Below are 72,089 nucleotides of genomic sequence, written 5' to 3' on the forward strand. Positions count from 1 at the left end.
ATTCAATTTTTTACTAGTGTTTGTTTTGTTCAGATTTCTATTTCTTCCTCATTCAGTCTTCAAAAATTCCATGGTTTCAGACTTCCTAGGTGGCACAGTGGTTAAGAATCTGCCTGCCAACACAGACACAGGTTCAAGCCCTGCTCCAGGAAGATCCCACATGCCATTAAGCAACTAAGCCCATGTGCCACAACTACTGAGTTGTGCTCTAGAGCCCACAATCCACAGCTATTGAGCCTGTGTGTCACAGCTATTTAAGCCCACATGCCTAGAGTCTGTGCTCTGCAATGAGAAGCCACCGCAATGAGGAGCCCATGCACTACAATGAAGAGTAGTCCCCACTCTCAGCAACTAGAGAAATCCCATGTGCAGCAATGAGGACCCAACACAGCCAATAAAATAAATAAATAAATTTAAAAAATTCCATGGTTTCTAGAAATTTATCCATTTTTTTTCTGGGGTTTTCCAGTTTGTTGACATATAAGTCTTTGTTGTATTCTCTTATCATTTTTTTGGATCTTTGGAATATCAATTATATTTTCTCCTCTTTCATTTGTTATTTGCTTACTTAGGTTCTCTCTCTCTCTTTCCTTAATGAGCCTGGTTAAAGGCTTAACAAGTTTGTTCATTATTTCAAAAAAACAGTTCTTGGTTTCATTGATCTTCTCTTCTTTTTTTTTTTTTTTTTTTTTTTTTTTGGTCTCATTTGTTATCTCTCTGATCTTTATTATTTCCTTCCTCCTGCTGAATTTGGACTTTCTTTGTTATTTTTATAATTCCTGGGGATATTAGGCTAGGTTGTTTATTTGAGATTTTTCTTATTTCTTGAAGTATGCCTGTATTTCTTATGAACTTCATTCTTGGAACTACTTTTTCTGTGTTGCGTACATTTTTGATAGTCATGTTTTAATTTTCATTTTCTTGAGGTGTTTTCTGATTTCCTTTTTGATTGACACATTAATTTTTAGGAGTATGTTGTTTAGTCCCTACATGTTTGTGTTTTTCCCAATTTTCTTCTTGTGATTGATTTATTTTTTATTATGTGTTCATAAAACACACTTGATATAATGTATATCCCCTTAAATTTGTTGAGGCTTGCTTTGTGGACTAGCTTGTGATCTGTCCTGGAGATGGGTATTGAAAAGAACATGTATTCTCGAAAAGAATGTGTATTCTGCTGTTTTGCATGGAGTGTCCTGTAGATATCTATTAAGTTTAAGTAGTCCAATGCATCTTTTGAGGCCAGTATTTTCTTATTGATATTCTGTCTAGATAATCTTTCTGTTGATATAAGTATGGTGTTAAAGTCCTATACTATTATTGTATTATTGTCAACTTCTTTCTTTATGTCTGTTAACAGTTGCCTTATGTATTTATTTGCTCTTATATAAAGTGCATAAATATTAATGATGGGTGCCATAACCTCTCCTTGTATTGATTCCTTTATCATTATTGTCTTTCTTTGTCTCTTGTTATAGACTCTGTTTTGAAGTCTATTTATTCTGATAGAACATCATTACTCCTCTTTTCTTTTCCTTTCTAAATGCATGAAATACCTTTACCATCCCTTCACTGTGTGTCTATGGCTCAGAAGTGAGTCTCTTGAATGCAGTATGTAAGTGGGTCTTGTTATTTTTATCCTATCAGCCACTATGTCTTTTCATTAGAGAATTTATGCCATTGACATTTAAAATGATTATTGATAGATGTATACTTATTGCCATTTTGTTACTTGTTTTCTGGATAATGTTGTGGTTCTTCTCTATTATTTTCTTCTTTAATTTCTTCTTTTGTGGTTCAATAACTGTCTTTAATGTTATGTTGATGCTATTTTCTATTTTTTCAGTTTTTTTTGATCTATTGTAGGTTTTTATGTTGTGGTAACCACATGGTTTATATATATTTGCCTATCTACTTGTTTTAAACTGATTCTTAAAGAACCTTTGAACACATTCCTAAAGATCTACATTTTTACTCTCCTTTCAAATGTTTTGTATTTTTATATCACATTTTACATTTTCATGCTTATACCTTAACTGTTTATTGTAGGTACAGTTTAATTTACATTTTTTTTTTATTTTACCCTTTGAACTAGCCTAAGTTGTTGATTTATAGTCTTTACTATATATTTGCCTTTACTAGTAGGATTTTCCATGTTCTATAAATTCTTACTTCCCATTGTAGCCTTTTCTTTTCCACATAGAGAAAAATCCTTAACACTTCTCTTAAGGTGGATTTTGCATTGATGATTTCTTTTAACCTTTAATTTTCTGTTCCTCACCTTTCCTTCAGTTCTAAATGATAAACTTGTAGAATATCCTAGATTGCAGTTTTTTTTTTCCCTTTCATCCCTTTAAATATGAGGGTGAGTCAAAAATTATGTGCACTCTGTTTGTAGAATTTATGTTAATTAAATATTAGAAAAGACAATACATTATTTTTGACATAATCTCCTTGCTTTTCAATACACATTGTTCATCTGTCAACAAGCTTTTGTATTTCTGCATTAAAAAAAGTTTTAGGCTGAGCTGTGAACCACAAATGCACTGCTGTCTTCACTTCATCAGAAGTGAATCTTTGTCCTTATAAGGCTGCTTTCAGGGGACCAAACAGGTGAAATTACGATGGAGCAAGATCAGGACTATAGGGAGGATGCTTTAACACCTCAAAATGAAGTAATCCACAACAGACTTAAGCTTCGAAAATTTATGCAAGATGGGTACTGAAACCACTCATGGAAGAGTACAAACAGAAGCATTTGGATATTTGCAAACAAAATTTTGACTGATACTCTAAGGAAGATGAAAGTGTCTTAAAGAGAATCATTACTGGTGATGAAACATGGATTCATCACTATAAGCTGAGAGTAAATGGCAGAATATGGAATGGAAACATCCTCAATCACCAACCAAGAAAAAGTTCAAAAGTCAACCATCAACTGGACAATTGATACAGTTTGCTGGGCTTCTCAAGGGCCAGTATTAGAACATTATCAGGAAATTTTTCAACAATCCACACTGTTCATTACAGTGAGATGCTTATTGAAGAGTTGAAGCCTAAATTTTTGATTAAATGCAGAGGACTGCTATACAAGGGCATTGTGATCTTGCATGACAATGCACATCTGCACACTTCTGCCTACACTTCTGACACTCTGCAAAACCTTCATTTTGAGGTGTTAAAGCGTCCTCCCCATAGTCCTCATCTTGCTCCATCGGAGTTTCACCTGTTTGGTCCTCTGAAAGCAGGGAGGACAAAGATTCACTTCTGTTGAAGTAGTGAAGACAGCCGTGCATTCCTGGTTTGCAGCTCAGCCTAAAATATTTTTTAATGAGGGGATATGAAAGCTTTTCTAAGATGGAAAAAGTGCATTGAAAAGCAAGGAGATTATGTTGAAAAAACGATGTATATTCTTTTCTAAAATTTAATTAAAATAAATTCTACAGCCATAGTGCGGATAATTTTTGACTCACCCTTGTAAATGACTTTACTTCATTTTATATACCTCCATAGCTAACACCCAATTTCTATACTCCAGTTCATTAATAAAATGGGCTGAACATATGTTCTTCTTTTACTGGAAGCACTTTATGTCTCTCATCCCTCTTCTGCTGGTCTTCCATTCCTATCATGTAATTGGCATTGCTGAACATTGTCTTTTCAAAATATTTTTTCTTTTTTGAAAAAGTTAATTAAAATAAATTCTACAGGCAGAGTGCAGATAATATTTTACTCACACTCGTTGCTTACAAGGTTCATGCTAAAAAATCAGCTGATGGCCTTACGGTGGTTTCCTGGTATGTGGTTCTTTGTTTTTGTGGGGTTTCTTTTCTTGCTGCCTTTAGAATTCTCTCTTTATCTTTAATGTTCACTATTTTCATTATGATATGTCTTGGTGTGGTCTTTTTATGTCTCTCTTGTTTAGTACTCTCTGTCCTGCCCATATCTAGATATTGATTTTCTTCCTCAGGTTTAGGAAGTTTTCAGTCATAATTTCATCAACATTTTCTACTCTTTCCTCTCTCTTTTCCTTCTGGGCCCCCTAAAATGTGGATGTTAATATGCTTGATGGTGTTCTAAAGGTTTCTTATATTGTCTGCATTTTTTTAAAATTTGTTTTTCCTTTTAATTTTCTGATTGGCTGATTTCCATTTTTATATCTTCCAGGTCCCTTAAGCATTCTTTTATATCCTCTAGTCTGGTGTCCATTCCTTCTAGTGAGTTTATTTCAGTTGTTTTATTCTTCAGCTCTGATATTTTCTTTTTAATATTTTCTAGTTAATTATTAAAATCTCCACTTTGTTCATACATTCTTTTCTCATGTTCAGTAACATTCTTATTACTAACATTTTGAACTCTTTATCTTTTAAATTATTTGTCTCTTTCCTTAGTTTTTTAAAGGTTTGTTCTTGTTTTATTTTTATTTTTTGAAAAAATTTCTCTGTCTTCTCATGTCTGTTTAACTGTCTCTATGAAATTAGACAAACGGCCTGTCATGGTCTTAAAGTAGCATCTTTCTTAGGAGTGTCCCTATTCAGTCTGTGTGCCCAAAGGCTTTGATGGGGAATTGAATCTGAAGTGTTCATGGATTATGCCTTCCACTAGGTTGTGCTGGCAGCTATCACCTTGATGGTATATGAGCTGGTGATGAAATAGCTAGAGCCATAGCCAGATGTGAAATGAGCTTCTCTTATGCTCAGTGGCTGTCACCACTCTTTTGGGGGTGGGGTTTGTTTGTAAAGCACTGGAGCAGAAACTTTGAGGTTTGGGTCTGGGCTGTTAATATTCTTTCTAAATGTGCACTTTCCCCTCCCAACAATGGCACCTTCACCCCAAGAGGAGCAGCATAGGAGCAAGAGAAGCCAGAGAGAATTCCTCATCCTGGAGGGTTTCAGCATGACAGTCAGAGCTCCAGACAACTTTCAATCTGCTGCCTCCATGAGCACCTGGTCAGATGAGTTGCCAAGTCTGAGTGTTTCTATCCCCACTGCATGTGCAGTCTCCTCTACAATGATAGCCTTTGTCCTAATGCAGAGCTGCACTGGAGCAAGAGGGTCTGGATTTGGTACTCTATGTGGGCTGGGATTTGCACTGAGGTGGCCTCAGTAAATCATCCAGAACCCTGGGAAGTTTCAGTTTGCTTTCTCTGCCTTGTTCCTGGCGGTAAGTAAGCACATATCTGCCTTCTTCATGAGCACAATGTTGATTTCTTACAGCACTGCTGTAAGTCCTACTGATTTTCAAATTGGCTAAGGAGATTTGCCTTCCTGGCATCTAACTCCAGGCCTGGGGGGCCCAATAGTGCTTTAAAACCCTCTCTAACCAGGGAATATTCCTCAAGCCCTTGATATCCCCTCCTGTTCTGGTTCTGAACTGATTGCTTCTCCTCCCTTCCTACCAGATTGTGTGTGAATGTTTCTTTACATCCTTGATTCTATGAGTCTTTTTGCCAGTCTCCATTTTGTTTTCAGTGAGAATTGCTACACATGTAAATATATTTTTGATTTGTTTATGGGGGTGGTGGTGGTGATCTCCACTTCCTCCTACTTTACCATCTTGATATGTTTATCAAATTCTTTTTAACAAGGTTCAACAAAAAGACCTTGCTTTTTTGTTTGTTTGTTTTATGTTTATTTATGTATGAAATGTATTTTTTAACTTTGTATTGTTTATTTTTTACAATAAACTGCATATATTTAGAGTGTACAATTTGGTATCACAGTCTCCCAATTCGTTCCCCCCCCAAACCTCCCCGCTTTCCCCTTTGGTGTCCATATGTTTGTTCTCTACATCTGTGTCTCTATTTCTGCCTTGCAAACCGGGTGATTTGTACCATTTTTCTATAGTCCACATACATGTGTTAATATACAATATTTGTCTTTCACTTTTTGACTCACTTCACTCTGTATGACAGTCTCTAGGTCCATCCATGTATCTAGAAATGTCCCAGTTTCATTGTTTTTTTTACAGCTGAGTAATATTCCATTGTACGTATGTAACACATCTTCTTTATCCATTCATCTGTTGATGGACATTTAGGTTGCTTCCATGTCCTAGCTATTGTAAATAGTGCTGCCATGAACAATGGAGTGCATGTCTCTTTTTAAATTATGGTGTTCTCTGGGTATATGCCCAGTAGTGGGATTGTTGGGTCATATGGTAGTTCTATATTTAGTTTTGCAAGGAACCTCCATACTGTTTTCCATAGTGGCTGTATCAATTTATATTCCCACCAGCAATGCAAAAGCGTACCTTTTTCTCCACACCCTCTCCAGCATTTACTGTTTGTAGATTTTCTGATGATGCCCATTCTAACTGGTGTGAGGTGATCCCTCATTGTCGTTTTGGTGTGCATTTCTCTAATAATTAGTGATGTTGTGCAGCTTTTCATGTGCCTCTTGGGTATCCGTATGTCTTCTTTGGAGAAATGCCTATTTAGGTCATCTGCCCATTCTTTGATTGGGTTGTTTATTTTTCTGATATTGAGCTGGATGTACTGTTTGTATATTTTGGAAATTAATCCTTTGTCTGCTGATTCATTTGCAATTTTTTTTTTCCCATTCTGAAGGTTGTCTTTTCGTTTTGCTTATAGTTTCCTTTGCTGTGCAGAAGCTTTGAAGTTTCATTAGGTCCCACTTATTTATTTTTGTTTTTATTTCCATGATTTTAGGGGGTGGATTAAAAAAGATCTTGCTGTTATTTACGTCAAAGAGTGTTCTTCCTATGTTTTCCTCTAGGAGTTTTATAGTGTCTGGCCTTACATTTAGCTCTTTTATGCATTTTGAGTTTATTTTTGTGTATGGTGTTAGGACATGTTCTAATTTCATTCTTTTACGTGTAGCTGTCCAGTTTTCCCAGCACCACTTATTGAAGAGGGTGCCTTTTCTCCATTGTATATCCTTGCCTCCTTTGCCATAGATTAGGTGACCATAGTTTATCTCTGGGCTTTCTATCCTGTTCCATTGATCTATATTTCTGTTTTTGTGCCAGTACCATACTGTCTTGATCACTGTAGCCTTATAGTATAGCCTGAAGTCAGGAAGCCTAATTCCCCCAACTCCGTCTTTCCTTCTCAATATTGCTTTGGCTATTCAGGGTCTTTTGTGTCTCCATACAAATCGTAAAATTTCTTGTTCTAGTTCTGTGAAAATTGCCATTGGTAATTTGATGGGGATTGCATTGAATCTGTAAATTGCTTTGGGTAGCATAGTCATTTTCACAATGTTGATTCTTCCAATCCAAGAACATGGTATGTCCCTCTATCTGTTTGTGTCTTCTTTGATTTCTTTCATTAGTGTCTTATAGTTTTCTGAGTACAGGTCTTTTACCTCCTTGGTTGCATTTATTCCTAGGTATTTTATTCTTTTTTTGCTATGGTGAATGGGATTGTTTCCTTCATTTCTCTTTCTGATTTTTTATTGTTGGTGTATAGAAATGCAAGAGATTTCTGTGTGTTAATTTTGTATCCTGCAACTTTACCAAATTCATTCATTAGCTCGAGTAGTTTTCTGGTGGTATCTTTAGGATTTTCCATGTATAATATGTCATCTGTGAACAGTGACAGTTTTACCTCTTCTTTTCCAATTTGGATTCCTTTTTTTCTTTTTTTTTTTCCTTCTCTGATCGCTGTGGCAAAGACTTCCAAAACTATGTTGAATAGTATTGGCGAGAGTGGACATCCTAGTCTTGTCCCTGATCTTAGAGGGAATGCTTGCAGTTTTTCACCATTGAGAATGATGTTTGCTGTGGGTTTGTCATATATGACCTTTATTATGTTGAGGTAGGTTCCCTCTATGCCCACCTTCTGGAGAGTTTGTATCATAAATGGGTGTTGAATTTTGTCAAAAGCTTTTTCTGCATCTCTTGAGATGATCATGTAGTTTTGATCCTTCCATTTGTTAATATGGTGTATCACATTGATTGATTTGCATATATTGAAGAATCCTTGCATTCTAGGGATAAACCCCACTTGATCATGGTGGATGATCCTTTTAATGTGTTGTTGGATTCTTTTGGCTAGTATTTGGTTGAGGATTTTTGCATCTAAATTCATCAGTGACATTGGTCTGTCATTTTCTTTTTTGTAGTATCTTTGTCTGGTTTTGGTATCAGGGTGATGGTGGCTTCATAAAATGAGTTTGGGATTGTTCCTTCCTCTGTAATGTTTTGGAAGAATTTGAGAAGGATGGGTGTTAGCTCTTCTCTAAATGTTTGATAGAATTCACCTGTGAATCCATCTGGTCCTAAACTTTTTTTTTGGGGGGGTAGATTTTTAATCACAGTTTCAATTTCATTACTCAGGATTTGTCTGTTCATATTTTCTATGTCTTCCTCATTCAGTCTTGGAAGGTTATACTTTTCTAAGAATCTGTCCATTTCACCCAGATTGTCCATTTTATTGGCATATTGTTGCTTGTAGTAATCTCTTATGGTGCTTTTTATTTCTGTGGTGTCCCTTGTAACCTCTCGTGTTTCATTTCTAATTTTATTGATTTGCGTCCTCACCCTCTTTTTCTTGATGAGTCTTGCTAGAGGTTTATCAATTTTATTTATCTTCTCAAATTACCAGCTTTTAGTTTTATTGATTTTTCTATTGTTTTCTTTTTCTCTCATTTATTTCTGCTCTGATCTTTATGGTTTCTCTGCGTCTAGTACGTTTGGGTTTTGTTTGCTCTTCTTTCTCTACTTTCTTTAGGTGTAAGCTTAGATTGTTTATTTGGGATGTTTCTTGTTTCTTGAGGTAGGATTGCATTGCTTTAAACTTCCCTCTTGGAACTGCCATTGTTGCATCCCATAGGTTTTGGATCATTGTGTTTTCATTGTCATTTGTCTCTAGGTATTTTTGGATTTGCTCTTTAATTTCTTCAGTGATCTGTTGGTTATTTAGTAGTGTATTGTTTAGCCTCCATGTGTTTGTGTTTTTTACAGTTTTTTCCTCTTAATTGGTTTCTAATCTCATAGCATTGTGGTCAGAAAGTATGCTTGATATAATTTCAATTTTCTTGAATTTAGCTAGGTTTAATTTATGACCCCAAATATGATATATCCTGATGAATGTCCCATGTGCACTTGAGAAGAATGTTTAATCTGAAGTTTTTGGATGTAATGTCCTATAGATATCTATTAAATCCGGCTGATTTATTGTCTCATTTAAAGCTTGTATTTCCTTATTAATTTTCTGTGTGGATGATCTGTCCATTGGTGCAAGTGGGGTGTTAAACTCCCCCACTATTATTGTGTTACTATTGATTTCCTCTTTCATAGTTGTTAGCATTTGCCTTATGTATTGAGGTGCTTCTATATTGGGTGCTTATGTATTTATAATTGTTATCTCTTCCTCTTGGATTGATCCCTCAATCTTTATGTAGTGTCCTTTCTTGTCTCTTGAAACATTTTTTTTTTATTTTAAAGTCTATCTTATCTGATATAAGTACTGCTACTCCAGCTTTCTTTTGATTTCCATTTGCATGGAATATCTTTTTCCCTTCCCTCACTTTCACTCTGTATGTGTCCCTAGGTCTGAAGTGGGTCGCTTGGAGACAGCATATATATTGGTCTTGTTTTTGTATCTATTTAACCAGTCTGTGTCTTTTGGTTGGGGCATTTAGTCCATTTACATTCAAGGTGATTATCAATATGTATGTTCCTATTACCATTTTCTTAATTGTTTTCTTTTTGTTTCTGTAGGTCCTTTTCTTCTCTTCTGTTTCCCGCTTAGAGAAGTTCCTTTATCCTTTGTTGTAAGGCTGGTTTGGTGGTGCTGAATTCTCTTAGCTTTTGCTTGTCTGTAAAGCTTTTCATTTCTCCCTCGAATCTGAATGAGATCCTCACTGGGTAGAGTATTCTTGGTTGTAGGTTCTTCCCTGTCATCACTTGAAATATATCATGCCACTCCCTTCTGACTTGCAGAGTTTCTGCTGAGAAATCAGCTGTTAACCTTATGGCAGTTCCCTTGTATGTTATTTGTCATTTTTCCCTTGTTGCTTTTAATAACTTTTCTCTGTCTTTAATTTTTGTCAATTTGACTACTATATGCCTTGGCATGTTTCTCCTTCAGTTTATCCTGCCTGGGACTCTCTGCACTTCCTGGACTTGTGTAGCTATTTCCTTTCCCATGTTAGGGAAGTTTTTAACTATAATCTCTTCCAGTATTTCCTCAGGTCCTTTCTCTCTCTCTTCTCCTTCTGGGACCCTTATAATGCGAGTGTTGGTGCATTTAACATTGTCCCAGAGGTATCTTAGACTGTCTTCAGTTCTTTTCATTCTTTTTTCTTTATTCTTTTGTGCATCAGTGATTATCACCATTCTGTCTTCCAGGTCACTTTTTCGCCCTTCTGCCTCAGTTAATCTGCTATTGGTTCCTTCTAGTGTATTTTTCATTTCAGTTATTGTGTTGCACATCTCTGTTTGTTTGCTCTTTAATTCTTCTAAGTCTTTGGTAAACTTTTCTTGCAACTTTTCAATCTTTGCATCCAATCTTTTCTCAAAGTCCTGGATCAACTTTACCATCATTATTCTGAATTATTTTCCCGGAAGAGTGCCTATCTCCTCTTCATTTCATTGTTTTTCTGGTGTTTTATCTTGTCCCTTCATCTGGTACAAAGTCTTTTGCCTTTTCATTTCCTATGTCTTTCTGTGCCTGTGATTTTCAGTTCCACAAGATGAAATAGTGCTGATACTGTTTGATTCTGCTGTCTGCCCTCTTGTGGAGGAAGCTGACTAGGAGGCTGTGGGTGTTTCCTGATGGGAGGGACTGATGGTGGGTTGGGCTGGGTGGGTGGAGCTCAGTAAAACTTTAATCTGATTTTGTGGGTGGAGCTCAGTGACAGTTTAATCTGCCTGTCTTCCAATGGGTGGGGCTGTTTTCCCACCCTGGTGGTCGTTGGGCCTGAGGCAACCCAGCCCTGGAGCTTACAGGCTTTTTGATGGAGCTAATGGTGGACTCTGGATGGTCTCACACCAATGAGCACTTCTCAGAAACCCTGCTTCCAGTTCCCCTGTCTCCTCAGTGAGCCACAGCTGCCCCCCATCTCTGCAGGCAACCCTCCAACACCAGCAGATAGGTCTGGTTCAGTTTCCTATGGGGTCCCTGCTCCTTCCTTCTGGGTCCTGGTGAGCACACTTTTTAGTGTGCTCTCCAAGAGTGGTTTCTCCATTTTCCCCAGACCTGTGGAGGTCCTGCAATCAAATCCCACAGGCTTTCAAAGTCTGATTCTCTTTGGATTCCTCCTCCCATTGCTGAACCACCAGGTTAGGAAGCCTGATGTGGGGTTCAGAACCCTCAGGACTTCTGCAGTATAACTGTTCTCCAGCTTGTGAGTCACCCACCTAGCATTTTTGGGATTTGATTTTAACTCAGTTACGCCCCTCCTGCCATCTCATTATAGCTTCTTCTTTGTCTCTGGATGTGGGGTGTTTTTTTTGTTTTTGTTTTTGTTTTTTTTGTTTTTTTTTTGGTGAGTTCCAGTGTCTTTCTGTTGATGGTTGTTCAGCAGTTAGTTGTAATTCCGGTGCTCTTGCAAGAGGGAGTGAGTACGCATCCTCCTACTCTGCCATCTTGTTTCTTCCCTCAAGAAAACGTTGCTTTTTGACTCACCACTTCTCAGTATATAGTAACAACCACATAACAAAGAACTTGGTAGTTTTAAGGTTTCTGTGTTAAAACTGGTCTCCCTGTCACTGATGTTGAACTTGTATTTTCAGATGATACAGATTTATATTTATTACACATTTACATTTCTAAGTCAAATATTGATGTGTTAAAGTGTTTGCTTGTTTAAATCCATAGTCATCTGTACATGGTTAGCAGTTCTATTCTAGGTTAGCCCCTAATTCTAATGTGTTAGTTTTTCAGCAAATTTCTGTAAAGCCTTGCATGACTAGTTAGAGCACACACAAATCAAGATTAGAAAAACCAAGTACATTGTATCAAATTAATAGTAATCCCATTTCTAGTTCATGCATATTCTTAGAAATAAAACACATTGGGAGAAAATGGTAGATTCTATCACTAAATGAATAATTAATATTGAAAAATAATAGCAGAGATGATAGGCTTAAATCAATTTAGAGACTGATCAACATAAACAAAAAAATTATGATTCTGAATTATAGCAAGAAAGGCTTAACAGAGATAACCAGTTATTAGATATATTAAAGGACATAACCAGATGTTAGTTTTATTATTTGTTCTCCAAGCTTTCCTTAGCTAATATAGTATAGGCAGAAATCATACATATTTATCTACATGAGATTCTTTAAATCTTTGATTATTGAAAGAATAGCCATTCCAAAAATTATTTATCTCATGACAAATTTAATAATTGATTTCATTATTGTCCTTGGAAAGTCATGCTATCACCCCGTATTTGAATATATATTATCCCTTAAAGACCTTAATCTTTCCTGTCTTTTGATTAAAAACTGAGAAAACTTCTAATTAATTGCCATGATTCCTGAATTCTGATTGCTGTCTTTATGATTTATCCAATTTCTGATATTCTCACAACAGAACCACCACATTAGCTATACACATTCATTTTTCTTTCAGAAAAATGAGATTAATTAAACATCACTTACTCCAAATATACTGCTAGGTCTTATAGGATGCACTGGTGAACAGTTCCAGGTTTCAGTCATTCCCTGATAGAACTGAGTTTTAGATGAGCTCAAGAGTTAAATAAGCTTTTATGATATTGAACTTCATGAGCTGTTTGTATATTTTGGAGATTAATCCTCTGTCAGTTGCTTCATTTGCAAATCTTTTCTCCCATTCTGAGGGTTGTCTTTTCATCTTCTTTATGGTTTCCTTTGCTGTGCAAAAACTTTTAAGTTTCTTTAGGTCCCATTTGTTTATTTTCATTTTTATTTCCATTACTCTAGGAGGTGAGTCAGAAAGGATCTTGCTGTCATTTGTATTATAGAGTGTTTTGTCTATATTTTTCTCTAAGAGTTTTTAGTGTGTGACCTTACATTTAGGTCTTTAATTCATTTTGAGTTTATTTATGTGTATGGTGTTAGTAAGTGTTCTAATTTCATTCATTTACATGTAGTTGTCCACTTTTTGCAGCACCACTTATTGAAGAGGCTGTCTTTTCTCTGTTGTATATTCTTTCTTCTTTTGTCAAATATAAGGTAACCATATGAACATGGGTTTACTTCTGGGCTTTCCATTTTGTTCTATTGATCTATATTTCTGTTTTTGTGTCAGTACCATACTATCTTGATTACTGTAGCTTTGTAGGACAGTCTGAAGTCAGGGCGCCTGATTCCTCCAGCTCTGTTTTTCTTTCTCAATATTCCTTTGGCTTTTCGGGGTCTTTTGTGTTTCCATACAAATCATAAAATTGTTTGTTCTGGTTCTATGAAAAATGCCATTGGTAATTTGATAGAGATTGTATTTAATCTGTATATTGCTCTGTAGTATAGTCGTTTTCACAATATTGATTCTTCCAATCCAAGAACATGGTATATCTTTTTATCTGTTTGTAAAACAACCCCATCCAAAAGTAAGTGGAAGACCTAAATAGACATTTCTCCAAGAAGACACACAGATGACCAACCAACACATGAAAAGATACTTAACATCACAAATCATTAGAGAAATGCAAATCAAAACCACAATGAGATATCACCTCACACCAGTCAGGATGGGCATCATAAAAAATCTAGGAAAAATAAATGCTGGAGGGGCTTTGGAGAAAAAGGAACACTTGTGCACTGTTGGTGGGACTGTAGCTTGACACAGCCACCAGGGAAAACACAGGTGGACTCTGGGCAAAGGAAATTAGATAAATAAGGACATATTGGTGTTTTTTTTTTTAATTATTCTAAAATTATTAAATATAAAAATTTGTTTTTTATTCTGAAATTTATCTTTCTACTTTTTTGGTGTTGCTATCTTTAATAAAATAGTGATTATACATGGTAGGGTTAACTTTCTTATTTGAAAGATAAGGCTATGTCAGCTCCTCCAATTACAAAAAAGTAAATGCCTATGAAATCCAAAATTTGAGAACTGTTCCCTTGGATACTTTACAATGCAGCAGTCTTTTCCCCCAGGGAATCACACTGGTGGACACCCCTTATTACTTACATTTTAACCAACCATTTGATAAAGAATTCTAATTTTACAACTTGCCAAGTGAGTTAACTGGAGAATAATTATCTGTTTCTGTTTTTATTCATACAATGGAAATTATATACAGGATCTCTCTAGAGTTTCTGTCATCTTTGAGTTAATCCACATAAAGTGTTTGGAACTGTTCTTGTACCAGTTAAGTGACTAATGAATGTGAATTAATATTTTAATCAGTGCTATATTTTCATATTCAATAGCTTAGTGTTTATTTTGCCTCTTTAAGTATAAATTGACCATTCTCTTTACAAATAGAAGATATGTAACACATTTCTCTACCTAGTTGATTCCACTATATTCTAAGAACCACAAATCTATTTTTCTCAATCAGTGGCATAATTTGACTTAACTGAATCATCTCTAGGTCTTTCCTCAACCCTTTTTGAGGTATGTGTAAAGATCATGAACCAGTTGCTGAAAAGTGATGATAGGGTAAGCCCTATAAATATTTGGATGCACTTATAGTAGGTGGCCTCCTTAGTCAACACAGATATTCACTAACTGTCTAATAAGTGCCATGTTAGAAAGTGACTTTAAGACCCAATGCCTGAAAGTCAAAAGATGAGACACCAGTGGAAGTCAGGCAGCAAGCAGTTCAATATCAAAGTAGTTTTAAATTACAACTTATTAATTTTTCATGCCATAACATTTGTAACATATATTCAACAAATGTCATTGGAGAGCCTGTTTTGAGTCAGATGTTGCTAGGTACTTGTTGTGCAGATGTGAGCAAAATATAATTTCCCTGCTAGGAAGCCTTGTGGTATAGTAGGAGCTGGTTCTATATATAAACAAATAAATGTAACAGATATTTAATTCCAAGTACTATGCAACATTTTTGTACACAATGATTTATATAAAAGATGTATTCATCACCAGTCAACTTAGGACTTCCCTCAGGACATTGGGAAAGGAACAAGCATAACTAACTTTTGTCAGTAGTTCTAGCAGTGGGAAAAGCAGATTTAAAACTCAAGTCTAAGAATATGGGCTTGGGAATAAGGAGATGGCCCAATTATCACCATTTGAGAAGGTCAGATTCTAACTGAGGCAGGAATAGAAGTAGAGAGCATGTACATAGAGTTATAACTATTCATACTTAGTATTTACTGTCTGAGATTAAGATTGGCTTGGGGTCTGGAAGGCAGGATAAGCCATAAAATGGGATTAAGATTTTTTTTCTGTAGAAAATAGAATGCAGAGAAATGGCACCTGTATGAATTTGATCCTAGTGTCTTAAATTGGGTCCCTTTTTCCCTGAAAATGTTCAAGACAATCAAGAAGCAGTGAAGTTCTAATTTCACTCCTGTGATGTCATTCTTCACAGTATAGTTTTTCACAGTTTGTTACATTTCTGTCAAACTGAGAAATTGTTCTCCAGCTATATACTTGTTATATAGTTTTACTGTTTTTTATTGACTTATTGACTTGGTCAAGATTTATTTCAAGGCTTGAAAACAGTCAGACTAATTGAAAATGTCCTTACTGTAATTTCTTATAATATATTAACACTTTATATAAAACTTTAAAAAATGTAGACACTATTAACTAACTCTTAAACCACACACTATACATTTTTCAAAAGCAATAGTTATTTAACAAAATGTAAGGTGACAATACAATATCAAAAAATTTTCCTGTTAATGAAGACATAAGCAGCTGCAAGCTGTTCAAACAAACACAAATCTGTTTTTACACTTTCCATATTTGTTTTTAACTTTCTTTCATAAAGCCACTAATAATTGAAACTTCTTTAAATATAGGACTTCTAGCATTAAATTACATTTTCTAAGTATTTCTACAAAGAAAAATGAAAGACACATACTAAATACATTGTTTGCCATAAATTCATACATCAAAAAGTAAAAACAATCCAACTGAATTTATCCACCCTTGCCCCTTCCCCAACATTAGCATTAAGTGTTTTTTTTAATATTGTATAAACAGTTTTGTTAAAATCAGTACTCTAATTCACTAATCGGATTAGGGAAAATGGTTTTATAATTATCTTGTGTGACAGGTGAAACATCGGCAGAGAGCACCAAGAATTTGTGTGCCAAGTTTGAGACTGACAAACTTTTATTTTTGAGGTTATCAGTTGTATCTACAGTTTCCAAAAAGGGCTTAAAACTGCATTTTGCATACATGTACTAACTAAGAAATAAATTTAGATGCTGGCACCAGTGAGAAATAGTGGTAGTTCCATTCAGTCAATGTTGAAGGAGATCAAGGTGCATTTCTATGTGAAACATATTAGAAAGGATACTCACAAATTTGGAGAAAATATTATTAATAGGTGAAATTCTTCAATTTTTTGAATTTGGCCATTTCTAGATCACAGGGTATTATGGGCTGAATTGTATGCCCCAAAATTTGTATTTTGAAGTTCTAATCCCCAGTACTTCATAAAATGCCTGTATTTGGAGATACGGTCTTTAAAGAGATAATTAAGTTAAAATGAGGTCATTAAGGTGAGTCCCAATCCAATATGACTGGCATTCTTATGAGAAGAGGTGATTAGGACACAGACATATACAGAGAGACGGCCATGTGAATACACAAGAAGATGATCATCTACAAGCCAAGGAGAAATGCTTCAGAATCGAAACCAACCCTGATGACAACTTGATTTGAACTTATAGCCACCAGAAATAAATTTATATTGTTTAAGCCATATATATATATATATATATATATATATATATATATATATATTCTTTTTCAGATTCTTTTCCATTATGGATTATTACAAGATATTGAATATAGTTCCCTGTGCTATACAGTGAATCATTTTTATCTATTTTATACATAGTGGTGTGTATCTATTAGTCCCATACAACTAATTTATCTCCCTGACTTTCCCCTTTGATAACCATGTTTGTTTACTATGTCTGTATGTCTCTCTTTTGTAAATAAGTTCATATGTATTATTTTTTAGATTCTACACACAAGTGATATCATATATTCTTTTTTCTTTCTTTGCCTGATTGACTTCACTTAGTATTATAAACTCTAGGTCCTCCATGTTGCTACAAATGACAATATTTCATTCTTTTTTATGGCTTAGTAATATTCCATTATATATACGGAATATATGTTTTATATATATCCATCTTCATTATCCATTCATCTATTGATTGACACTTCGGTTGCTTCCATATTTTGGTGATTATAAATAATGCTGCTATGAACATTGGGATGCATGTATGTTTTGAAGTTAGTGGTTTCAGGTTTTTGGAATATATACCCAAGAGTGGAATTACTGGGTCACATGGTTGCTCAATTTTCAGTTTTTTGAGAAACTTCCATATTGTTCCCCATAGTGTGGGCACAAATTTACATTCCCAACAATATAAGAGGGTTCCTTTTTTTTTTTTTTAATGAGAACCCCATTTTTAATTCCCATCATGCCCTGACCCAATACAAACCCTCCCCTCGTTTTTCTGTAAAGCTAGGTAAATCAAGTTCTGATTACTGAAATTGACACATTTTCTTGAATTGTCACAACTTGAGCTGTGTGGGTGTGTATAAATAAAGTGCTTGGGTCTTCAGGTTGTCTTTGCTGACATATTGAGAGTGAGGAAGTGGCTTGTAACAATATTGTGGAAACTACTGGATAGCACATGTATTAGCAATATGGCACAATAATATTCTGGGAGAAGATGAGAAGTTTACTGCAACAAATGGATGCTGTGATCAAATAAACTTGGGACACTCAGCTGCTTTATTATTGAATTTTTGTCTCCTTTCATTCTTGAATTTACATCTTCAATCTACTTGCTTTTCATAGTGAAATATGATGATTATGTTTGCTGTACCCTTTCCATATTTCTATGTTTTCATATTCTATTATTTAATCCTATTTCTAGTCTCCTGGCAAAAGCAACACTTTTGCTAGTGAACTATGTCCCATTTCTATTCCCTACTCTAGTAATTCTTCTTTCTACTGTATTACCATTTCTCTCCATACAGTATTATTTATATCAACATCAGAACAAATTACATCTCCTTTCAGAAAGCAAAAAAGAGTCTCTCATCTGACTCTTCAACTACAAACCATTTTCTCTCCTTTTATTTTATACCTAAAATTCCTCTATGCTCTGCCCATTTCTGTGCTCCATTCTCTCTTGAATCTGCTCTAATCAGACTTTTGATTCTACCACTCCAACAAAGATTGATCCTACCTCTCTTACTAAGTTTTCACATTGCCAATCCAAAGGTCAGTTTTCAATTTTTACCATAGTTGACACACTTTTTCTTTCTTTAAGCAATTTTTTTCTGTTGATTTCAGAAAACCAATTTCTTTTGTTCCCCCTCTGCTTCTCTGAATCGTCATTTTTGTTCACCTTTGCTTGTTCAGGCTCATCACCACTATAATATTTTCTAAATAGTGGAGGACCCAGATCTAAGTCTTTATTTTTTAAATTATTTATTTCTTTTTATAGTAGAAACATTTTATTTTAAATATAGCATTTTGTACATTTCAATCCCAAACTCCCAATCTACCCCCACCCTTCTCTCCTGGTAACCATAAGTTTGTTTACTAAGTCCGTGAGTCTATTTCTGTTTTATAAATAAGTTCATTTGTATCATTTAAAAAAATTCTTCATATAAGTGAGATCATATTTGTCTTTCTCTGTCTGACTTACTTCACTTAGTATGATCATCTCCAGTTCCATCCATCCATGTTGTTGAAAATGGCATTACTTCATTCTTTTTAATAACTGAGTAATATTCCATTGTATACATGTACCACATCTTCTTTATTCATTCATCTGTCAATGGACATTTAGGTTGTTTCCATGTCTTGGCTATTGTAAACAGTGCTGCAATGAACATTGGGGTGCATGTATCTTTTCAAGCCATGTTTTTCTCTGGATATATGCCCAAGAGTGAAACTGCTGGATCACAATGGAACCTAACTAAACTCAAAAGTTTTTGCATAGCAAAGGAAACCAGAAAAAAAAGAAAAAAAGAAAAGCCAACCCACAGAATGGGAGAAAATATTTGCAAATGATGCAACTGACAAGGGATTAGTCTCTAAAACGTACAAACAGCTCATGCAAAAAACAAGCAAACAAACAAACAAACAATCCAATCAAAAAATGAGTAGAAAAGATAAGGATACATTTCTCCAAAGAAGACATACAGATGGCTAAGAGGCAAATGAAAAGATGCTCAACTTCACTAATTATTGGAGAAAAGCAAATCAAAAGTACAATGAGATATTACCTCACACCAGTTGGAATGGCCATCATTATAAAAAAAAAAATCTGCAAACAATAAATGCTGGAGAGGGTGTGGAGAAAAGAGAACATTCCTACACTGTTGATGGGAATGTAAATTGGTACAAACACTATATAGAGAACAGTATGGAGGTTTCTTAAGAAACTAAAAATATGGCTACCATATGATTCAGTCTTTAGGTCTCTTTTCTATCAGTTTTCATCCTCTTTGTGATTTAATTTAACTTTTGACTATAAAATATAATCAATATGCTAAAGAATCCCAGCTTTACATCTTGCCCTGTACTCCACATTTTTATGTCAACCGGTCCACTCCAACCTCCCACTAGATGTCTATTACATATCTCGAATTTACATGAAAAACAAATATCTATTATCACTCATGTAAAGCAACTCCTCCTACAGTCCACTGTTTTAAGTGGCAACTTTCTCCTTCCAATTAGTGAAAACCAGTATAATAGAGTTATCCTCAACCAGCCTTTTTTAATAAATTTATTTATTTATTTGTTTATTTATTTATTTATTTTATTGGCTGTGTTGGGTCTTTTTTGCTATACATGGGCCTTCTTTTAGATGTGGTGAGTGGGGGCTACTCTTCATTGTGGTGTGCAGGCTCCTCATTGCCATGGCTCCTCTTGTTGTGGAGCACAGGCTCTAGGTGCATGGGCTTCAGTAGTTGCAGCACATGGGCTCAATAGTTGTGGCTCATGGACTCTGAAGCACAGTCTAAATAGTTGTGGTGCACGGGCTTAGTTTCTCCGGGGCATGTGGGATCTTCCTGGAGCAGAGATCGAACCCATGTCCCTTACAATGGCAGGCAGATTCTTAACCACTGTGCCACCTAGGAAGCCCTCAACTAGCCTTTTTACTCACACATCTTTTTGAATATATGACCAAATTCTTTTGGTTTCACTTAAAAAATATAACCATTTTCACCACTTGCACTGCTGCTATGTAGTTCAAGCCATCATTGTCTTTTGCCTGGATTATTGCAACTAATTCCCCACTTCTCTTTCTGCTTCTGCCCTTTGGCCCTCTTCAATGTATTCTAAAGTTGGAGTGATTCTGTGAAAATGAAAGTCAAATTGTGTCACTACTTTGCTCAAAACTGGTTAAGGGCTTTTTGTATTCATTCAGATTATAGTCCAATTCGTTCAATAACCTAGTAGGCTTTACAGGGCCTGACTCTCCAATACTTCTCTGACATCTCCTACATTCTCCTCATTAACTATTCTATTTCAGGGACATTCCCCTCCTTTCTGTGCCTGGAAAATATGAAGCATGCTTTCACCTCAGGGCCTTTGCATTGGCTCTTCTGGCCAAATGCTCTTCACCTAGATTCACTTATGTTGCATTCCCTTGCCTCGGGGCATCACACACATGTCACCTTTTCTGTGAGAACTTCCTTGGTCACTCTCCCTGAAATTTCTGCTTTTTTTTTTTTCACTTCTTAGCTTCCTTTCCTGATCCATTTTTACTTTATTGAGATACAACTGTATATAACATTATATTACTTTCATGTGTATGATGCGATGATTCTATATTTGCATATATTGTGAAATGATCACCACAATAAGTCTAATTAACTCCTATCACCACAGATAGTTACAAGTACTTTTTTTTCTTGTGATGAGACATTTTAAGATCCGCTTTTAAAACTTTCAAATACACAATGCAATATTGTTAACAACTATAGTCACCATGGTGTAAGTTATGTTCCATGACCTATTTACTTTAAAACTAAAATTTATACATTTCTGTTTTCACCACCCATTTTTCCTCCCTGCCTTCCACCCAGCTCTGGCAACCAACTATCTATGCTCTATACCTATGCCTATGATCTCAGTTTCTCTTTGCTTGCTTTGCTTTTTAATTTCCATATCTAAGTGATATGATATAGTATTTGTCTTTCTCTGTCTGACATTTCATTTAGCATGATACTCTCAGAATTCATCTGTGTTGTCAAAAATGGCAAAATTTCATTCTTTGCCATCCCTGAATATATTCCATTATATATACATGCCACATTTTCATTATCCATTCATCCATCCATAGACACTTAGGTTTTTTTCTATATCTGGACTATTGTAAATAATGCTGCAATGAATATAGGGGTGCAGATATCTTTTCAAGTTAATGTTTCTGTTCCCTTCAGATACCCAGGAGTGAAATTGCTGGATAATATGTTAGTTCTAATAGTAACTTTTTGAGGAACCTCCATACTGTTTTCCATAGTTGCAACAATTTTCATTCTTACCAAAAGTTCACAAAGGGTCCCTTTCCTCCATATTCCTGCCAACACTTGTTATTTCTTGTTTTTTTGACAATAACAATTCTGACAGGTGTGAGATGATATCTCATTATGGTTTTGATTTGCATTTCCCTGATGATTAGTGATGTTGAGCACCTTTTCACATGTCTGTTAGCCATCTGTATGTCCTCTTTGGAAAAATATTCAGATCCTCTGACCATTTTTTAATCAGATTGCTATGGTTTTGGGATATTGAAGTATATGAATTTGTTATATATTTTGGATATTAACTCATTATCAGAGGTATGATTTACAAATATTTTCTCTCATTGCCTTTTCATTTTGTTGATTGTTTCCTCTGCATAGAATGTTTTGGTTTGATATAGTCCCACTTATTTATTTTTGCTTTTGTTACCTTTGCTTTTGGTGTCAAGTCCAAAACTTTACCAGCAAGACTGATGTCAAGAAGCTCTCTGTTTATGTTTACTTCAGGAGTTTTATGGTTTCAGGTCTTACATTCAAGTCTTTAGTCTATTTGGAGTCAATTTTTTGTTCAGTTTGACTGTTTTGCATGTAGCTGTCCAGTTTTCCCAAAAACATTTAATGAAGAGATTGTTCTTTCCCCATTATATGTTCTTGGATCCTTTGTCAACATTAATGATCTTACAGGCATTAGTTTATTTCTGGGCTCTCTATTCTGTTCTACTGACCTATATATCTGTTTTTATGTCAATACCTTACTGTTTTGTATAGCATTGGAATATAGCTTGAAATCAGGGAAAGTGTTGGCTCCAATTTTCTTCTTTCTTAATATATGTATTTTTTTGGATAATAAGGTGCTAATGTGATTCCATACAAATTTTAGAATGGTTTGTTCCATGTCTGTGAAAAATGCCATTGGAATTTTGCTAGCGATTGTATCAAATCTGTAGATTGCTTTGGGTAGTATGGGGATTTTTAACAATTCTGATTCTTTCAATCCATGAGCACAGAATATGTTTCCATTTAGCTACATCTTTTGAGATGAGCATATGGTTTATATCCTTCATTTTGTTAATGTGGTGTATCACACTGATTGATCTTTCTGGATGTTGAATTATCCTTGCATCTCTAGAATAAATCCCACTTGATCATGGTGTAGGATCCTTTTAATGTATTTTTAAAATTGGCTTGCTAATATTTTGTTGAGTATTTTGCATGTATTCTCATCGGGGATATTGGCCTGTAATTGTCTTTTCTGGTGGAATTCGTATCTGGTTTTGGTGTCAAGATAAAGGTGGCCTCATAAAATGAGCTTAGAAGTATTCCTTCCTCTTATATTTTTTGAAAGAGTTTGAGAATAATTGATATTAATTCTTCTTTAAATGTTAGAATTCACCAGTGAAGCCATCTAGTCCTGGGCCTTTGATAACTCATTTAATATCCTCACTAGTAACTATTCTGTTCAGATTTTCTATTTCTTCATGATTCAGTTTTGGTAGATTGTATGCATCTAAAAATTCATCAACTTCTAGGTTGTCAAATTTGTTATGTAGTTGTTCATAATAATATCACGAGACTTTCTATTTATCAATTGGAACTTCTCTTTCATTTTTTATTTTTAGTTCTCTCTCTCTTTTTCTTGGTGAGTCTAATTAATGGTTTGCTAATTTTTTTTTTTTTTACTATTTCAGAAAATCACTTCTTAGTTTCTTGATCTTTTCTATTTCTTTTTAGTCTGTATTTCACTTATTTGCCATCTGATCTTTGTCAATTCCTATAATAACTAGTGCATCATTTGTTCTTCTTCTTTTTCTTTTTCTTTTTTTTTTAATTTCCTTGAGACTGAGCACTTCATCTTCATGCCCTTTGCTATGCCCAGCAGGTGATAGCCAGCTAATAAAACTTTTTCCTTTTTTATATTTCTGTGGGACCCTAAGGCATATGGCCCACTGACTACCAAATCCAGGTTTCCTCTAGATGACAGTCACAAAATTTGTGGTAACAGAGAGTGTAGAAGTTCTTTTCTATGAGATACCAGTGACCTGCAGCCAGGCAGAGGGAGAATGCAAAGATGGTGCCCACTGCCCTGTCTTTGGAGAATATTTCAGTAGGCCCTTAGATGCGTATTAAATTAGATGCTTTAAGATAAAGAAATAAGTCTATTTACCAGAAATTCTGAGCCCTTTTTGTCAGCTGCCTCTGTGCCCAGCAATTCCCTCATGCACAGCCATTTAAGAATCATTTCTCAGTTCTCTGTGGACTTGTTTATCACCTGCATGTAAGCCCCATTGGCTTTCAAAGCTAGATATTTTGGGAGATCATCTCTCATGTTCGAGTCTTAAAAGTTGGGGGTACCAGCTGTAGGGGTCAAGCTTTTGGCTCCTCAAGGAGAAACTTGGGATTTTGAATTTTTTCCCAATTGTGGGTTGCTACATTAGGGGTGAGATTGATGAAGAGGTTGTGTTTCAGTCTCTCCTGTCCACTTCAATATGGATTTCCTTGTTTGCCTGATGTGTAGGAGTCACTCAGCTGGTTTGGTTTGGTTTGTTTTTGTTTTCAGAGGAAATTGTTCCATATGTTACTGTAGAGTCAGTGTGCCTGTAGGATGAGGGGAGACAGGATCCTCCTGTATTGCCCTCTTGAACCAGAACCTCCATTTTTTTTTCCTTTTAGCTCTTACCACTTTCTAATATAGTATATGTAATTTACTTTATTTATTTTTGTTTTCCCAATTTAAGATCTATTACATCAGAGGTTTTTTGTCTGTTTTGTTCCTTCCTTTATCTCTAGCACATATAATAATGCTTAAGTTATAATATGTGCTCAATTAATTTTTGTTGGAAAAAATTGCATGAATGAATTAATTTTAAAAAGCATAGAAATATCTTCTGCACTGAAGTGATCTGTAGATGGCAAATATTAGGAAATTAGTGTATAGGAAATACTTTGTGTTCTTTTTCATTGAATCCACTTAATATTTACTTTATCAATTATTTTATAATTTTTAGTCAGAAATCTAAATTGCAAAGGGTAAGATCCACTAGTGAGAGCACAACCATGAGCTGTGACTCCACAGGTTGTCAGAACCCAAAATCCTGACCTTACCACTTACTTGCTTTGTAAATTTTGTGTAGTTACTAAGTTTTTAAAGTGTCAGTTTTTAAGCTACAAATAGAAACTAAACTCACAGCTACTGTAATAAATTAAAGATTTCAAAGATTAAATAAGATGACCTCTATAAAATAATAGAAATGTAACCAATAACTGGGAGCTACTGCTACTGTTATTAATACCACTGTTATCTGACAATGAAACCTGGATTCAACTTTTTCTAATAATGGGTTTCTAAAGAATAGAGAAATATAAACTTCCTTCTTTGGTAAATTAAGAAAATTTTTACAAATTAATTTGCATGACTACTACTAAATATGTAATAGAAAAGTAACTATATTGTAGAAGGATCAAGATGGTGGAGGAGTAGGATGTGAAGCTCACCTTCCCCCCACAGATAAATCAAAAATACATCTACATGTAGAATGGCTCTCACAGAACATCTACTGAATGCTGGCAGAAGACCTCAGGCTTCCAAAAGGGCAAGAAAATCTCCTTGTAACTGGATAAGGCAAAGAAAAAAAAGAAAAAAAAAGAGAGAAAGAGAGACAGAAAGAAATCAGGATGATACCTGCCCTTCTGAGAGGGAGCCATGAAGGAGGAAAGGTTTCTGCACACTGGGAAGTCCACTCACTGTTGGAGGTGGGGGTTGACCTTTGGAGACTTGGAGGAGAGCACAGCAACAGGTGTGTGGAGGGCAAAGTGGAGAGAGGCCTACACCCATAGTTGGTGTCAACCAGCACTCCCCAGACTGAGATGCTTGCCTACTCACCCACCAGTGTAGGTGGGGACTGGGTGCTGAGGCTTGGGCTTTGGAAATCAGACCCCAGGGAGAGGACTGGGGTTTGCTGCATGAAGACAGTTTGAGGAGGCCAGAGTGTAGTGCACCACAGCTGAGGAAGTCTGGGAAGAAGCCTGGGCCCACCAGAAAGGCAAGGGATTATTGTTGTGATGTGCACAAGGAGAGGGGCAGGCCCACGAAACAAGCATTTTTGTGTGCTCACAGGTTGCAAGGCAGGGCCTACACAAGCTCCAGGGGTGGGGGTGAGCCAGGGCTGCTACCTTGGACCCTAGAGGCAAATGTAGACTGCTACCATAGCCTACACAACCACCAAGGGTCCTGTGAGTGAGCACAGGTCACTGTTCAAACCTTCCCTTTTCCCTGGGGCCTGCATAGCCCACCACTTCTGAGACTCACTCAATCCAGGGCCAACTTCCCTGGGAGAGTGGATGGCTCACCCATATTTTGCAACTTCCTGCTGGTCTCTGCAGCTGAAGTCACATCACACACATCCTAGTTGTGGCTGCCTTATCCCTCTATGGCCTGAATGAGGAAGTGTGCCTCAAACAGCTTCTGCTTTAGCCACATCTCACCTGGGCAGAGAACAGACACCTGAGGATGGCCCACACACAGAGCTGGGGACAAAACCAAAGCTGAGCCCCAGGGGCAGTTCAACTAAGGAAGAGGAATGAAATCTCTTCTTGCAGCTACTAAAGCTGCAGATTAAATCCCTATGGTTGGCCTGGTAAATCCTTCACTTGTGGAATATCTGAATAGTCTATACGTTTTCACACAATTGAGACCAGTCTAGCCTTAACAGCTGTAGAATTTGGGGGCAAGCACATGCGTGAATTAGGCCAGGTCACAGTCTGATCTGTTCCCATAGTGCCCACAGTGGATCCAGAGACCTACTAGAGGAATTGGAGGGCCTCCTGGGGAGATGAGGTTAGCTGTGGCTCACTATGAGAACAAGGACAGTGACAGCTGAGGCCATAGGAAAATATTATTAATATTATTTTGTTTTGTTTTGGTGTTATTTTATTATTATTTTTTATTTCTATTTCTTTTCTCTTTTCTTTTTTCTTTTTAATATATTTTCTATATTTTTATTTTTACTACATTTTTTCTTTGTTTTGGATTTTATTTTCTTGTTTTTCTTCTCTGTATTATTTTGTTTTTGCCTTTCTCCTTTTTTCTTTTTTTAATCATTTTTGTGTATGTGTTTTATGTTTTTTCTTTGCATTTTTAAATTTGCTTTCTACTTTTTTTTCTGTGTTTTGTTTTTGTTAGTTTTGTTTTTATTGTTTGTTTTTGTTTTGATGATCTTTTGTTGGTTAGGTAGTTCTCTTGCTTTTCATTTTCATTTTCTTTTTTCTTTTCTTCTTTTTTTTTTTTTCCATGTGTGTTTCTGTTTTGGTTTGGTTTTGCTTTTCCCATTTGTCTTGGGTTTTATTGGTCTGTTTTCATTTCCTTTTTTTATTGTTGTTGTTGCTGTTTGTCTGGGTCTTTGCTATTTGTCTTGGGTTTTGTTTGTCTGATGTCTTCTTCCCCCCATGCCCCTTTTTTTCTTTTTCTCTGCATAGGGTGGCTTGTAGGGTCTTGTTTCCCCAGCCAGAGGTTGGACCTGAGCCTCCAGGGTGAGAACCCCAAGTCTAGGATTCTGGATCACCAGAGAATCCCCAGCACAAGGGAATGTTAATTGGTGAGAACTCTCCCAGAGGTCTCAATCTCAACACCAAGACCAGTTCCACCCAACTGCTTGCAGGCTCCAGTGGTAGATGCCTCTCTCCAAACAACTAGCAAGACAAACACAACCTCACCCATCAACAGATAGGCTGTCTAAAGTCATACTATTATCACAGACACCCCAAAACACACCACCTGATGTGGCCCTACCCATCAGAGGAAAAAGACTCAGCTTTTTCAGAGGGCAGGAACAAGTCCTTCCACCAGGAAGCTCACAGAAGCCCCAGGACTAACCTCACACACCAGGGTGTAGACACCAGAAGCAAGAGAGGCTACAAAACTGCAGCTTACAAAAAGGATACCCCAGATACAGTGGGTGAAACAAAATGTGAAGATGGAGAAATATGTTGCAGATAAAGGAGCAAGGTAAAAACCCACAAGAACAAACAAATGAAGAGGAAATAGGCAATCTAACTGAAAAAATAATTCAGATTAATGATAGTGAAGATGATCCAAGACCTCAGAAATAGAATGGAAGCACAATTGAGGATATAAAATAAATGCTTAACAAGGACCCAAAATAAATAAGAACAAACAGTGATGAACAAAAAAAAATAATGGAAATGAAAAAAAAAAAACACACACAAAAAGAAATCAATAGAGGAATAACTGAGGCATAAAAATGGATAAGTGAGTCAGAAGATAGAATGGTAAAAATAACTGCCATGGAGCAGAATAAAAAGAAAAGAGTAAAAAGAAATGAGGAAAGTCTCACAGACCTCTGGGACAACATTAAACACACCAATATTCAAATTATAGAAATCCCAGAAGAAGAAGAGAAAGGGTCTAAGAAAATATTTGAAGAGATTATAATTGAAAACTTCCCTAATATGGGAAATGAAACAGCCACCCAAGTCCAGGAAATGCAGACAGTCCCATAGAAAATAAACCCAAGGAGAAACATGCTGAGACACATATTAATCAAACTAACAAAAAGTAAAATCAAAGAAAAAATATTTTAAACACCAAGGGAAAATCAAGAAATAATAAAACAGGGAATCCCCATAACAAATTATTTTTTCAGCAGAATCTCTGCAGTCCAGAAGGGAGTGGCAGGATATATTTAAAGTGATAAAAATGAAAAACAATCTATAACCAACAGTACTCTACCCAGCAAAGATATTTAGATTTGATGGAGAAATCAAAAGCTTTACAGGCAAACAAAAGCTAAAAGAATTCAGCACCATCAAACCAGATTTACAATAAATGCTAAAGGAACTTTTCTGGGATGGAATCATAAGAGAAGGAAAAGACCTGCAAAAACAAACCCTAAACAATTAAGAAAATGGTAATAGGAATATACATAAAGATAATCACTTTAAATACAAACTGATTAAGTTCTCCAACCAAAAGACACAGACTGACTGAATGGAAGAGAAAAACAAGACCTGTATATATGTTGTCCACAAGAGGCCAACTTCAGACCTGTGGTAACATACAAACTGAAAGTGAGAGGATGGAAAAAGAGCTTCCATGCAAATGGAAATAAAAAGAAAGCTACATACATACATCAGATAAAATAGACTTTAAAAAATACCACCTCAGATAAAATAGATTAAAAAAAAAAAAGGATGGACATTACATAGTAATCAAGGGATCAATCCAAGAAGAAGATATAATAATTGTAAATATTTATGCACTCACATAGGAGTCAAATGCTAACAGTCATAAAAGGGGAAATCAACAGTAACACAATAATAGTGGGGAACTTTAACACTCCACTTACACTAGTGGAGAGATCATTCAGACAGAAAATAAATAAGAAACACAATACTTAAATAACACATTAGACCAGATGGACTTAATTGATACTTATAGACCATTCCATTGAAAAGGAGCAGAATACACTTTATTCTCAGGTGCACATGGAACATTCTCCAGGATACATCATATCTTGGGCCACTAATCAAGCCTTGGTAAATTTAAGAAAATTTAAATTTTATCAAGCATCTTTTCTGACCACAGTGCTTTCAGATTAGAAATCAGGAAAAAAAATACTGTAAAAAATGAAAACACATGGAGGCTAAATTATATGCTACTTAAAAATTATGAGATTACTGAAGAAATCAAAGAGGAAATCAAAAAACAAAGAAATAAATGGCAATGAAAACTGAACGACCCAAAACCTGTGGGATGCAGCAAAAGCAATTCTAAGAGGGAAGTTTATAGCAATACAATCCTACCTCAAGAAACGAACAAACAAAAATCTCAAATAAACAATCTAACCTAACAACTAAAGGGACCAGAGAAAGAGGAACAAAAAACCACAAAGTTGGTAGAAGAAAAGAAATCATAAAGATCAGAGCAGAAATAAATGAAATAGAAACAAAGAAAGCAATAGCAAAGATCAATAAAACTAAAAGTTGGTTCATTGAGAAGATAAAATTGATAAGTGTTTAGCCAGGCTCATCAAGAAAATAAGGAAAGGACTTCCTAGGTGTCACGGTGGTTAAGAATCTGCCTGCCAATGCCAGGGACATGGCTTTGAGCCCTGCTCTGGGAAGATTCCACATGCCATGGAGCAATTAAGCCCATGTGCCACAACTATTGACCCTGTGCTCTGGAGTCCATGAGTCACAATAATTGAGCCCATGTGCCACAACTATTGAAGCCCATGCTCCTACAGCCTGTACTTCACAATTAGAGAAGCCACTACAATGAGGAGCCTGTGCACCACAATGAAGAGTAACCCCTGCTCGCAGCAAATAGAGAAAGCCTTTGTGCAGCAACAAAGACCCAACACAGCCAATAAATAAATAAAATAAATAAATAAATTTATAAAAGAAAGAAAATAATGAAGTCTCAAATCAATAAAATTAGAAATGAAAGAGAAGTTACAATGGACACTGTAGAAATACAAAGGATCATAAGAGACTACTGCAAGTGACTATATGCCAATAAAAAGGAAAACCAGGAAGAAATTGCAAATTTGTAGAAAGGTGCAAACTTTCAAGACTGAACCAGGAAAAAATAGAAAATATGAATAGACAAATCAAAAGTAATGAAATTGAAATTGTTATTAAAAATCTCCCAACAAAACTGTACAGAACCAGAAGTCTTCACAGGCAAATTCTATCAAATATTTAGAGAAGAACTAACACCTATCTTTTTCAAATATTCCAAAAACTTGCAGAGGAAAAAATACTCCCAAATTCACTCTACGAGGCCACCATCACCCTGATACCAAAACTGAAGATATCTCACACACAAAAAGAAAATTACAAACCAATATCACTGATGTACCTAGATCCAAGAACCTCAACAAAATATTAGTCAACAGAATCCAAAAACACATTAAAAGGATCATACAACATGATCAAGTGGAATTTATTCCAGGGATACAAGCGTTCTTCAATATATGCAAATCAAACAATGTGATACATATATTAACAAATTAAAGGATAAAAAACATATGATCATCTCAATAGATGTAGAAAAAGCTTTTGATAAATTTAGCACCCTTTTGTGATAAAACTCTTCAGAAAGTAAACATAGAGGGAACCTACCTCAATATAACAAAAGCCATATGTGACAAACCCAAACCAAACACCATTCTCAATGGTGATAAACTGAAAACATTTCTTCTAAGATCAGGAACAAGACAAGGGTGTCCACTCTCACCACTATTATTCAACATAGTTTTGGAAGTCCTAGCCACAACAATCACAGTAGAAAAATAAATAAATAAATAAAGGGACTGCAAATTGTAAAAGACATAAAGCTGTCACTGTTTTCAAATGACATGATACTATACATAGGAAATCTCAAAGATGCCACCAGAATATTAGAAGTAATCAATGAATTTTATAAAGTTGCAGGATATGAAATTAATGCACAGAAATCTCATTTCTATACACTAACAATGAAAGTGCAGAAAGAGAAATTAAGGAAACAATCCTATTTACAATTGCAAGGAAAAGAATAAAATACCTAGGAATAAACCTATCTAAGGAGGCAAAAACCTCTACTCAGAAAACTACCTGCTTTGGATGAAAATAAAAAATGACAGAAACAGATGGAGAGTTATACCAGATTCTTGGATTGGAAGAATCAATAATGTTAAAATGACTATAGTACCCAAAGCAATATACAGATTCAATGCATTCTCTAACAAATTACCTATGGCATTTTTCACGGAATTAGAACAATAAATTGCACAATTTGTATGGAACCACAAATGATCTCAAATATCAAAAGCAATCTTGAGAAAGAAAAACAGAGCTGGGGTAATCAGGTTCCCTGCCTTCAAACTATACTACAAAGCTACAATAATCAATATGCTACTGGCACAAAAAAAGAAATATAATCAATGGAACAGTATAGACAGCCCAGAGATAAAGCCACAAACCTATGGTCACTTAGTCTACGACAAAGTAGGCAAGAATATTCAATGGAGAAAAGAGTCTCTTCCACAAGTGGTGCTGTGAAAACTGGGCAGTTACATGTAAAAAAATAAAAGTAGAACACTTCCTAACACCATACAAAAAAATAAATGCAAAATAGATTAAAAACCTAAATGTAAGACTAAACAATATGAAACTCTTAGAGGAAAACATAAGAAGAACACCCTTTAACATAAATCACAGCAAGAACTTTTTTGACCCACCTCCTAGAATAATGGAAATAAAAACAATAATAAACACATGGGACCTAATGAAACTTAGAAACTTTTGCACATCAAAGGAAACCATAAACAAAAGAAAAAGACTACCCTCAGGATGGAAGAAAATATTTGCCAATAAAGCAACCAACAATAGATTAATGTCCAAAATATACAAACAGCTCATGCAGTTCAATATCAAAAAACAACCCAATCAAAAAAATGGGCATTTCTCCATAGAAGATGTACAAATAGTTGAGGCAAGTGAAAAGATGCTCAACATCACTATTTATTACAGAAACACATATCAAAACTAGAATGAGGTAGCTCCTCACACCTATCAGAATGGCCATCATCAAAAAATCTACAAACAATAAATGCTGGAAAGTGTGTGAAGAAAAGGGAACCCTCTTTCACTGCTGCTGGGAATGTAAGTTGATATAGTCACTATAGAGAACCATTTGGCTGTTCCTTAAGAAATTAAAAATAGAATTATCATATGAACCACCAACACCACTTCTGGGTATATACCCTGAGAAAAACATAATTCAAAAAGATACATGCACCCCAATGTTCATTGCAGCACAATTTACAACAGCCAGGACACGGAAGCAACCTAATTGTCCATAGACAGGTTAATGGATAAAGAAGGTATGATACATTTATACAATGGAATATAACTGAGCCATGAAAAGTAACAAAATTGGGTCATTTGTAGAGATGTGGATGAACCTAGAGACTGTTATACAGAGTGAAATGAGTCAGGAGGAAAACCAATATTGTATATTAATGCATATATGTGGAATCTAGAAAAATGGTACAGATGGAACTATTTGTAAAGCAGAAATAGAGACACATATAGAGAACAAACAGATGGACACCAAGGGAGAAAAGGTGGGGGGGAGTGGTATGAATTGGGAGATTGAGATTGACCAATATATACTGCTGAGTATGAAATAGGTAACTAGTGAGGACTTGCTCTATAGCATGGGGAACTCTACTCTGTTCTCTGTGGTGACCTGGATGGGAAGGATAGCCAAAGGGGAAGGGATATGTTTATACATATGGCTGGTTCACTTCTCTGTGCAGCAGGAGCTTGCACAAAATTGTAAAGCAACTATTACCCCCAAAATATATATATATATAAAATAAAACAATAAGACCATATATTTGAAAACAAAACAAACAATAAAAAACAAAACCCACAAAGTGTACATATGTTACACCTTTTGAAACTCTCCCATGGTTCTTGAATGTTCTGTCTGTTTTGTTGTTTTTTCATTCCTTTTTCTCTTCATATCACAGTTTGGGAAGTTCATAGTGACATATCTTCAGGGTCATTGGTCCTTTCCTCACTTATTTCAGGTCTACTCATGAGCACATCAAAGGCATTCTTCATTTCTGTTAGTGTTTTTGATTCCTAGCATTTCCTTTTGTTTCTTTACTAAAGTTCCCAAACCTCTGCTTACATTATCCATCTGTTCCTGTATGTTGTCTACTATTTTCATTACAGATCTTAACCTGTTAATCATAGTGATCTTACATTCCTTATCTGATAATTCCAAGCTCTCTCTCATATCTGAATCCAGTTTTAATGAATGCTTTGTCTCTTCAGACTGCTTTTTTCCTGCCTTTTGGCATGCCTTGCAGTATGTTGCAGAAAGTGAGTCATGCGGTGTTGGGTAATAGATAAATATTATTTAGTGTTACAGTTTAAGTTCATCTGTTTAGGAGTTGGGCTGTGTTTAAAGTTTGCTGAATCTGTGTCAGAGATTTCAAATTCATCTATTGTCCTTCTTTTTTTTTGTCTCCCTCTTGACTTTGGGCTTCCCTTTGTACTCCTTAGAAGGAATCTGCAGTTTGAAGTTCTTTCAGCTATAATCCACTGTTCTACTGTAGCCCTCTTTGGTGGTGGTAAGGTGTGATATAAGGAAAGTATTGTATAATTTTAGGATTAAACTTTATTGGGCCTGTTCTTAGAGGTGTGGCAATCACAAGTGTCAATTGAGTAGCACAGTTTTTTTTTCCCTTTAGATGAGACAAGAAGATCAGTGGGGGCTGGAGTAGGAGGGATGTCCTTATCACAGGTGGGTTAAGGTTCTGGTAAAATCTTTACTCCTGGAGGCTAGGTACTTGTTATGAAAACTATTCTGGACTTACTCCACAATAATTATTCTTATCTTTTGCTTGCTTGAGAAACTCATCTGAAGAATCCAGGGGTTCCTGAGTTTAAAGCCCATGAATGTGTGTCCCTAACTAAAACTATCCCTAAGAAGTTCTCATTCTCATACTAGTCCACACTCAATCTCCAACAATTTGTCAAAATTAGCATTTAAGTGTTCCTACCAGATAATAGTTCCAGTAGCTTGTACTCCATGTAAGTAAATCTTGGCTATTACCCTCTTGGTTGTCTTGTCTTCTTCAGATTTAAGGGTGAAGCTTTTTCCTCAGTCTCAGTTTTCTAATGGGTACTAGAAAAGTTATTGGTTTTCAGGGTTTTTTTCAGATTTTTCTTATTGTAATGATGGCAATGATGACATCTAAGTTCTTTACAGGTCAGAGGTGAGACTGAAAATCACTAAATTCAAATTTGAATATATTAAATTTGAGGTTTTTCTGATATATCTAAATGAATATTTGCTGAAAGAAGAAAAGTTATTTTCTTTGTATTGAGATTAGACCACGTGATCTTGTATTTGTATATTGGAAGAGAAAATATTGTCAATATTTTAAAGGTTTAAGTCACTACTAATTCTATTTTAACTATACATGAGGTTAGTGTGGTTAGTCTTGATGAATAAGTTTGTGAATTTCTATGGAATAAATTACTGCAGTGAGCCCTTTTGCTTACTTACTTCAATTTCTAATGACTTGGAAAAGGACCCATCAACATGAGACTGTAAAATTTTGCTGTTGTCCTGATTAATAAATGTATAAGATGTTCTTAAGAAGTAGGGTTTGGTGTTTGGGTGTCTGCGCGGCACCACCCTGCCAGCAGCGACTCGCCAACCTTTCCAGTTGCGCTGGTGGCCAGGAGCTGCATGGACCACTGTGCTCGGCTGTGGAGTCACGGTGCATGACACACTGAGCCCCCGTCACCCCCTGTCCGGGCGACCCCTCCTGGGTCAGCCCTCGTCCTGAGCCGCCCTGGGCCCCCAACGGCCGACGCCCGCACCCTGGCTCCTGCACTCCCACGGTGGCCGCCCCCCACCCTGAACACGGACTCCGCCTCCTGCGCAGCTTTCCACCCGGAGGAATTGTGAAGGGCAGCATATTCGATACAAGACATGCAGCGATCATGACTGCCCTCCAGATGGGGAGGACTTCAGAGCCCAGCAGTGTTCAGCCTACAGTGATGTCCAAGGTGAGGGGCATTATCATGAGTGGTTCCGCAGTACAACGATCCTGCTGACCCCTGCAAGCCGAAGTGTCACGCACGGGGACAAAACTTGGTCATGGAGCTGGCGCCCGAGGTCCTGGATGGAACGCATTGCAATGCTGACTCCTTGGACATGTGTGTCAGCGGCATCTGTCAGTTGATGCCTGAAAAGTAGAATGTTCTCTCCACCTCTGAAGCTGAAAATTAATGAACTTCCACATCATGAATGCTTGGGTAATGCAAATGGATGCCAGAACAGCAATTCTAACAGCCAACATATTGAAGTTTCCAGTACTGAAATCCAGCTTCTGATTCTCCGCTCTTGCAAGGCCAAAGCCAACAGGAGGGTAACATTGTACTGAAGAGTAACAAAAATTATAGAAGCTTTTGCTGTTATCGACTCACCTCCGAAGAGTAACAAAAATTATAGAAGCTTTTGCTGTTATTGACTCGCTGCCACCACCTCCCCCTGGCTGCTCCTCACAGCCCCGCCGCTGCTGCTCAGTGGGGCTTCACTTCCTATCCCACAGCCAGTACGCAGCCACCAGGGCCGCCTGGAAAAAAAAAAAAAAAAAAAAAAAAAAATTGGTGGTTTTTAAATCATTACAACTAGAGATCTTGACTTCAGGAGAAGTCACAGAAGTTGAAAATACTTGAGGCAATTCTTAAAAAGTTGCTCATTTGTTGCTTATAATGAGAACCGAGAGCCAAAATTCAGTAGTCCCTCAATTTCAAGGGCAGTTCTGGCTTATACCCTATGAATCACAAGGCACCCAGACCTTCTTTTCAGATACTTTCAGATACTGTTTTTCTGCGATATTTTCACATGCTTTGTTTGGGTGTAAGATTTGGATGAACTGTAGCTTTAAAAATTATGAAGTAGGGGAGAGAGAAAAAGATGGCGGTGAAGTAGAGGGACGTGGAATGCATCCCTCTCCACAGATGCATTGGGAATGCACCAAAAGATGCAATAATTCCCACAGAGAACCAACTGAACACTAGCAGACGGCCTCGAACACCAGAAAGGACCGCAAGGAGCCTGACATAACCAGTACGAGCCCTTATGTGGACAAGACCAAAATAACGGGCACCTCTGGAAATTCAAGATGGAAACGAGGGCCCGGAACAACCTCATGCACTTTCTCCAGAGCAGGGCTGTGCCAATAGTATCTCCTGGCCATGGCCTCCTTCAGCCTGAGTCCTGGGGAAGATGGGAATGATTGCTCCACGAGGTGAGGACGGAGGAGCCTGGTGGACTCCGCAGGCCCAATGAGGCACACGTCAGGATTGACGAGGCTTCGTTTCCCACATTCTGTTCACACAAAGCACGATTACAGGGAAGGGCTTCCATGTGACCCGTGGAAAACCCCAGCCAAAAACAGCTTCAGCTGTCCAGATTCAGAGCAGAAACAGACATGAAGGGGCCGTAAGGAAAAGCAAGGATGAGCAGCAATGAGTTTTCACACAGGCAGGCATCTTTGCTAACTTTAGCCTCACCCCCAGCACAGGCATGTAGGGCCTGAGGACTTGCCAGTGGCTGGCGGGATGCTCCTAGGTCTCACCACCTAGCTCTCCTCACTGCATTCAAGGATCTGTCTGTGAGCTCCAGTTGCCCTTCCTTTGCAGAATTTCATCAAAAATATTCGAGATGAGGGGCCCTTCACCTGGATTGTCCTGAACTGGCATCAGGGGTCTGAGACCCCTTCAAAACAATCAGAATGGCAAATTTGGGCACATGCATTTTCCTGGAGAGAAAATGCATCATTAGAAATAGATTCTTGAAAGGATGTATAATCCCAAAGCTGAAAATTAACGCGCGCGTGAGAGAGAGGATATGGAGTACCTTACCAAAAGGGAGGACTGATGAAGTGCAAGCAGGTACCCCCATCCCACCCTCTCCCATCCCAGGGCCTCCTCTGCACACTTCTCCAAAAAAGGCTGGTTTCTTGACCCACTTTCACTCTGTTTCTACTCTGGTTCAATAAGGATTTTCTCAATTTCTAATCTCTCTCAGACCCTGACAAGATGACATCTTTTCTGATGAGATTTCCACACTTTTTTAGAGCCAACGCTAACTGTAGGCACCTCCCCAAGGCCTGAGCTGCTGATGGTTCCCCCCATCAGTCCTCTCATACCAAAGCCATCCTAGAGAACCCTTCACAGCACTGCCTGGCTCTTCACTGTCTTCCTTTAGATCTGATTCTTTCCTCTATCTTTGGTTTCTCCTACAATTCACTGTGTTTTGACACCTTCGAACAAGATTTTCCTGCACACCCATCAGTAGCTTTTTTAAAAACAGTGTCTGGGTGGACCAAGTGTTGATTTCAAAATCTATTTACGTTTAATGTTATGTTAGAGGTGTGATATGCTCTGGTACACATATGAGCAATATTTCTAATAAAACTTTTGCTAGCAAAAAAAAAAAAAAAAGAAGTAGGGTTGAAATTAATGGCTTCTTGGAACATCAGTTGTTCTCCAGCTTCAGATAAATAAGCTTGTGCTTCTACATATTCCCACTACTTTATGTCAAACTCCTTACCCTCAATGTAGTTTCTCAAGCAACTATCACCCTTCCTCTCCTCCACTGACTTATTACCCTCTGCCATAAAATCTATAAAGAATTACCTTCTCTTGAGGATAAAATAGTGGGTATGTGTACACACGTGCATGTGCATGCATGCACATACATACACACACACACCACTTTAGCTACCAATGTAAGTTCCATTTTTTCTTCTTTTTAAATCTTTATTGGAGTATAATTGCTTTACAGTATTGTGTCAGTTTCTGCTGTACAACAAAATGAAAGAGCCACATGTATACATACATCCCCATATACCCTCCCTCTTAAGTCTCCCTCACTATCTCCCTATCCCACCCATTTAGGTCCTCACAAAGAATCAAGCTGATCTCCCTGTGCTCTGTAGTAGCTTCCCACTAGCCATCTATTTTACATTTGGTGTGTATATGTCAATGATACTCTCTCACTACGTCCCAGCTTCCCCTCCCCCGCATGTCCTCAGGTCCATTCTCTATGTCTGCATCTCTATTCCTACATTGCCACTGGGTTCATCAGTACCATTTTTCTAGATTCAATATATATATGTATTAGCAAACGGTATTTGTTTTTCTTTTTCTGGCTTACTTCACTATGTATGACAGTTTCTAGATTGATACATCTCACTACAAATAGCTCAGTTTCATTCCTTTCTATGGATGACTAATATTCCATTGTGTATATGTGCCACATCTTCTTTATCTATTCATGTGTTGATGGACATTTAGGTTGTTCCCATGTCCTGGTTATTGTAAATAGTGCTGTAATGAACATTGTGGTACATGTATCTTCTTGAATTATGGTTTCCTCTGGGTATATGCCCAGTAGTGGGATTGCTGGGTCATATGGTAGTTCTATTTTTAGTTTTTTAAGAAAATTCCATACTGTTTTCCATAGTGGCTGTACCAATTTACATTCCCACTAATAGTGCAGGAGGGTTACTTTTTCCTCCACAACCCCTCCAGCATATATTGTTTCTAGATTTTTTGATGATGACCATTGTGACTGGTGTGTGGTGATACCTCATTGTGGTTTTGATTTGCATTTCTCTAATAATTAGTGATGTTTTTTCATGTGTCTGTTGACCATCTGTATGTCTTCCTTGGAGAAATGTCCATTTAGGTCTTCTGCACATGTTTGGATTTTTTTTTTTTATTGATCTACACTTAGTTCTTTTATCCATTTTGAGTTTATTTCTGTTTATGGTGTTAGGTAATGTTCTAGTTTCATACTTTTACATGTAGCTGTCCAGTTTTCTGAGCACCACTTATTGAAAAGGCTATCTTTTATTCATTGTAAGTTCTTTCCTCCTTTGTCATATTTTATATGACCATATGTGTGTTGGTTTTTCTCTGGGCTTTCTATCCTATACCTTTTATCTATATTTCTGGGATTTTTTGCCAGTACCATACTGTCTTGATAACTGTAGCTTTGTCGTATAGTCTGAAATTGGGGAGCATGATTCCTCCACCTCCATTTTTCATTCTCAAGATTGTTTTGGCTATTCGGGGTCTTTTGTGTTTCCACACTCATTGTAAATTTTTTTGTTCTAATTCTGTGAAGAATGCCATTGGTAATTTGATAGGGAGTGCATTGAATCTGTAGATTATTTTAGATAGTATAGTCATTTTCATGATATTGATTATTCCAATCCAAGAACATGGTATAGTTTTCCATCTGTTCATGTCATCTTTGATTTCTTTCATCAGTGTTTTACAGTTTTCTGACTACAAGTGTTTTGTGTACTTAGGTAGGTTTATGCCTAGGTATTTTATTATTTTGTTTGCAATGGTAAATGGGATTGCTTTTTTAATTTCTCTTTCTGATTTTTCATTGCTGGTGTAAAGGAATGCAGGAGATTTCTGTGCATTAATTTTGTATCCAGTAACATTTCCAAAATCATTGATTATTTCTAGCAGTTTTTGGTGGCATCTTTAGGATTTTCTATGTATAGTGTCATATTCTGCAAACAGTGACAGTTTTACTTACTTTCCAATTTGGATTCCTTTTATTTCTTTTTCTTCTCTTATTGCCATGGCTAGGACTTCCAAAACTATGTTAAATAATAGTGATGAGAGTGGACATCCTTATCTTGTTCCTAACCTTAGTGGAAATGCTTTCAGTTTTTCACCATTGAGAATAATGTTTACCACGGGTTTATCATATATGGTCTTTATTATGTTGAGGTAGGTTCCCTCTATGCCAATTTTCTGGAGAGATTTTTTTTTATCATAAATGGGTATTGAATTGTGTCCAAAGCTTTTTCTGCATCTATTATGATGATCATGTGGTTTTTATCCTTTCATTTGTTAATATGGTGCATCACATTGATTGATTTGCATATATTGAAGAATCCTTGCATTACAGGGATAAACCCCACTTGATCATGGTGGATGATCCTTTTACTGTGTTGTTGAATTCTGTGTGCTAGTATTTTGTTGAGGATTTTTGCATCTAAATTCATCAGTGATATTGGTCTGCAATTTTCTTTTTGTGTGATATCTTTGTCTGGTTTTTGTATCAGGGTGATGGTGGCATCATATAACCAATTTGGGAGTGTTCCTCCCTCTTCAAATTTTTGGAAGAGTTTGAAAAGAATAGATGTTGTCTCTTCTCTAAATGTTTGATAGAATTCACCTGTGAAGCCATCTGGCCCTGGGCTTTTGTTTGTTGGAAGATATTTTATTACAGTTTCAATTTCATTACTTGTGATAGGTCTTTTTATATTTTCTAATTCTTCCTAATTCAGTCTTGGAAAATTGTACCTTTCCAAGAATTTTCCATTTCTTGAAGATTGTCCATTTTATTGGCATATAGTTATTTATATTAGTCTCTTATAATCCTTTGTATTTCTGTGGTGTCAGTTGTGATTTCTCATTTTTTCATTTCTAATTTTATTGATTTGTTTCCTTTCCCTTTTTTTCTTGATGAATCTGTCTAAAGGTTTATCGATTTTGTTTCTCTTCTCAAAGAACCAACTTTTAGTTTTATTGATCTTTGCCATTGTTTTCTTCATTTCTATTTCATTTATTTCTGCCCTGATCTTTATGATTTCTTTCTTTCTACTGATTTTGGGTTTTCTTTGTTCTTCTTTCTGTAGTTGTTTCAGATGTATGTCTAGATTGTTTACTTGAGATTTTTTTTGTTTCTTGACATAAGATTGAATTGCTATAAACTTCCCTCTTAGAACTGCTTTTGCTGCATCTCATAGGTTTTGGGTCATTGTGTTTTCATTACCGTTTATTTCTATGTATTTTTTAAATTTCTTCTTTGATTTCCTTAGTCATCAGTTGGTTAATTAGTAGTGCATTGTTTAGCCTCCATGTATTTGTGTTTTTCACAGTTTTTTTTCCCTGTAGTTGATTTCTAATCTCATAGCATTGTGATCAGAAAAGATGCTTGATATGATTTCAATTTTCTTTAATTTTCTGAGGCTTGATTTGTGACCCAGGATGTGATCTATCCTGGAGAATGTTCCACGTGCACTTGAGAAGAAAGTGTATTCTGCCACTTTTAGGTGAAATATCATATAAATATCAATTAAATCTATCAGGTATTTTATGTCATTTAAAGCATTTGTTTCCTTGTTTATTTTCTGTTTGGATGATGTGTCCATTGGTGTAAGTGGGGTGTTAAAGTTCCCTACTATTTTTGTGTTACTGTCAATTTCTGCTTTTATGGCTGTTAGCATTTGCCTTATATATTGATGTGCTCCTATGTTGGGTGCATAAATATTTATAATTGTTATAGCTTCCTTTTGGATTGATCCTTTGATCACTATGTAGTGTTTTTCCTTATCTCTTGTAACAGTCTTTATTTTAAAGTCTATTTTATCTGATATGAGTATTGCTACTCCAGGTTTCTTTTGATTTCCACTTACATATAATATCTTTTTCCATCCCTTCACTTTCAGTCTGTATATGCCCCTAGGTCTGAAATGGGTCTCTTGTAGACAACATATGTGTGGGTCTTGTTTTTGTATCCATTCAGCCAATCTGTGTCTTTTGGTTGGAGCATTTAATCCATTTACATTCAATGTTATTGATATGTATGTTCCTATTGCCGATTTCTTAATTGTGTTGGGTTTGTTTTTGTGCATCTTTTTCTTCTTTTGTGTTTCTCTCCTAGAGAATTTCCTTTAGCATTTGTTGTACAGCTGGTTTGGTGGTGCTGAATTCTCTTAGCTGTTGCTTGTCTGTAAAGCTTTTGATTTCTCTGTCAAATCCGAATGAGACCCTTTCTGGGTAGACTAATCTTGGTTGTAGGTTTTTCTCTTTCATCACTTTAAGTATATCCTGAAACTCCCTTCTGGCCTGCAGAGTTTTTGCAGAGAAATCAGCTGATAACCTTATAGGGTTTCCTTTGTATGTTATTTTTTTGCTTTTCCCTTGTTGCTTTTAATATCTTTTCTTTGAATTAAATTTTCAATAATTTGACTAATATGTGTCCTGGTGTGTTTCTTCTAGGGTTAATCCTGTATGAGACTCTGTGCTTCCTGGACTTGGGAGACTATTTCTTTTCCCATTTAGGGAAGTTTTCCACTATAATCTTGAATATTTTCTCAGACCCTTTATTTTTCTCTTCTTCTACTGAGACCCTTATAATTTGAATATTAGTGAGTTTAGTGTTGTCCCAGAGGTCTCTAAGACTGTCATCATTTGCTTTCATTCTTTTTTCTGTGTTCTCTTCCTTGGCATTTATTTCCATCATTCTAACCTCCATCTCACTTTTTCATTATTTTGCTTCAGTTATTCTGTTGTTGACACTTTCCAATGTATTTATCATTTCAGTTATTGTGTTGTTTATCTCTGATTGTTTGTTCTTTAGTTTTTCTAGATCTTTGTTAAACATTTCTTGCATTATTTTCAATTCTATTTCCAAGATTCTGAATCAAGATCCCACAAGCTATGTGGAGCAGGAAAAAGGAAAAAAAAAGTAGCAAAACAGCAGAACAATAGCAAGACAAAAAATACAATAAGAATAGGAAACTAACAGATGTGTTAGAAAAAAATTTAAAAAAAATAGATGGAGCAACAGCTGGAAGTTAAAATGACTGCAATAGCTGAAGTGAGGTGTTAGGGGGAAAAAAAAAAAAAAAACAAGAAAGAAAAAAAAAAGAAAGCCAGAAAAGGCCTTGCTGTGGGAGCCAGACTTAGGCAGGGGCCGAGTTTAGGCAGTGGGTGGGGTCTATGCTTAGAAAAGGTCTTGGGGCGGTGGGGAATGGGGCTTAGGCCCAATGAGGCAGAGGGATCCAGGAATGTCTCTCGTCCTGGGGGCATAGGACCAGGTCCAGGTAACCAGAAGGCTCCCTGGGCCTGAGTTGGTGGGAAAAATTCTAGGCGCCTCCCCCATCCTCTTATTTCAGAGGGCCCCTCCCCCTTGGCTTCTCTTCTTCCCCACCCTCTCCCTCATATTACCCTAGGACCCTCTCAACTGGAGGGGGCACTGGAAGTCAGGAGACCAGACTGTGATGCCCAGCAGGCTTCCCAGGGCCAGCTGGGTTAGGGAAATGTCTGTAGCACTTTCCCAGATCTCCCAGTCTCAAAATGTTCCTGTCTGCCTCTCTTCTTCTTCCCCGCTCTCTCTCCCTCCCACTCACCTAGGTCCCAAGCAGCTAGAGGGGTCCCTGGAGTGTGATGGACCAGGTCTATGAGCCCAGCATGACTCTCAGGGCTAGTGGGCAGGGAAAATGTCTTCTCCTCCTCCCTCTATCCTCCAATCCCAGAGGGCCCCTCCCTCACTTGCCTTTCTTCTTCTTCCCTGCTTTCCTCCTACTCCCCTAGGACCAGTGTGGTCTAGAGGGGCCCTTGTAGGACTGAAGACCAGACCTGGGAACCCAATAGGCTTCCCAGTGCCAAGTGGGTAGGGAGATTTCCTGCAACATCTTCCCTGATCCTCTGGTCCTATAAGGTCTGCCCCCACCACTCTCTGCTTCTCTTCCTCTTCTCCCTCCTCCTTCTCTCCCATGCCTGTAGGACCCACACAGCCAGAGAGGGCCCCAGATAATGAGGGACAAGACTTGGGAATCCAGCAAGCCCCCCGGGCCCAAGTGGGCAGGGCAAAGGCCCTCCACACCTCCCCTGGTCCTCAGATCTGGGAATGTCCCACCACGGGTCTGCCTGTCCTCCTCTTCCGCTGACCTGCTCCTACAGCCCCAAGACCAACGCACCTCAGAGGGGGCCCTGGAGATTTGGAGACCAGGCCCAGGAGTCCATCAGTCTTCCCAGGCCAGTGGGTAGCAGAACTACCTTCCACTACTTCCCAATCCTCTGATCCCAGAGGGTCCCTCCCCCCTTCTGCCTCTCTTCTCCCCTCACCACTTCCCTCTGACACCCCTAGGACCAATGGCTTGGAGGAGCCCTTGGAAGGTGGAGGGCCCTTCCAGAAGAAATATCCACTGGCACCTCCGTTGTTCTTCCAGTCTTGAGAAGTCACTTCCCACTCCCACTGTTTGCCTCTCTTCTTCTTCCCCCTTCCCCCTACCTCCCATGCTCTTAGGACCCACATGCCAGAAGGGACCCTGGAGAGTGAAAGACCAGGCCCAGGAGCCCAGCTGGCTTCCTGGACCAAGTGGGCAGGGGTAATGCCCTCTCACCTCCCCAGTCTTAAAGTTGCCCCCCACCATTCTGCCTCTTCACCTTTTTGCCCCTCCTCCCTCCCTCCTATACCCTTAGGACCCAGGCAGCCCAGAAGGGGCCTCAGAAGGTGGAGAACCCCACTGGGGAGCCCAGCAGGCCTTCTGGCCAACTAGGCAGGAGAAACCCAGATGCAGTCCCCTGATACCCCTACACATGGAGGGTCTCTCTAGGTGGGAATCTCTCCCCTCACCTAACCATCCCCTAGGGACACCGGGTCCTGTTCAGCTTCCACTTCTCCAACCCGTTGACTTCCCCCGTGTCCTAACCAGTTGCTCAGGGTTTCCTCTGGTCTCTGGGCCTTAATTCCTCCATCAGCCTCCAGCAACTGATTTAGTTAGGGGGAGATGTGAACTCTGCATCTTCCCATGCCACCATCTTGATTCCACACCCCATTTTTTTCTTTTATAATAAACTTTTTCAAATAAGTTACCTTCTCTTGGTCATTTCATGTATTTATACCACTATCATCCCTTTGTCACTATGAGATATTGTCTTACTTTTGGCTGATATAACAAAAATATATGGGGGAGCTTAAACAACAAACGTTTCTGTTTCTGTTCTGGAAGCTGGAAGTCCAAGATCAGGATGTCACCATAATCAGGCTCTTGGTGAAGGCCTTTTTCCTGCTTTTTAGTTGTTTTCTCACATGGCAGAGAGAGGGAGCTCTAGTGTCTTTCTTCTTATAAGGATGCTAATCCCATCATAGGGGCTCCTCCATGACCCTGTCTAAACCCAATTACCTCCCAAAGGTCTCAGCTACTAATACCATCCCATTGGGTGTTAGGGTTGCAACCTATAAATTTTGGGGGTGATCAAAACATGCAGTCCATAATAGATACTCTTGCCCAGAACTACTGCATTAAAACATTGTTCTTAATAATATCCAGTGTGAATCAGCATGATAAGAAGCAGAGAAGGCTAAAAATAAACATCAGACCTGGATTCTTTTTTCAAAAAAAAAAATGAAATATGGTTTATAATGTTTTGCCAATCTTTGCTATACAGCAAAGTGACTCAGTTTTACATGTATATGCATTCCTTTTTAAATATTATTTTCCATTGTGGTTTATCCCAGGAGATTGGATATAGTTCCCTGTGCTGTACAGTGGGACCTTATTGTTTATCCATTCTAAATGTAATAGTTTGTATCTACTGAATTCTTCTGACTTGAGCATTAAGTTTGTATAACTTTAGGGAAGTTACTTTCCACAGAACTTGGTATTCTTTTGTAAAAAAAAATAAAAAAAGATTGGATTCTGAGTACAGTATAAAAAAGCCTATTAGAGATTAAATGAAGCTATAGGATATCATAGAGACAAAGTAAGTTTATAGTTAAATATCTGCAATAATGAAAACTAAATATATGGAAAGGGAGTGGAGATTATTTTGAAACACAATAAAACAAAAAATTTTTCATATTTTCATTAAAAAAATGAAGAGTAGCCATTTTTTAGAGAATTTTCTATAAAAAATAAGAATTATGCTTGCAATTGGAAAAAATAATTTCTAGGACATTCAAGGACAAGTCATCCGCTTTTCCTCAGAGATTTAGTTTTTCAAAATAATCATTCTTTGCTTGGCTGGAAGCTCTCTCTGAGGCTTTTAGCTCTGATCTTTCTCTGAAAAGTACTATAGCCATTTCCCTATGCTCTTCAGCTATCCACTGGAGGGTAGAGTTTGAAAGAAGTAAGAAATTTTTTGGTTCTAAAAACTTCAGCCTCATGGTTAAAACTGGAACTTCACTGAAAGTAATCATGGTCATTTATACCAATTCTAATATTTTTAAAAAATTAGCTTCCCTTTTCTGACTCTGATCTTAAGACTGAGAGATGTTTCAAACTCCTATCATTGCTCTTCCCCACTTCCAGGAAAGTAGAACAGGAAACAGCATCATGGTATCAGCCTTGTCCCTTCATATTCTACTTCCTTGAGCAGTTCAGTGGTTGTGGAGCTGGAGAGGAAGTTCAAAGCCCTGGATGGCACTTACCAGAAGCAGGCAGGAGAATTATCAAAAGGTCTTTGAGTCTGAAACTCAGGAGTGGGACTTATCTGGCATATTTGAGGTTACCTCATATGAACACAAGGCCAGGGTATGGGAATATAGGAGAGAAGAATCATTCATAAAAGGGAGTTTGTGGTCTAGAGAAGTAAATCTAGGTTCTGAAATGTGGTCTATGTGCACAGACAAGATATCACAAAGTAAATTTGTGAAACACAATATGTATACAAGAACATATCCCCAGGATGAAGCTGAAGTGTGGTGAGGCCAGAGAATAATGTGAGTACTGAGAAAATCAGACAAGGTTTTATTAGACAGACCCCTTTCATTATCACTGTCTCTCTTCAGTCCCTGATGCCCATGCCGTAGTGGATCTTAATGACATTATACTCAAGTTTTATTATGTTAGTCCTTGTTCACCCTTCCTTTAGCATCTTAGAACTAAGATTATATAGCATCCATATACAGCACTGATTTATGCCACTTTAAGGTGATTCTGTTAAACTTGAAACATTTATTGAGGGCCTATTGTTTTATTACATTAATTTAAAATTAGACACAATTCATCACCTTCTAGGAGTATAAGCTACAATGGGGAGTTATAAAGTAAAAACTCTGATTTAAAATAGACTGGGATAAATATTATAATTTTTGTGAAAATGAAACAATCTACCTAAAACAATCTACAGAATCAATGCAATCCCTATCTAATTACCAATGGCATTTTTCACAGAACTAGAGCAAAAATTTATACAATTTATATGGAAACACAGAAGACCCAGAATAACCAAAGCAGTCTTGAGAAGAAACAACAGAGTTGGAAGAATCAGGCTCCCTGACTTCAGACTATACTGCAAAGCTACAGTAATCAAGACAGTATGGTACTAGCACAAAAACAGATATATACATCAATACAACAGGATAGAAAGCCCAGAAATAAACCCATGCACATATGGTCACCTTATCTTCAACAAAGGAGGAAAGAATATACAATGGAGAAAAGACAGCCTCTTCAATAAGTGGTGCTGGGAAACCTGGACAGACACTTGTAAACGAATGTATTTACATTATTCTGTAACACCATACACAAAAAATAAACTCAAAGTGGATTAAAGGCCTAAATATAAGGCCTGACACTATAAAACTCTTAGAGGAAAACATAGGCAGAATACTCTATGACATAATTGACAGCAAGATTTTTTTTGACCAATCTCCTAGAGTAAAGGGAAAAAAAAAAAAAAAAAAAAAAAAAACTAAAGTAAGCAAATGGGATCTAATGAAACTTAAAAGATTTTGCACAGCAAAGGAAACCATAAATATGATGAAAAGACAACCCTCAGAGTAGGAGAAAATATTTGCCAGGGAAGCAACTGACAAATGATTAATCTCCAAAATATATAAGCAGCTCATGAAGCTCAATATCAAAAAAACAACCCTATCCAAAAATGGGTGGAAGACCTAAACAGACATTTCTCCAAAGAAGACATACAGATGGCCAACAAACACATGAAAAGATGTTCAACATCACTAATAATAAAAGAATTGCAAATCAAGACCGTAATGAAATATCACCTTACACCAGTTAGATTGGCCATCATTTAGTGGGAAGTTGTCACATAACATAGGGAGATCAACTCGATGATGTGTGATGACTTAGAGGGCTGAGATAGGGAGGGAGGGAAGGAGTCATGGGAGGGAGGGCATATGGGAATATATGTATAAATACAGCTGATTCACTTTGGTGTACAGAAAAAAATCTTGCACAACAGTGTAAATCAATTATATTGCAATAAACAGCTTTAAAAAAATCTAGGAACAATAAATGCTGGAGATGCTGTGGAGGAAAGGGAGCCCTCCTGCACTGCTGGCAGTACTGTAAAGTGATAGAGCCACTATGGAAAACAGTATGGAGGTTCCTCAAAAATCTAAAAATAGAACTACCATATGACCCAGCAATCCCACTACTGGGCATATACACAGAGAAAACCAAAAAGATACATGGATCACAATGATACATGGATCACAATATTCATTGCAGCACTATTTACAATAGCCAGGACACGGAAGCAACCTAAATGTCCATCGACAGATGAATGGATAAAGAAAATGTGACACATATATACAATGGAATATTACTCAGCCATAAAAATAAATGAAATTGAGTTGTTTGTAGTGAGGTGGATGGATCTAGAGACTGTCATACAGAGTGAAGTAAGTCAGAAAGAGAAAAACAAATACTGGATGCTAACATATATACACAGAATCTAAAAAATTGGTACCAATGAACTCAGCGGCAGAGGAAGAATAAAGACATGATGTAGAGAACAAACTTGAGGACACTGGGAGTGGGGGAAGGAGAAGCTAGGACAAAGTGAAAGAATAGTATTGACATTTATACACTACCAAATGTAAAACAGATAGCTAGTGGGAAGCAACTGCATAACATAGGGATATCAACTCAATGATTGGTGATGACCTAGAAGGGTGAGATAGGGAGGGCAGGAGGCAGGCTCAAGAGGATGGGGATATGGGAATATATGTATAAATATATATATCAGATAAATACATCTGATTTGCTTTATTTTACAACAGAAAATGGTACAGCAGTATAAAGCTATTATACTCCAATGAAAATGGAAAGAAAAATAATAAAAAAAGAAAAGAGCTATGGGACCATGGGAATACTAACATCACTTAAACCTCTATGGTGATTTATAACACATTAGTCACATTGTAAAATGGAGTTAGTAGGGCCTCATTCAGAAGGATTCAATGAGATAATACTCAAGCGCTTAACACTGTGCCTGGACCAATGTAAACTATCAACTTACATTGTTTTTAATCATTATTTTTGTTAATTTTTATTTTGAATGGGTTTTTGGAGGTGGTTCTTCTGTTTTTGGAAACATAAGCAGATTTAGGGGCTTTCTCCTTTGTGTTTCTGTAACTCTTTGGATATGATTTCATTATAACATTTACCACATTACTGTAATTGTTTATTTAATTGTCTGTTTCCATTGATGGACTATGTACTCCTGAAGGAGAGCCATCATGTTCTATTTGTTTTCAATCTCCAAAGCTTAGCACAGAGCTTGGTACACAGTAAAAGTCTAATAAATGTTAAATGAATATTATTTATCTTCTGTAATTGAGTGCTGTTTTCATACAGAGTGGGCCACTGTGGCATAGGTTGCAATATGTCTACAAAGCTTATTGGTGGTGTTGCTTTGTTGTCATCTGTGGCAGTGTTTCAAAGATTCAGCTGTATTCTCACATTTCATTTCACCCTGTAAACAATCTATTCTTTATTAGCTCACCACAAAGAAATAACTTTGGAATGCAGCTGTTCTCCATTAGTCTCCCATACCCCACTCACTGAAGCTGAATTTCCGTGAATGTTGTCCTCCCATCAAAGGCCGACAAATCTCTGCAGCGTCGTTAGAGCAGGGATAGAGGCCAGGCAGCAGTGCCAGAAAATGGGAAGCATGAAACAGGAGAATCCAGTTTTGATGCTGGGAACAATAATGTTTCATGATTATTGGCTTAAATGAGAAATCCAGGCAATTCTATCACACTCATGCCATACTGAATATTTACTCATTGGTAAAACTGGAGAAGGTGGCAATGCTCATTTCTATAGATTGTTTTAATAAAATACCACATGTAAAAATATTCTGTTAAATATGAAACAGTAGACAACACAATGTAATATTAGTTGTTTTTACTCTATTTACATATTGCATCCAGTTTGCCCCTGCAGAATGTGTTGTCACTTGCAAAATTTAAAACTTACTGTGATTATTTTTAATGTCCCCAGGGTTCTCCTTGCTTTTCTGCTGACACATTATTTTTAAGTTTCTGAAGGGAAGAATGATTGGCCTACTGGTGGTTGTTGCCTTGACACAGAGGTATGGCCTTTCTATGTGCTGCCCTAGGTGCTGTGGGTCACCTGCTGCAGAGTAGACTGTTTGGTATTGGTGGCTGAGCTCTCTGGATGCCAACCTGTGTGGGACTGGAGAAGTAACTTTCTCCCCTTTGAGTGGCACTCTTGTTAGAGAGATTTTTAGATGGAAGTTCATGCACAATGCATTGCACAGTTTCCTGAAACCCTCAGAGTAGAGATCAAAGTTCTGGAGAACAATTTAGGTGAAAGGAATCTTTCTGACTCTGAATCCTACCTCCTCTTTTTTTGTTCCAGACATAAACAAGCTGTTTACTCTGGATCATTTTCCACTTAATGATGAAGAGTTATGTTTCAAGAATCCTTTCCATCCCATGCCTAACCTTCTCTACCCTCTAAAAAATTGGAAAGAGACTTTGGTTGGACATTGTTGACATTAACACCTACCTTATATCTGACTACTATGCAACTTTTCTCTGGAGTCATTTCAGGAACTGTGCAGTCTTTTGTAAGACCCATCCTACCAGTTCAACTAACAAATCTTAAACTTCAGCACTGGGCTTTACAAAATTATGACTGATGGCTGTATACTGGAACATATAAAAATGTGTTAAGATTTCTAATATTTTAAAAAAGTGATGTTGTACATGATGATATTCATCCACACTAAAATATGGGAGGAAAAATCATTAGAGAAATGTTTATATATTAGGAGTATTGACCAACTCTATACCTTTGAGGATCTTCAGAGCTGCTTGCCTGCCTCTGTATATATACACAAGGAAGCTAAGCAGTAGTTGGGTATGGTTAATCATCTTTATTAATGGCAGCCAATCCTAAGCAAAATCTCAGGACTTGGTGAAGTTAATGATGAAGTTAATCTCTCTCCGTGGGCTCCTGTTGCCCCAAAAACTTACTAACATGGTAAGTTCTTTATATAATAGAATATTAAGAATATTTCATAACTCACTTCTGATACATACGTATTGATCTTTTCTACTTGCCTTGACTATAAAGTAGAAAGAAGAATTCCATTTCCCACCTCTGTGTCTCCCAGATACATAAAGCATTCTATATAGTGTTTTGCCTACTAGAATCTGACCTGGTTAATAAAGTGTCCCAGCAAAGTATAAAAAGCACCTATTGACATTTTCCTATTAATGGTGTCCTAAATACATTGAATGTTTCTTAAAAGACCTAAACCTAAGGCCACATTCTTATGGGGAGACAAAAAAAAATGTTTCCTTGAGATTATGTCATCCTACCCAGAATGGTTAGAGGCTATTAGTATTCCAAACTCACTTATGTTGCTATGTAGAACAGCTGCACCTGCAAATTTGCTGTTTTGGTGACATTGGCCATTTTGATGAGCCTGCAGAAAGGAAAAAAAAAAAAAACTCATGCCATATAGAGTACAAACTCTTATACAAAATGTACTTCAGAATTATCAGTTTGACTTTGCCACCTTTGTTTTCAGAGGAGAATGACAGCAACCCAAAACAATTGAAAAGGTAGATATATGTAAAAAATTGTTTTTTTTAAGTAATTGTGTCAATCCAACTGTAAAAGCTGTGTAACACAACATTAAATTGTGAATTTAGGATAAAGTTTATTTAAATCTGAAGGAAAACACATCTTTGTTAATTACTAACCAATGTGCAATCTACTGGGGACTGATCACCCCTTTGAATACTTTGTAGGTCATCCCTTTCTTTTGAGCTCCTAATTAGCTGCCCCTGAAGGGTAGTGACAGTGCCTCCCACAGTAAAAGTGTTTTAGCATTGAAAGATTATATCACATTTAGATAAGTGTCATTTGTTGGAAACATAAAAATCACTCAAGATGTATACAACTTGCACATTCTAGTCACAATCTTTTCCCAAACTGTAAAGCCAACCCCTGCACTGGAGTTATGATGACTTTTCTAAAACATCCTAGAGAAAAATATATACTCTTTCTTAAAAGCAGCCTTTGATATTAGAGAAACACTTTATGGGATAAAATACATCTTTCCACATTTGAAAAGTCCTTTTACATATTATTAAAAATATATATAGCTGGTCACTTAACAAATGTTTTCTACTTCAATTTATGAGTGTTGATATAGTAAAAGCAAATGGTTTAAGGATGCTTCAATATTTGTATATTCAACTTCAGAAGCTTTCTAGGAGGATAATATACCTTCATGCATTTAAATTATGCATTATATAATATGAACTGGGAAGTTCTGAAGAGATGGTAAGTGAAATGCCAGCTTAGCTCTTGGATAATGAGGTCATTGAATATAGAAGATAAATTGAACAAATTTTCCTGAGAGTTGAGGTGATACAAATTCTTTTCTTGTGTGTGTATGATTCACTTACATTTCAGTCTTTTTCAGGCAGAACAGAAAGTACCTATCAGAGATTTTTAAGAACTTGTGAAATAATTGTAGTGATATGATGTATCAGCCTAAAATCATAAATCTATTTATTATATATAGTGGACTCAGTTAATGTGGTTAACTAAGCAATAATAGTGTTAATTTCCCCTTTAGCAGAATAGCTGCTTTTAAACATATTTGTTTGTAAATATTTTAATGGTATTTTAGATGGCCAGCACTACGGCAATATTGAGCAATACAATTCAATAAGTTATTGATTAAGCATACTGCAAGAGGCTAAACGCTGTGCTTGGTAGGTAAGTAGGAAATTTAAGGTTATCAACACAAAGGAAACATACTCTTGTCCTGAAGAAATTTGTGATCTTAAACAGGAAATATCTAGTACACTGAAAAGGAGAATGTGCTATACAGTACATATGCAGCCCAGAGGAATGGGGATATTAACTGAATTATTCACAATATTTTATTTTCCATCTTAATTTGAGTTTTGCAAGGTTATCCTTTGGGAACAACTTTCATTTTCTTTGATATAATGCTGAGAACATTTGGGGCAGGAAAGAAAATTCCCCCAATAACTTTCACGTAAATCATCTAGCTAGCTGTACTGAAGACTTTATTAACTAAAATACCACATTAGCTTTCCATTTTATTTGTAATTGTAATTAGGTAAACCATGTATTTGCTAAAATCACTGCTTCATAAGTGTTTCATAAGAAAGCACTTAACCATTTATGTAGGTTTGTACCATTCCTAAATATACAGTTATCAAAATTAGTTTAACATATTACTGATCCCTTTCTTCACTGAATCACCAAATTTTCTTCATATTCCTTCCATCTATAGCCTCTTGACATTAAGTGAAACAAGTTTGAACACTTCCTCTCTGCCCCATCTCCTTTTTCTGTATTTTGGTGGCTCCTCATCAGCATTTGCAGCTCTGTCACAGCTGAGCTGGATTCCCGGCAGGTGTTGATCATAGCTGACTTGAATTTTCCCTGAAGTGCTTGGGTTATTAGAATGTGGGCCAAATGGACACCACACACCACCATGTGGTACAAGTCCAAGTTCTCCATTAGATCTTACTTTTATACGAAGAATAGCTTCAGAGAAATACAAAAAAGGCTCTCCCGAGAAATAGAAACACAGCCTGTTCAAGCTGATCCAATACTAACAACTGTGGTTTAATTTCAGGCTTGCAATATTACCTTTAGTTTAATTGTCTTGATATGTATTCATGAAGCCTGAGCTGTTTTACCATGGTATATAATAGAGTTGGTCTTAATTAAGTCACTGAACAGTATTGGTCATATGAGAAAAATATTTATCTGGTCAAATATTCATATTTCATTATCATATTCTGTGTTATTATGATAGAATTTTCTTTTTATTATGTCCTTTGTTGTGGTTTTTACAATACTACAGGTTTTTAGATTTTATTTATTTGTAATATTAAGGGCTGACTAGGCTCAGGTCTGCATTGGAAAATTTATCTTTATTTTTTGAATATTTTATTTTTAAAATATGTTTAAATTCAAAACTTTTGTATACTAAAGACCTCTAAAATGGAGAGGATAAAGGCAAAAATTTATGTTAGTAAGAGCATGAGAAGAGATATGTCCATTTTAGGTAGAAGGAATATGATACTAAATGGAAATAATAAATCTACACATAAATGAATAGGTCAGAAATAGAAAAAATGGGTAAATGTAAAAGACCACTTCTTCCCATTTTAAAGGCTTTATAAGATATTTGACCTTCTAAAAATAAAAGTGTATTGAAATGTTTATAAAATACTGTTTAGTAAAATATATGACAATAATAACATAGAAGAGAGGGAGGAAATGGAAGTATAGCATAGTACAGTTTTATACTATAAGTCTATTTGAAAGTAAATTATTATAGTTTACAACATATATTGTAAATCTTAGCTCAACCACTAAACCAATAAAAATAAGTATAACTAATAAGCCCATAGTGGGTATTAAATGGATCCTTACAAAATATTCAATCTAAAACAAGAGGGAAAAATAATAAGAAACACAGAAAAGCAATACTTAGAAAACAACACGAAGATAGTAGTTTTAAATCTAAACATATCAATAGTTATATTGTATTAAATGTAAATGATTGAAAACACCTATTTAAAAGGCAGATTAGATTAAAAAAAAAAAAAAGAAAGCAACACCCAACTATATGCTGTTTATGGAAAACCATCAAATATTAAGGCAGAAATAAAGATGAGAGGATGGGAAAAAGAGGCACAATACAAACACTAAACAAAAGAAGCCTGAAGTGTCTGTATTATCACACAAAATAGAATTCAGGGTAAGGAATTTACTACAGATAGACATTATATAATGATAGAGAAGAAATAATCCTAAATGTATGTACATCTAACAAAAAATACTTCAAAATGTATAAAGAAAAACATAAAAAGGTGATAAAGAGAACTGAAAAGAGAATAGACAAACAAATCCACAATTATAGTTGGAGACTTCGACACTTCTCTGTAATTGAACAAAGTAAGGCTATAAAGAACTTGAACAACACTATCAACCATATTCAAAACATTCCATACAATTTCAAAACATACATTCCTTTCAAGTGAAAATGGAAGATTTACCAAGACAGATCATATTCTGAGCTATAATACAAATCTCAACGTATTTAACAGAAAAGAAAAAATACAAAAAGTATTTTGACTGAACAAAAAGAATTAAGCTAGAAATCAACAACAAAATCCTTTGGGAAATCTCCAAATATTTGGAAATTAGACAGCAACGCAAAATTACATGAATGAAAAAATCAATCACAAAGGAAATTAGAAACTACTTTGAATTTCAAAAGTAAAAACATGGCATATCGAAACTTGTGGGATATAGCTTAAATAGTGCTTGGAGGGAAATTATAAAATATCAGTAGGCACTTTATTAGAAAAGACATGAGTGAGATATATATGCATGTATACTATATATAGAATACTTACAGTCCTCCTTTCTAGTTTCCCTATCTCCATCCATCCAACACATTTGTAACTCCAACCACAATTGTTTATAAAATTAAGGTATGATGTTTATGTTTTTAGGGCTATGTTCCAACTCTTTGTTCTGCTTTTTTTTTTGTTTTTGTTTTTTTGTTTTTTTTTTTTTTTGGTTTTATTTTGTTTGTCTACTAAATTTTCCCTTCTGTTTTTCTTATGGCTTCCCTTCATCACAAAAACTTTTTACCCTGTTTTTTCTGCTGGTAATGTTCCCTATTCCTTTTCCAATTCTGTTTCCCTACTGGTTCTTACCACCTTAACTTGATCTATGGTTTCATAGTCATCCTTCATGTCCTGACTTATAAGGGTGAGTCAAAAATTATGCTCACTTCGGTTATACTAAAACTTCTGTCAGCCACACTGTCTTATCAGCGCTTTCTGTTCAAGACTGCTGCCTCCCCAATCACTGCTGTGCCAGTGTGAATGTTACATCAGTTCATTTGTAACTGCTGTGCAAGCAAAAATGGATGTCCCACTTGTGATTTGCATGAAAGAAGAGCAGCATGCAGTGATTTTTTTGTGTGTGTGTGGTCTGAGGGTGTGCATGTCCTCACACTTCTGTCCACACTGTCGACACTCTGCAAAAACTTCATTTTGAGGTGTAAAAACATGCTCCCTATAGTCCCAATCTTGCTCCATCAGAATTTCACCTATTTGGTCCCCTGAAAGCAGCTCTATGAGGACGAAGATTCACTTCTGATGAAGAAGTGAAGACAGCAGTGCATTCGTGGCTCACAGCTCAGCCTTAAATATTTTCTAATGAGGGAATATGAAAGCTTGTTGACAAAGTGTATTGAAAAGCAAAGAGATTATGTTGAAAAATAATGTATCTGTCTTTTATAAAAGTTAATTAAAATAAATTCTACAGCCAGAGTGAGGATAATTTTTGACTCACCCTTGTATATTTCATCTCAATGAAATTTTCTCTACCACTCTCTGTAGTTTCCTAGCCCTATTGTTAGCTGTCATTGCACCTCTTTTCTCTATTTCTTTTATAACTGTGCTCATTTGTACACATGTATATAATGATATACAACCTAGAATCTGGCACATATTTGTACCTCAGGAAGCATCAATAAATTGATGAGTGAATGAACAAAGGAATGCATGATTTAAATTGCTTGATACATTCCAAAGAACCATAGAAAGAGTAATGCATCAGAATTAAGGTGTAAGAACATTGCAGTTGCACTGGAATTCAAGAAAGTAATATAATGATTATGATTTGCAATGTAACTTGAAAAGCTGGCTAAAGGTTTTTTCCTCAAGGAAATCCTTTTCTAATTCTCTCATCAAAACATATACTTATCTTTTCCCTGCCCCAGATCTAATATTTTAGGTCTCTTTAAAGTTGTTTAGGTCTGAGAGAGATGATTTTCTGGCAAGTCTGTGGTAAAATAAATTGAAGTTAGGCTTTGAGAATTCTCTGAGCATCAAATATAGTTAAAGCTATTTGTCAGCTGGGGAGAATTCTTCTTTCCTTCTGAGAAGTACATTGGTTTTTTTGGATTCAATTTCAGCCACAATTTCATTAAGTTCCTCTTCAGCAGTTTCTGGTAAATTTTGCTAAAAATTAGTAAACATTTCAATAATGCAGTCTGAGAAATTCAGTACATAATTTTAAACATATTTTATTTCAGTAATAAAGTCTTGACAATTTTTCTTTTGCTTAACCATTGTACTCTTTGTTGGTTTTAATTCAACACTGCCAAGCTTGACAGTACTGCCAAGCTTGATTGCAGGTCAATGCAGTAAGTCCAAGCAGTAATGGCCTGAGTGACTTAGAAAATTGTACCACTGGAAATAAGGAAATATCAGAAAGAAGCCATTGTAGAAACTCATTAAAGTCACATAAAAGGAAATTTTAACTCTCTTAAACTTTATTGAAATAAAGCACAAAGACAAAAATATGCAAGAATCATAGCTGTATAACTCAGTGAGTTTTAACAGGTAAATACATCTAAGTAATAAGCAGGTGGTTTAAATAATAAAACACTGCTACCACCCAGGAACTTCCTTTCTGAACTCTTTCAGTCATTACCTCCACCTAAACGTACATTAACCCCACCTACAATTGTGCTTTATATAAAAATAGATTAGTTTGCCCATTTTTGAGCTTTGTGTAAAAGGAAATTATAATAAGTACCCTTCTGTTGGCTTGTTTCACACTGCATTATGATGCTGTGGATAGTAGAAATTTATTTTCATTGCTATGTAGTATTTAATTGGATGAATATACCATTATTAATTTAGTCATTCTACAGTTAATGGACATACAGGTTATTTCCAGTTTGGGGAAATTATAAATATGGGAATCTACATTTTCATACATATCTATTGCAGCTCACATTAGTCATTTATTTAGGAGAAAAAATATTTCTTAACAGGTTACATGGATATTCAGTTTTAAAAAATTCTGCCACATATTTCTAGAATTATATGCTATTTATTTTTCTACCAGCAGAGCCTGAGAGTTCCAGTTGCTTCTCAGCCTTGCTGAGATTTCATATTTTTCATAGTTTTTATTTTTGCCATTTGGGTGCATGGTAGTTATGCCTCATTGTTTAAATGTGGTACCGATAAATTATTTTATTCGTATTTAAAGATAAGTTTGTCTATCTCTATATTGTTGACTTGAGGAGTTGTTTTTATATTCTGGATCTTTTCTGTCTAATTTAGTAGACACTAACCACATGTGACTATCAAGCAATTGAAATGTGGCTAGTTAGAACTGAGCTCTCACATTATATTTCAATTTGTCAGTGCTCTTCTCGAAGAAAAATCTTCATCAGCTGCAGGTTTTACAAATATTTCTCCCACTACATGGCTTTCATTTTCACTCTTAATGGCTTCTTTTGCTCAACAAAGATCTTTAATTTTTAAAGAAGTTTAGTATTTGAATTTTTTCCTTGGTAATTATTGCTTTCTGCCTGTCTAAAAATTTTTGTCTTCTTCAAGAACATAAAAATGTTTTAATCTTGCATAAGTTTTATTATTTTACTTTTTACATTTAAGTCTATAATCTACCTGGAAATAACTTTGTGTTTCCATGTGAGTTAGGAATCAAAATTACTTTCTTTTAAAATTAATTTTAAGGATAATTATAGATTCACATGCAGTTATAAGAGATGAGACCCTGTGTTCATGTAACTTAAAACATTTTTCAAAACTATAGTACAGTTTCATAGTCAGGATATTAACATTGATGCAGTCAAGATATAGAACACTTGTCACACCACAAGGATCTCTCATGCTGCACTTTTATAGTTACCCCCTGCAAGTGTACCTCCATTCTAACGCTCCTAACTCTTTGCAGCCACTAATTCTCCATTTCTGTAACTTGTCATTTCAAGAATGTCATATAAGTGGAATCATATAGTATGTAACCTTTGGGATTGGGTATTCTTGCTTAGGAGACTCCTCTGGAGATATATCTAGGTTGTTGCATGTAATTTTACAGGTTTTTGTGTGAATATAATTTTCAAGCTCTACAGTGCAATTGCCAGGTCTTGTGATAGTTTCAGGTTTAGTTTTTAAAGAAACACCCAAACTGTTCCTGAGTTTGATATTCTCCCCAAAATATATGAGTGATCTAGTTTATCCACATCATCACCAGCATTTAATGTTATTAGTTCTTATTTTAGCCATTTTGATGGGAGTGTAGTGATATCTTACTGTGATTTTAATTTGCAATTTTTATTGCTAACAATGTTGACATCTTTTCATGTGCTTCTTTGAAATCTGAAAAGTCTGATTCATGTCTCTGCCCATCTTCTATTTTTTTATTGTGTTTGAGAGCTATTTTTAAGTTCTATGTATTTGTTATATTAGGGTTCTATAGAAATGAATAGAATGTGTATATATACATATTTGTTTGCTTGCTTGTTTGTTTGTTTGTTTATTTAAAGGAATTGTCTCACATGGTTATGGAGACTAACAAGTCCCAAGATCTGCAGAGTGAGTGAACAGCTGGGGACCCAGGAAAGCCAACAGTGTAATTCCATTCCTAAGGTTAGTGGGCTCTAGATCTGGGAGGAGATGATGTTTCAGCTCAAGACCAAAGGCAGAAAAATAGAGATGTCCCATGTTGAAAGCAGTCAGGCAGGAGGAAGTCTCTCTTACTTGGGGGAAGGGGTTATGCTTTTTATTCCGTTCTGATCTACAACTGATTGAGTGAGACCACGTTAGGGAGTAAAATTTGCTTTACTCAGTCTACCTATCTAATGTTAATCTCATCCAAAAATACTGTCACAGAAACACCCAGAATAATGTTTGACTAAATATCTGTGCACCCCATGGTTCAATTAAGTAGATATATAGCCATCACATTTGCCTTTTGTCAGATATGTGCTTTGTAATAACTGTCTACCAGTCTATGGCTTATCTTTTCATTCTCTTAGGAGATGTATTGATCACAAGATTTCCTCTTAGAATTATGCTATTCATGCCAAGTGTTGTATGTTGTGAAGTATGAGTTCCTTATATTTTGGATATTAACCCCTTAGAAATATGCAGTTTGCCAAAAAAAAAAAAAAAAATATATATATATATATATATATATATATATAGTGGTGTATATGTATATGTAGTGTATATATATTATATATAATATATATGCATATATATATTTCATTCTGCAAGTGGCCTTTTCATTTGATTGATCATTTCTTTTGCTATTCAAAAGCTTCTTATTTTGATGTAGTTCCACCAATTTATTTTTGTCTTTGTTTCTTTTGGTGTTATATCCACAAACTTACTTTCAAATTCAATGTCAAGAAGTTTTCTCTATTTTTTTTTTTCTAGGAGTTTTACAGTCTCAGGTCTTACATTTGAATCTTTAATCCATTTTGAGTTAATTTTTGTGAGTGGTGTAAGGTAGGTGTCCAATATCATTTCATACACAATACAATTTTTATATACAATACAATATTCCATTGTATATGTGTGTAATACAATAATATTCCATTATATATATATACACACCCTACATCTTCTTAAGCCAATCATCTGTAGATGGGTACATGGTTGTTTCCATGTATTGGCTATTGTAAATAGTGCTGCTTTGAACACTAGGGTGCAGTGTTTCCATTTTCTCTGAATATGTACTGAGGATTAGAATTGCAGGATCATATGATAGCTCTACTTTTAGATATTTTAAGGAAACTCCATGCTGTTTTCCATGGTGACTGTACCAATTTATACTGCCACCAAGGTGTAGGAGTGTTCCCTTTTCTCCACATCTTCTCCAGAACTTAGTATTTATAGACTTTTTGATGATACCATTTTGACTGGTCTAAGGTGATACCTCACTTTGGTTTGATTTACATTTCTCTTAACAATTAGCAATGTTGCACATCTTTACATGTGCCTGTTCACCAAATGTATGTCTTCTTCAGAAAAATGTCTATTTAGGTCTTCTGCAGATTTTTTGATTGGGTTGTTTGCTTTTTCTGAAATTAAGTTGTAATAGCTGTTTGTATATTTTTAATATTAACCCCTTGTTGGTCACAAATATTTTCACTGATTCCCTAGGTTGCCTTTTCATTTCTTGTTGGCTTTCTTGGCTGTGAAAAAAACAAATTAAGTTTGATTAGGCCATATCTGTTTATTTTGATTTTATTTCTTTTGCCTTGGGAGAATGAGCTAAGAAATATTGCTACAATTTATGTCAAAGAATGGTTCACCTGTGTTCACTTCCAGGAGTTTTATTATGTTATATTTTTATATTTGTTTTTATTTTTGTATATCATGTGAGAGAATACTCTAACTTCATTGATTTACATGAAGCATTCCAGCTTTCCCAACACTGCTTTTTGAAGAGAGTGTCTCTTCTCCATTGTATATTCTTGTCTGCTTTGTCATAGATCAATTAGCTGTAGATACATGGGTTTTTATCTGGGCTTTCTATTCTGTTCCAATGATCTATGTCTTTTTTGGTTCCAGTGCTGTTTTGATTACTGTGGCTTATTGGTACAGGCTGAAATCTGGGAGGGTTACAACTCCAGCTTTGTTCTTTTTTCTCATAGTTGTTTTGGCAATTCTGGGCATTTTGTTGTTCCATAAATTTTAGGATAATTTGTCCAAATTCTGTGAAAAATGTCATCAGTATTTGATAAGGATTGCATTAAATCTGTAGAATGCTTTGAATAATATGGCTATTTTAACAATATTTTTTTTTCTTTCCAATCCAAAAACATGAAATATCTTTCCATTTCTTTTAATCATCTTCAATTTTCTTTATCAATATTTTATAGTTTGCAGCCAATTGGTCTTTTACCTCCTTGCTTAGGTTTATTCCTAGGCATTTTATTTTATATTTTGATGACATTTTAAATAGGAATTTCTTTTTTACTTTCTCTTTCTGATATTTGATTATTAGCATAAAGAAACACAGCATATATCTGTGTATTCATCTTGATTCTACTACCTTGCTGAATTCATTTATTAGTTCTAATAGTTTTTGTGTGGAGACTTTAGGGTTCTCTATATAAAGTATCATGTCATCTACAAATGGTGACAGTTTTCCCTCTTCCCTTCCAATTTGGATATTTTTTATTCCTTTTTCTTGTCTGATTCCTATCATTAAGACTTCAAGCATTTTGTTGAATAGAAGTATCTTTGTCTCATTCCGGATTTTAGCAGGAAGGCTTACAGCTTTTCACCACTGAGTATTATGTTGTCTGTGGCTTTGTCATAAATGGCCTTTACTATGCTGAGATATGTTCCCTCTCATTTTGGTGAGAGTTTTTATCATGAATGGATGTCAAATTTTCTAGACTGCTTTTTCTGTGTCTCTTGATATGATAATGTGGTTTTTGTCTTCCATTATTTTTAATGTGGTGTATCATTGATTGATTGTGTACATTGAAACCTTCTTGTGACCCTGGAATGACTCCAACTCTTCAATTTTTTGGAATAATTTGAGAATGATAGGTATACATTTTTCTTGCATGTTTAGTAGCATTGCTCTGTGAAGCAATCTGGACCTGGACTTCTGTTTGCAGAGAGGTTTTGTTTTGTTTTGTTTGTTTTTGTTTTTGTTTTTCATAGATTCTATTTCACTGCTAGTATTTGATGTGTTCAAATTATTTGTTTTTTCTTGACTTAGTCTTAACAGATGGTATGTTTCTAGGAACTTCTCCATTTCTTCTTGGTTTTCCAATTTTGGATGTATACCTATTTCTAGTATTCTTTTCTGATTTTTTTGTATTTCTGTGACATCAATTTTTATTTCTCCTCTTTCATCTCTTATTTTGTTTATTTGGATCCCATCTCTTTTCTTCTTGGTGAGCCTGGCTAGAGGTTTGTCTATTTTGTTTATCTAAAACAAACAAACAAACCCACAAAAAACAGCTCTTGGTTTTGTTAATCTTTAGTATTTTTTTTGACCTCCTCTGCATTTCCTCTCTGATCTTCATTATTTTCTTCCTTCTGCTGTGTTTGAGTTTGTTTTACTAATTATTTTAGATGGTAGGCTAGGTTATTAATTTGTGATTTTTCTTGAGGAAGGCCTGTGTCACTATGAAAATCCTTCGTAGAGCAGCTTTTGCTGCATCCCATAGAATTTGTAAAGTTGTATTTTCCTTTTCATTTCCCTCAAGGTATTTTCTGATTTATTCTTTGATTTTTCTTATTGACACATTGTCTTTATTTTAGTAGCATGTTATTTAGTTTCCAAATGTTTATTCTTTTCTCATCTTTCTATAGTTGATTTCTTGTTTCATTCAATTGTGGTCAGAAAAAAATGCTTGAAATAATTTCTATTCTCTTAAATTTGTTGAGGCTTATTTTGTGACCTAGTATGTGGTCAATCTTAGAGAATGTTTCATAACACTTAAAAAGAATGTGTATTTTTCTTTTTTTTTCTTTTTGATGTATTGCCTGTAGATACCATTTAAGTTCAACTGGTCTATTGTCTCATTTAGGACATCTGCTTCTTTACTGATTTTCTGTCTGGATGATCTGTCCATTGATGTCAGTGGAGTGTTAAGTTTCCTACTATTATTATATTATTGTCAGTTTCTCCCTTTATGTTTATTAGTATTTGCTTTAGATGTTTAGGTGCTCCTATATTGAGTGTGTTTTGTTAATGAGTTTAGTATCCTCTTTTTGTATTGATCCTTTTATCATTATATACTATTCTTCTTTGCCCTTCTTTATGGCCTTTGTTTTAAAGTCTATTTTGTCTGAAATGAGTATTGCTACTCCTGTTTCTTAAAATATCATTTTTATATTCTCAATTTCATTATGTATGTGTCTTTCACCCTGAAGAGAATCTCTTCCAGGTAGCATATTCCAGGGTCTTATTTAATTATTCATATGTATGTAGTTATAGTCATTTTAATCCTTGTTTTCTGGTTGTTTTGTAGTTTTTAAAAATTTCCTACTTCTTTTTGTTTTTCCCATTGTGACGTGATGATTATCTTTTATAGTATGCTTGAGTTTTTCATTTTTTTTTTTTTTTTTTTTTTTGTGAATCTATTGTTTGTTTTTTATTTGTGGTTACCATGGAGTTCAAGTATGTTGACCCATAACTGTATCTACTTGCTTTAAACTGATAGTCATTCAAGTTCAAACATATACTAAAAGATTTACATTTTTATACTCCCTTCCCCCAGATTTTATGATTTTGTTGTCCTATTTTACATCTTGATGCTTTTTTTTTCCTATTTTTTGTGGTTCTAATTCATCTTCCATTTTTTATTTTTTTTAATTTACATATAGGCTTATTTTTGTGATCACCAATCCTTACTATATATTTGCCTTTCTTATTGTAATTTCCCTTTCCTATAGATTATTGGTTATTTTCTATTTGGAGAAGACCCTTCAATGTTTCTTTTAGGGTAGGTTTAGTATTGCTGAATTCTTTCACTTTTTACTTGTCTGAGAAATTCTCTCCTTCTTTTCTAAATGATAATATTGCTGGGAAAGTATCCAAATTGCAGGTTTTTCCCTTTCAGGACCTTGAATATCATGCCACTTTCTTATGACCTGCAAAATTTCTGCAGAGTAATCAGCAGATAGTCTTATGGGGTTCCTTTGTAACTGATAGTTTTTTGTTTGTTTGTTTTCTTTCAGCCTTTTCTTTCTTTATCTTTCTTTTTTTTTTCCATTTTAATTATGATATATGTTGGTATGTGTCTGCTTAGATTCATCTTGTTTGGGATCCTCTGTGCTTCCTGTACCTGGATATCTGTTTTCTTCTTTAGGTTTGGGATATTTTCAGCCATAATTTCTTCAAATATGTTTTTGACCCCCTTCTCTCTCTCTTCTCCTTCTGGAACTCCTATTATGCATAGGTTGTCATGCTTTATATTATCCCATAAATCTTGTATGTTTCTTTCTTTCTTTCTTTTTTTTTTTTTTTTTTGCATTTGTCTATCTGTCTAATTGGGATGATTTCCATTATTCTATCTTCCAGACCACTTATTCATTCTTCTGTGTCATTTAATCAACTATTCAATGCTTCTAGATTGCTTTTTAGCTCAGCAATGAAACTACTATCTTTTTGTTGTTTTCATCTGTATAGGTTCTAATTTCGTGTTTAGTCATCTGCTTTCCTGCCTATAATCTTTCTTAATTCCTTTAGCAATTTTATTACCACTTTTTTTAACTTTGGGTCTGGTAGATTGATGAGCTCTGTTTATTTGTTCTTTCAGGGGATTTCTCTTGATCTTTTAACTGGAAGCAGTTCCTTCATTTTACTTAACTTTCTCTGTCACTGTGAATTTAGGAAAAACAGTTATCTACTCTGGCCTTGAAGGAGTGTTTTTACATGGAACAATCTCTGTGTAGACTGTGTATATGTGTCCTTAGTGCAAGGGCTGGTTTTGATATGGATGCCAGCCATTTTCCTCAGGGTGTGCTGGACTTTATCTCCTTGATAGGTGGTATGGGTTGCACTGGAGGATCTATAGCATGTACAGGGTGTGTGTGGGGGGACTTCCTCTCTGCTGTGTGTCTGTTGCCACTCTGCTGAGGGATCTGCTCTCCAGTTATTGGAGTAGGAGTTCTGAGGGTTAGGCTTGACTCTGCCCAAAAGGAGGTGATTGTTAAAGCAATGACGCCTGTGAGCTAACAGAGGACCTATATGCAACCTTTGTAGGCATCTGTGGCTCTGCTCACATGCAGCCCAAATTTGTGACCTTTCTCCTTTGTGTTTATTCCAGATCTATTGCAAGGCTGTGCTGCTGAGTAGTCTGGGGTTGGGAGTAAGGGATTTTTAACTTTAGGAATTAAGGTGGCTGTACTGCCACTAGAGATTTGGACTGACCCTCTGGCAGTTTTTTTCCTAGGACTTGTCTATCCTAAAACCAGTGCTAAGCTGCAGTGTTGTCTGTGTTGGGCTGGGATTCACTTACTGGGAGATGAACCACTGTGTGCTCCCTTGGCCACTGGAGGCTTCACTGACAGTAGCTGCTACTACTCCACCAGGACCACGTCCCAGGCCCCCTAGGCTATCTCTGCATAGCTAGATTGAGTCCTCTTCCCAACTGGCCCAGATCTCATACCAAGCTGTAATGTGGAGTGGGCAGGGCCAGGGTGTTTCTATTGTTTCATGGTGAGTGTGGACAGGAGGCAGCTGGCAATGCAAGTCTCTTTCCACTCTGATTATTGACAAGCCAGTACAAGTGTACACCTTGCCAGTAGAATGTAGGCTTCTCCAGCCCTTTTGTCTGTTCTAGCAGTCAAGAGGACTTGTCTTCTCCATGCAGAACCCCAGGAGTAGAGTAAGATGCCCAGATTGTGGTTCAGCTTGCTTGCTTCCCAGGGCAAGGTTCTGCCCATGTGGTCCTTCTCTTCCTTTCAGATTACTCCCAGGGGTGCAGCTCCTGACCCAATTCCTTTTTCATGTCCTACCCTGTTACATGGAGATCTTTCTTGCAGCTTTTTTAATATAGCCCTTCTATTTCCAATTAGTTTTCCATGATAATTTTTGCACATGTAGATGTATTTGTGATGTGTTTGTGGGGGGATTTGAGTCCCATGTTCTCCTGCTCCACCATCTTGATCAACATCCTAGGATTGTTTTTTATATTTCTGTAAAAGACGCCATTGGAACCTTGATAGGAATTGCATTGAATCTATAGATGGCTTTGGGTAGTATGAATATTTTTACAATATGAAGTCTTTAAATCCATTAGTATGGGATATTTTCCTTTTATTTGTATCTTCTTCAAATTCTTATAATTGTCAGCATACAGATGTTACCATTACTTTGTTAAATTTATTTCTAAGTGTTTTATTATTGTTGATGCTATTACATATGAGATTGTTTTCTTTATTTCTTTTTCAGATAATTTATTGTCAGTTTATAGAAGCACAACTAATTTTTGTATGCTGCAATTTTATGAGTTTGTTGGCTCATTCCAACACTGTTTTTTGTTTGTTTGTTTTGAGTCTTCAGGATTTTTAGTATATATGATCATGGCATTTACAAACAGAGACAATTTTACTTCTTCCTTTTCAATTTATATGCTTTTCATTTATTTTTCCTGCCCAATTGGCCTGGCTAGTACTTTCAGTGCTATGTGGTGATGGGGGCATCCTTGTATTGTTACTAATCCTAGAGGAAAAACTCTAATTGAAAACCATTGAATATAATGTTAGCTGTGTGCTTGTGATATATAAGGCCTTTGTTATGCTGAGATACTTTTCTCCTATATCTGATTTGTTGAGACTTTCTATCATAAATATTTATTAAATTTTGTCAAATACTTTGTATCCATTGAGATAATCATGATCTTTAATTTTAATACCATAGTCATAAGTGAATTACACACTAATATTACATTATTAAAGATTATGACTTTGAAATAAATAATAAAATAAATAAATAAATAATAAAAATGATATATTTTTACCATTACCTGGGAGTTTTACCCATTTATATGTCTTTATGATATTAATTATTGTCTTCTTATTTCTGCTTATATGATGCACTTAAGCACATTTTGGTAAAGCAGATCTAGGGCAATGAACTCCACATCAGCTTCTATTTGCTCAAGAATATTTTTATCTCTCTTTCATTTCTTAAGGACAGCTTTGACTGGTATAGAATTCTTGATTGACAAGTTTTATCTTTCAATATTTTGAATATGTCACTCTACTCTTTCCTTGCCTACAAGGTTTCTGCTGAGAATTTAAGTCAGTCTTACGGGAGCTCACTCATATATGAGAAATTGCCTTTCTCTTAATATATTCAAAATTCTTTTCATCTTTGACTTTTGTTAATTTACTTATAATGTGTCTCACTGTAACCCTTTTACAGTTCAAACTTTTTGAGATCTTTTTGACATCATGAACCTGGTTGTTCATTTCTCTCTGTAAGTTTGGAAAGTTTTCAGCCATTATTTATTTAAATACACTTAAAAATTTCCTGTTTGTGGTTCCTATAATGTTTATATTTATTTTGTTGTTGTCATTATTGTTCTGTTTTGTTTTTGATGGTATGCTATAGGTCCAGTAGGCTTTCTTTACTTTTTTAATATTTTTTCTTAATGTTCTTCTGGATAATTTCAAATGATGTCTCTTCTAGTTCATTTATTCTTTACTCTGCTTGGTTGAGTTTTTATTGAAGCTCTCTATTGAATTCCGTCTTTCTTCCTTTCTCTCTATTTTTCTTTCTTTGTCCCCACCCCTCCCAAAGGTTGATATTTCTTTGACTTTCCTATTTTGTTCATGTGTTGTTTTCCTAATTTCATTTTGTTGTCTGTGTTTTTTAGTTCACCAAACTTAATTAAGAGGATTATTCTGAGAATATTATTATTAAGAAAATTCTTTTTAGTTCATGGATTTCCATTTCTTTAGAGTCAATGTAGCTTTATTAGTTTCCTTTGTTGATGTCATGTTAACCTGATTCTTTGTGACTTTTGATTCTTTGTCTTGGTATCTGCACATTTGACTAAAGTTCTCCTCTTTCAGTCTTTACAGATTTGCTTTTGTAGGGAAAGACAGTTCATCTTGGGGTACTGAAATGGTCATCTGGTAGCATCCATGGTCAGGTGGGACTTGCTTTCAAGGTCTCTAGTTAGGTGAAATCATTTTCCATGCTCTGAGTTTTAAAGGAGGGAGGCATGCAGCTTCCTAGGTTCCATATCCAAGCAAGGTCCCTGGGTGGGCTCTCTGATCAGGCAGAGATGCAGGCCAGATGAGGCCTGTCCCATGGCCTGATGGGGCCACTAGCTCGTATCTACAATCACCTTGTGTTTGACAAGGTTGAAGGCTGTGTTTCCTGGCAGGGTGGTGTTACTTGTTGGATTCCATGATTGGATAGAGCTATAGGATGGACTCCTCAATCTCTCTTGTTTGGGTGGTATTTCAAGCTGTGCTTTTCTACTCAGTGGCCAGCTGCAATCTGTGTTCATAGAAGGCCACAGGCAAGACATTGCAGTTGGACAAGGACTCAGGCTATGACCTGAAATAAGGTTTCAGGCTATACCCCAGGGTTGAGTGGGACCACAAGATAAACTTCATTATCATGTAGGCTTCTGGCTGTTTTCCACTGCTAGCAAGGTCACTCACCATGCTCTCTTGATGGAAGGGATATCTCATTGTATCCTGAAGTTGGGCAGGCCTAGAGATTATACTCCATGGTTTGATGGGGTTGCTGTCTTCATTTTCCATTGGGTAGGGCCATAGGCAGGGCTGTGGGCTGTGTTTTGCCATAGTTGAGCAGTACCATAGGCTTGATTTCAAGGCTGCCCAGGGCTGCTATTCAGGCTTCCTGGTTATACTTGGCCAAAGGCTACACTTAACAGTTGGGCATGGCTGCTGGCTTGGTTTCTTGCCCAAGTGTGGTATAGGATGGGCTCTGTGGATGCCTGAGTTCTCTGGCCAGTTTCCTGGTCAGGTGAGACTGAAGGCTAAATGCAGCATGAATTTGCTTTCCTGCCAGGGTGAGGCTGAAAAGTGGGCTCTACAGCTAGTAAGGTTAATTATCTGGGTACTCAATTCAGGCAGAACTACCAAGATACCTCTGTCCAGATGGGGTTACCAGCTCAGTACTACTGATGGGCAGAGTCACTGGCTAGCATCTCTGTCCAGGAATCACTGCAAGTAGGAATGCAGTCTGCTAATATTTGAGCATTGGTTGCTCTAAGTGTCACCCCTCTTCTCTATCTCTATCTGATCCCAAATGGTCAAACCCCACACATTTTCTCATTAATCCCCATGAGTTGAGAAGTGGGCTTCTCAGGAAGAGTGCTGTAATATTAGAGGAGCTGAATGTCTAACTCAGGTCTTGTTTTTCCCACTAAGGACCCAGAGAACCCTCTCCATATGGCATTGTCCTGTCTATGGGAGGGGTGGTGCTATCAGGTTGCAGTTACTTCTCTTGCTCTTCTAGTATGGGCCTTCATGGTCTCTATTGTCAAGGGAGGAGCTTTAGCTTTACCTCTGAGTTCTGGTATTTTTGCAGTGGTGTCTTATCTGTGGGTAATTGCTAGTTGTTCTTGTGAGGGATACTGAAGTTGGGAATGGCCTATGTTGCTGTCTTGATCATATCACTCTCTTATTTTTCCTTTAGCCATTTAACATGGTGGATCACATTGATTTATTTTTGAAAAGTGATCCAGCCTTGCATCACTGGAATAAATCCCACTTTATTATTGTGTATAAATCTTTTCATAGATCTCAGACTTCTATTTGTTAATGTTTTAAGGATTTTAGCATATACATTTACAAAGGATATTGTTCTCTAGCTTCATTTTTCTTTGAACTGTCTTTGAAAGTGTTTTAGTTTCAGGATGATACTAGCTTCAAGGACGAAGTGGGAAGTATCTCCTCTTCTATTATCTGGAAGAGATTGTGTAGAACTGATGTTAATTTTTACTTAAACATCTGGCAGAATTCTCCAGTAAAAATATCTTGCTCTGAAATTTTTTAAGGGGGGGGGGAGAGTTTTTAAATTACAAATTCAATTTCCTTAATAGTTACAGGGTTATTCAGATGGTCTATTTTATATTAAATTATTTTTAGCTGTGTTTGTCAAAGAATTGGTCTATTTCATGTATGTTTTCAAATGTATGTCTGTAGGGTATATCCCCTTACTACATTTTAGAAGTCTACAGTCTGTAATGATACCTTCTGTTTCATTCCTGGTGTTGCTAGTTTATTTCTCCTTCTTTTATTTATTTTTTCATTCTTCCAATCTTTCTATAGATTTGCTAATTTTGTTACCTTTACAAGGAAGCATCTCTCCCTTACATTGTTTTTTTTTCTTTTTTCTTCTTTCTTTTTTTCTCTTTACTCTTTATTGGAGTATAATTGCTTTACAGTATTGTGTCAGTTTCTGCTATACAACAAAGTGAAAAAGCCACATGTATACATATATCCCCATATCCCCTCCCTCTTGAGCCTCCCTCCCAACCTCCCTATCCCACACTTTGTCTTCACAAAGCATCAAGCTGGTCTCCCTGTGCTCTGTAGTAGCTTCCCACTAGCCATTATTGTTGTTTTTTTTTTTTTTTAATTGTTAATTTCAGTGCTTTTGGCTTTTTATTATTTCATTCTTTTTGTTTGTTTTGAGGTTTTGTTTTGCTTTGTTTTGCTATTCTTTTTCTATATTCTTGAAGTGGAAGCTTAGTTTATTGATTTCAGACTTTTTCTCCTTTTTCATGGATGCACTTAGTGCTATAATATTACTGTCAGTACTGTATTAGCTGTGCATTTTCATTTCATTTAGTTCAATCTATATATTTTATTTCTCATAAGACTTACTTTTAGACCAGTGAATTATTTAGATTCACATAGTTTTCAAGTGTTTGAAGATTTCCCTGTTTTACTTCCATTTTTGATTTCTGAATTGATGCCATTACAGTTGGAGAGCACACTGTATATTATTTTAATTCTTTTAAATTTGTTGAGGTTTGATTTTTGATCTAGGATATAGAGTGTTTTAGTACATATTTTGTGGGTACTTGAAAAGAATGCATATTATATTGTGTATGGAGTTCTATAAAGACCTATTATATCTTGCCATTTTATGGATAAGTGTACTGTTATAATTGAACTGTGCTTCTTATAGTCGGCACATAGTTGGGTCATATTATTAATCTAGTCTACCAATTGCTTTCCTTTAATTGGTATATGTGGGCATTATATTGTCTCTTGCCAACTTTGTAGTTTTTAACTATTATTATTATTATTTTTGAGTATGTTTTCAATCCTGACATTTGTCTCATCTCTTTTTAGGATTCCAATGACAGAAATATTAGGTATTTGGTTGTAGCAACAAAAAGCACTGCTAATTTTTACAAAATCAATTTTTCTTTTTTGTTCAGAGGAGCAATTTTTATTGTTCTATGTTACCATTCACTGATGTCTTTCCTCTGTCCC

This window comes from Hippopotamus amphibius, chromosome 5, assembly GCF_030028045.1.
Source record: "Hippopotamus amphibius kiboko isolate mHipAmp2 chromosome 5, mHipAmp2.hap2, whole genome shotgun sequence".
Classification (NCBI taxonomy): Eukaryota; Metazoa; Chordata; class Mammalia; order Artiodactyla; family Hippopotamidae; genus Hippopotamus; species Hippopotamus amphibius.